At 35.5% G+C, this 62,847-nt stretch overlaps 2 protein-coding genes across 2 annotated transcripts; one reads left to right on the top strand and one right to left on the bottom strand.

Moving 5' to 3' along the window:
- The first annotated feature begins 20,943 nt into the window (after nucleotides 1-20,943).
- On the top strand, nucleotides 20,944-38,473 carry LOC141333409 (single-minded homolog 1-like). Its single transcript, XM_073838397.1, has 12 exons — nucleotides 20,944-21,118; nucleotides 27,307-27,404; nucleotides 27,622-27,711; nucleotides 27,788-27,896; nucleotides 29,055-29,140; nucleotides 29,214-29,413; nucleotides 29,496-29,602; nucleotides 29,735-29,882; nucleotides 32,966-33,113; nucleotides 34,246-34,579; nucleotides 37,941-38,244; nucleotides 38,326-38,473. Exons 1-12 carry the CDS (start codon nucleotides 20,944-20,946, stop codon nucleotides 38,471-38,473), a joined length of 1,947 nt encoding a protein of 648 aa, XP_073694498.1.
- A 20,131-nt stretch (nucleotides 38,474-58,604) lies between these two features.
- On the bottom strand, nucleotides 58,605-59,446 carry ripply2 (ripply transcriptional repressor 2). Its single transcript, XM_073838005.1, has 3 exons — nucleotides 59,336-59,446; nucleotides 59,176-59,240; nucleotides 58,605-58,791 (listed from the first exon to the last, which is right to left on the bottom strand). Exons 1-3 carry the CDS (start codon nucleotides 59,444-59,446, stop codon nucleotides 58,605-58,607), a joined length of 363 nt encoding a protein of 120 aa, XP_073694106.1.
- Between the last annotated feature and the right edge of the window lie 3,401 nt (nucleotides 59,447-62,847).

Consider the following 62,847-nt stretch of genomic DNA (forward strand, 5'->3'; position numbering starts at 1 on the left):
AAGTTTATATTGCAAGCTCTTCAGTTTAAACTCAAAATTTCGAGTTTCTATCGCAAAATTCTGAGTTTTTATTGCAAATTTTTGAATTTGAGTTTTTCTCATAATTCTTAATTTATATTACAAAATTCTGAGTTTATTTTGCAGAATTTTGAGTTTATATCGCAATTCTGAGTTTTTAATCATAATTCTGAATTTATACTGTGTTACAAAATTCAGAGTTCATATCGCAGAATTTTGAGTTTTTATTGCAAATTTTTGAATTTGAGTTTTTCTCATAATTCTTAATTTATATTACAAAATTCTGAGTTTAAATTGCAGAATTTGTAGTTTTTACCTCACAATTCTCAGTTTTTAATCATATTTCTGAGTTTATATAGCAAAATTGAGTATATGTTTTAAAAAAAATATATTTATATATTTTCTTTTTTCAATTGAATTTTAAGTTTTAGTAGTTTAATTGGGTTTTTGTTGCTTTTATTAGTCCTTAATTTTTTTTTAAACGTGTCTATATGGTTTTATTAGAGTTATTTTAGTACAAGTAGTAATACTAAACTCAAATTCCAAGTGTTGAAGGGATTACTTCAAGTTACAAAGACTTTTATAATGGTTTTGTTTTTAGTTAACTGTAATAAAACTGAAGTATGTATCCGATGGATTGAGTTTGTTTTGCACTGATGTTGTTTGTAAATGAGCATCTGATGTGAGTCTGGATGATTGTGTGAATGCGGTGTATGTGACGGAAGGACGCGGCGCCGCTGATGGCACAGCCTCTAATTATTTGGCCCTTGAAGAGCGTGACTCCATTTCATTGGCAGCGATGGCCCTGTGCTGTCATTCATTAGTGTTCAAATGTGCCTGTGCCCACAGCGGAGCTCATATATCACACACACACACACACACACACACACTTGCTCAGCCCTTGACTCCAGGACAGAGATGACAAGCAGACCTACAGTCATTCATCATCCTGCGCTCTATTCGTTTATCTCTATCTCTCTCTCTCTGTAAACCTGCTGACTTTGAATATTCAGCTCTATATGTGCTATTTATATATATATACACGCATGATCTCACACACACAGTGCAGATTAACACACGCAAAACTGATGCATACTGCATTGAGATCTGATCTGCAGAGGAAGCGCTGTGACCTGCTGACCTCTAAGTGGAGGTCAAGGGTCATTGATTTACTGTCCACACACTGAATGGAATATTAGTGCGCTGCTTACGGCATACTCTCAACTACATAATGTACACAACCTGCTTTTTTTGTAAGTAGTATGTGATGCAGTATGCAATAATAAGCATTGGTGAGCAGCGTCTGGTTATCATTCAAGAAATATGGCTTAATTTTGTATTTTTATACAATTTTGTAACAGTGGGTCTGATCTGTGTAGAAATCTGCGTATGAATGTTTTCTCAAACAAATCGTGATTCATTTACTTTTTATACTAAAATTGATTTGAAATTCACAAAACAATTTAGGAACTATATGGAAGTCAGTTTGCGCCATGGAATTACTTTTTTTTTTACTTTTTATAACAATTCAGAAAATAAATCTCGCAATTCAGATAATTTTTTCTTGAAATTTTGTTTATATAGCAAAATTCTGGGATTTTCATGAAAAATTCTGACTTTAAATCTCACAATTCTGAGTTAATATCATAAAATTAAATTTTAATGTCGCAATTCTGAGTTTTTATCATAATTCTGAATTGATATTATCAAAAAAAAATGTAAATTATGATTCTGATTTTATATCGCTAAATTTTTATCTCGCAATTCTGTTTTTATTGCAAAATCTTAAGTTTATATAGCAACATTTTGAGTATTTATTGCAAATTTCTGAGTTTTCATCTTGCAATTTTGAGTTTGTATCATAATTCTGACTTTAGATTACAAAATTCTCAGTTTTAGTTTATAAAAAATTAGTTTATATTGCAAAATTCTGAGATTTTCCTGCAAATCTTTAAATCTTGCAATTCTGAGTTAATATCATAAAAATGTCGCAATTTAAATTTTTAATCATAATTCTGAATTTATATTACAAAATTCTGAGATAATATCAAAAAACTTTTAATTATGAGTTTTTAATTATGATTCTGATTTTATATCGCAAAATTTCGAGTTTTTCATCTCGCAATTTTGAGTTTGTATCATAATTCTGACTTTATATTACAAAATTCTCAATGTTAGTTTATACAAATTTAGTTTATATTGCAAAATTCTGGGATTTTCATGCAAAATTCTGACTTTAAATCTCACAATTCTGAGTTAATATCATAAAATTAAATTTTAATGTCGCAATTCTGAGTTTTTATCATAATTCTGAATTGATATTATCAAAAAAAAATGTAAATTATGATTCTGATTTTATATCGCTAAATTTTTATCTCGCAATTCTGTTTTTATTGCAAAATCTTAAGTTTATATAGCAACATTTTGAGTATTTATTGCAAATTTCTGAGTTTTCATCTTGCAATTTTGAGTTTGTATCATAATTCTGACTTTAGATTACAAAATCCTCAGTTTTAGTTTATAAAAAATTACTTAATATCGCAAAATTTTGAATTTTTATCTCACAATTCTAAGCTTTTAGCGTTAAATTTTGAGTTCATGTAGCAAAATTTTGAGTATTTATTGCAGATATCTAAGTTTTCATTTTGCAATTTTAAGTTTTTATCATAATTCTGACTTTATATTACAAAATTCTTAGTTTTAGTTTATAAAAACTTAGTTTATATTGCAAAATTCTGAGATTTTCCTGCAAATCTTTGAAACTTGCAATTCTGAGTTAATATCATAAAAATGTCGCAATTTAAATTTTTTATCATAATTCTGAATTTATATTACAAAATTCTGAGATAATATCAAAAAACTTTTAATTATGAGTTTTTAATTATGATTCTGATTTTATATCGCAAAATTTCGAGTTTTTCATCTTGCAATTTTGAGTTTGTATCATAATTCTGACTTCATATTACAAAATTCTCAATGTTAGTTTATACAAATTTAGTTTATATTGCAAAATTCTGGGATTTTCATGCAAAATTCTGACTTTAAATCTCACAATTCTGAGTTAATATCATAAAATTAAATTTTAATGTCGCAATTCTGAGTTTTTATCATAATTCTGAATTGATATTATCAAAAAAAATGTAAATTATGATTCTGATTTTATATCGCTAAATTTTTATCTCGCAATTCTGTTTTTATTGCAAAATCTTGAGTTTATATAGCAACATTTTGAGTATTTATTGCAAATTTCTGAGTTTTCATCTTGCAATTTTGAGTTTGTATCATAATTCTGACTTTATATTACAAAATTCTTAGTTTTAGTTTATAAAAACTTAGTTTATATTGCAAAATTCTGAGATTTTCCTGCAAATCTTTAAATCTTGCAATATCATAATATCATAAAAATGTCGCAATGTAAATTTTTTATCATAATTCTGAATTTATATTACAAAATTCTGAGATAATATCAAAAAACTTTTAATTATGAGTTTTTAATTATGATTCCGATTTTATATCGCAAAATTTCGAGTTTTTCATCTCGCAATTTTGAGTTTGTATCATAATTCTGACTTCATATTACAAAATTCTCAATTTTAGTTTATAAAAATTTAGTTTATATTGCAAAGTTTTGAGTTTATATAGCAACATTTTGAGTATTTATTGCAAAATTCTGAGTTTTCATCACCAATTTTGAGTTGTTAATTTTTTTATTAATTTTTTTTTCAAGTTCTCTGCGCCTACAAATAGGAATAATCGACACAAATATTAGTGAATGGTCACGAACAGCACTGACAGATGATCCATCAATTCTGAATGAATTTCCAATTAAATTTTACTCTGAAATGGAATTGCAATTGAGAGAAGCTCTGAAATAGATCAGCTCTCTGGCATATTAGAGGAAATACTGTATTTGATTGAGTTCTTTCATCCGTTATATATTACAATGACCATCTCTCTCTGGCCGTGTTTGTGAATAGTGAAGACAGACAGACAGAGACAGAGAGACAGTCGGTGGTTTTTGCAGGTGTTCCTCCACTCAACATCCATTTCACATCTTGACAAGCAATCAATCAGATCTGGCCGCCGGAACCCTGTGACGAGACTCCACAAATGGACAGCTGTTACCACGGAAACCCCGGCAGCGCGACACCCAATCAGAGCCAGAAAACAATGATCTGTACGCAGGAGAGCGAGCGCTGCGGCTTCCTCCACCGACCGGCGTCTGTTTGTTTGCTGCGGCCTCTAACGCAACATCAATAATTCACATAATACACCAAATCCTGTCAGCTCGTCATTCACAAACGTCAAGCTCAAATAAAGACGTGACGCCCCACGCAACAGGTCCACTCGCTATTTTTAAACCAGCAATGATGAAATCACATTAAACTGCCTTATAGCGCACATAATCCACTGTCCAGCTACCAATAAACTTCCAAGAATCAAGTTTCTGAATGTTCTCTGAACGTCCAGTTTTTTAAATGTTTTAAAAAACTTTTTTTATTGGTTAGGCAAATGTTTAAGGCAACATTCCATTTGATCATTTTGAAACATTCTAGGAATGATACATTTGAATGTTCTCTGAGCTTTCTGAAACAACAGTAGCATTTGAAAAATGTTGCATGAAAATCAGCATGAAACATTTCTGGAGAAAGACACTTTTACAAACTGAAATATTTCTGGAGAAAAAAAAAAGTTCAATTACAGCAGATATTCCAGTACATAATGGACACTACCTCCTTTTTTTGTAAGTAGTCTGTGATACAGTATGCAACAGTAAGCATTAAGCATCTGGTTCACATTCAAGAAATATGGCCTCATTTTGCATTTTAATAAAATTTTATATAACAGTGGGTCTGATCTGAGTACAAATCTGCATATGAACTTTTTCTTAAACACACTATTAACATACTATTTATTTGAAATTCACAAAATAATTTGCGATGAAATGAAATGTCATGGAATGACTTTTTTTTAGTTTTTATTACACAATTCAGAAAAAATGTATTACAATTCAGGTAATCTTTGTGTTGCAAAGTTCTAAATTTATCTCGCAATTTTGAGTTAATATCACAAAACTTATATTGCCAAATTTTCAGTTTATATCGCAAAATTCTGTTTTTATCTTACAATTTTGAGTTTTTATCATAATTCGGAGTTTATATTCCAAAATTCAGTTTTTATCTCACAGTTCCGAGTTTAAATTGTGCAATTCAGAGTTTATATCGCAAAATAATGAGATATCACACAATTTGAAGGTAATATCACAAAACTTATATTGATTAATTCGGAGTTTTTATTGTAATTCTAGGTTTATTTCACAATTTTTTTTAATCTTGCAATTCAAAGTTTATATTGCAAAATTCTGACTTTAAATTTCACAATTCTGAGCTTAAATCGTGGAATTCAGAGTTTATATCTCACAATTCTGCTTTATATCACAAAACCTATGTTGCAAATTTTTTTGTTTTTATCTTGTAATTTTGAGTTTTATCATAATTCTGAGTGTATATCACAATGTTATTTTTATCTTGCAATTCAAAGTTTATATTGCAAAATTCTGACTTAAAATTTCATAATTCTGAGTTTGAATTGTGCAATTCAGAGTTTATATCACAAAAGTTTGAGTTTGGCGCAAAATTTTGAGTTTTTATAATAATTCTGGGTTTATATCACAGAATTTTGTTTTTATCTTGAAATTCAAAGTTTATATTGCAAAATTCTGACTTTAAATTTCACAATTCTGAGTTTAAATCGTGCAATTTTGAGTTTATATCAAAAGATTTTGAGTTTGTTGCAAAATTTTGAGTTTTTATCATAATTCTGAGTTTATATCACAAAATTCTGTTTTTATCTCGCAATTCTAAGTTAAATTGCAAAATTCTGACTTTAAATCTTGCAGTTCTGAGTTCATATCCTGAAACATTTCAGGGGGAAAAAATCGTTTTATGAACAATGTACAATTAATGTTTTTGTACTAACGTTTTGAGAACATTATTAAATGTTCAGCTGGAAGAATGTTTGTTCGTAACTCTCCCTGTTAGCTGCTGTTTTTGTCCATTTGAGGCTCATTAGATGCAAAAGTGCAGCTTGAACATTCCACTAAACATCTGCTTTGTTGTCCTACAGGTTTGAGTGAGTAAACCCTTTGCACAGTTTAGAGCAGTCAGTCTGAAGCGATGGACAGAAGCGCTGTAAGCGGTGTTTGTGATGCCGGATGGGGTTTGGTGACAGCGGGCAGCCTCTGCTCTGGATCCTATAATTAGATGAAGTATTTTCCTCGTTGTCATTCTAATGACAGCTTTCCCGCCGAGACGCTCGCAGCCTAATTACCAGAAGCGTTTTCTCTGCGGAAGCGCGCGCTCTCGCCTCTGTTCGGATCGTCCCCGGACGCCACGCTCATTGATTTAAATTCACTCCTGCGGTTTGGGCCTTAACGAAGGCGAGGAATCCTCTGATGGTGAAGGTGCTCTTCAGGTATTTAGTTGAAGGTGTGCCGCTGATGCTCAGATAATGAGATTTCGCAGGTCTTCATATCTGCTGCGCTCTCCAGAGATCTGTTCTTCTGTTTGCCGTTTCTGCATCCCTCACCGGACCGATGTCTCTCCTGATGGCCTCAACTAGCGTACATGTGTCTCTGGTGACGCTCACAGCTCAGTCCTACATGTATTCAAGCCACAGTCCACCACTAAACAGAAATAAATGTTCATGCTGCTCTTTTCCATTCATTGAAAAGAGACAAAACCAGAGGCTGTTCATATCTGAAAAAAAAAACAAAAAAGATCATGAATTCACTATAATTAATAACATGGTGGATAAGGGTGTAAGCTTTTTAACAACTAATTTATATTGTTAAGTATAGGTTTAAGTATCAGCTAAACGATTTGTGCTTGTATGCTACAAATAGGAAGTTTGATTTCATGAGAAATTTCATTACTAGGTTACTTGGAATGGCTGCTAGGATGTTGCTATGGTACTCAGGGTGGTTGCTAGGGTGTTGCTATGCGATTGCTAGCGTACCTGGGGTAGTTGCTAAATTGTTGCTATGTTGTTGCTAAGGTACTCAGGGTGGTTGCTAGGGTGTTGCTGTGCAGTTGCTAGGGTACCTGAGGTGGTTGCTAAGGTGTTGCTGTGTGTTTGCTAAGGTACTCATGATGGTTGTTAGGGCACTCTGGGTGGTTGCAAGAGTGTTGCTATGCATTTTATAGGGTACCTGGGTGGTTGCAAGGGTGTTGCTATGCATTTTATAGGGTACCTGGGTGGTTGCAAGGGTGTTGCTGTATGGTTGATAGGACACCCGGGTGGTTGCTAAGGTGTTGCTATGCAGTTACTAAGGTACTCAGGGTGGGTGCTATGTGGTCGCTAGGGTACTTGCTATGCGGTTTCTAGGGTACTCGGGGTGGTTGCTAGGACGGTGTCTAGGCTACTTGGGGTGGTTGCTAGGGTGTTGGAATGCAGTTGCTAGGGTGCCATGGGTGGTTGCTAGGGTGTTGCTATTCGGTTGCTAGGGTACTTGGGTTGTTTGCTAGGGTGGGTACTAGGGTACTCTGAGTGGTTGCAATGGTGTTGCTATGTGGTTTATGGGGCACCCGGGTGGTTGCTTAGGTGTTGCTATGCGGTTGCTACAGTACCTGGGGTGGTTGCTATGCAGTTGCTAGGGTACCAGGGGTGGTTGCTAGGGTGTTGCTATTCAGTTGCTAAGGTACTTAGGGTGGTTGCTAGGGCGGTTACTAGGGTACTCTGAGTGGTTGCAATGATGCTGCTATGTGGTTGCTAGGGTACCCGGGGTGGTTGCTAGGGTGATGCTATGCGGTTTCTAGAGTACTCTGGGTGGTTGCAACGTTGCTATGCAGTTGATAGGGCAGCTGGGTTGTTGCTACGGTGTTGCTATGCGGTTGCTAAGGCGCTCAGGGTGGTTGCTTGGGCAGTTGCTGGGGTGGTTGCTAGGTTAGTTTGGATGGTTGCTAAAGTATTGCTATGAAGAAAGATAGATGAGTTTGAATGGATTAGAAATAATACGGGAAGCTTGATTGAGTCTTGAAGTGTTCATTTTGACAGTTGGAGTTGGCTCATTCCAACATTCTGTCAATGAAAGTCTATGGGATTTTTATGATTTTTACTCTTCAGTTTTTTTGTAAACTGTAAGTCTGATCAGTCTGAAGTTCTGGGCTGAGTTTAGTGGTTGTAGAGTTAAAGCTATAGGAGAAGTTTTTAGATTAAAAGTGTGTTTTAATCCATTCATATTAATACCTATGAAATTATTTGACCATTAATCAACCCAAAACTTTTGTTATGGTCTGTTGCACTGTCGTGATAATAAAATGAAGAGATAAAGAAGGTCAGCATCTGCAGAGTTAAACTGTGTGTGTGTGTGTGTGTGTGTGTGTGTGTGTGTGTGTGTGTGCGCGCGCGTGCGTGTGTGCGTGTGCGTATGCGTGTGTGTGTGTATGCGTACGTGTGTGTGTGCGTGCGTGCGTGCGCGTGCGTGTGTGTGTGTGTGTGTGTGTGTGTGTGCGTGTGTGTGTGTGTGTGTGTGTGTGTGTGTGTGTGTGTGTGTGTGTGTGTGTGTGTGTGTGTGTGTGTGAGTGAGTGTCAGTATTGCTCCGTCAGTGTTGTGTGTGTCAGTTGTAAATGGATGAGTGTGATGTTGATGGATGTGTTTCCGTGGCGATGGCTGCTCTCATCTCCGGCCGGCTCTCGGAGCGTGTAGACAGCGGCGTAATGAGCCTAGAACTCATCCGTTACCGCTGACAGATACTGCGGCCGAACAACGGCTCTGGCTCCGGTCTCCTCCTGTCTGCCCCAAACACTCCCCGACACACCATATGGATGAACATCAACACGAACACCACAAACTACAGCTGAAGATCACATATGAATGCAGCAAACTACAGCATAGTCATCAAGAAAATAATCAGCTTTTAATTAGCATATAACTGCCGAGAAGAAGCTCAGTCTTCATCTATAGGTGTCTCAAACACAGCAGTACTGCAAAGATGATTACAGTCAATAAAGAAGGGCTTGTGATTCCATCTAGTGGTTTAACAGGTGAATTACAACACATTTGTGACCACAGGTGTGCTCGTTTCACCACTAAAGTCCTCACAAATACAGTAAAAGCAGACTTAGAAGAACACTTCTTAGTACAAAAAGGGCTATAGATAATATTTTTTATGTTATATAATTATGAGTAATTTAAAACCCTTCAAAAATATCTATCTATCTCTCTCTCTCTCTCTCTCTCTCTCTCTATTAATATATATATATATATATATATATATATATATATATATATATATATACACCACGTGATGAAGGTGAATAACGAAAAACATAATAACAGTTATATTTGCAACAATTATATTAGCAGAAAACACATACTTTGTGCTTAAAATAAGCTAAATAAATGTAATTAAGCACAGTAAAAATAGTTTCCAATTACAAATGTTACAAAATATTTAAAGCATAACCAGTTTGTGAAACTAAAATATTAAATACTGTTAAGAGGAGACACTGCAGGCAAAAACACTGTTTTTTCAAGTGTTTTTTCAGAATAGTGGAAAGGAAACACCCACAAGACACTGTTAAGTGCTTCTTTCATAGCACTTTATCTATTTGTGTCAATAGATTTCAATTACAAAACATATTTTTAAAGGTCAAGAGTTTTTTCTCCTACACTGAGCCATAAACCTCCACTTCAGCAGCACTTACACACACCACACTGAGCATTTTTATTCCTGTCTATATCATGAAGGTTTTTACAGAGGGATTTGTTCAGATATAATTTGCTTGATTTTATACAACATTTTATTCCCCCAAAAATGGTAAAAAAAAAAAAAAAAAACATTTTCTATCTGTTCTAAGTTTTTTCCTGAATTATGGACAAAATTAGATACCCAAAATTCTTCTTCTGTAAAAACATTTGACTTTAATATGCCAAAAAATAAACAAGAAACTGACTTCATCCAGTATTTATATTTTTGTACTAGAAATGTATGCAAATCAGTGCATATTTCATTAAATAATGCCCCTTTTGCATATTGAAAACCTAACATTTTAGAAAATATTATAAACCGCTTGCCTGTTTACAAAGGTTACCATTAACTAGTGTGGGTTTTGGTGAATTGTATTAAAAACAGACCAAAAACCCTAATAATTAAACTCAACATTGTAATAATTACTCATTTTAATCATAGTAGAAAAATCCCACAACAATTTAAAAAACAAAAACATAAAAAATGCATTTTTTATGTTTCTATATAATAATAAACCATAAAACTATTCTTAAGTAGCACAGGTATATTTGTAGCAATAGCCAAAAATACACTGTATGGGTCAAAATTATGCATTTTTCTTTCACGCCAAAAATCATTAGGATATTAACTAAAGATCATGCTCCATGAAGATATTTTGTAAGTTTCCTATCGCAAATATATTAAAACTTATTTTTTTATTAGTAATATGCATGGCTAAGAACTTCATTTGGACAACTTTAAAGGAGATTTGCTCAATAATTATATTTTTTGCACCCTCAGATTGCAGATTTTCAAATAGTTGTATTTCGACCAAATATCATCCTATCCTAACAAACCATACAGCAATGATATGCAAAGCTTATTTATTCAGCTTTTAGATGATGTGTAAATCTCAGTTTTAAAAAATTGATCCGTGGGTACAAATGAGATTTCAATGATATTTTGAGCACCCAAGCAGGAAGTGCCCCACATCTGTTGTTTCCCGTGTGGCCGCTAGAGGGCGCCGCTGCTCTATAATTCTCACTCATCATCATTCATAAACTCTGAACTATCAGAAACGTCTGAGATTGAGTTCTAATCACTGATCTGTCAATACATTTCTGCCTCTGCTGGCCTTTGTCCTCACAAGCAGCCTTTATGCGTCTCTTGTGTGTCCTATGAGGGAGGAAATTCTCCTTTTTGGGGGGTGTTTTTTGTCAGTCTGTGCTTGTCTGTCTGTTAATGAGTCTCCTCTATGCTGGGCCGCTCGCTCCGCATCACCAATCATCTGGGGCTCAAACAGGAAATGGCCGTGTGCTGTGACTTCCTGCGGCGCATACCCTGTGATGACCTCCTGATAAACGCGCTCAGGATGATTTCAATTCACACCCTTAGACTCACTAATGGAGGACACACACACACACACACACACACACACACACACACACACACACACACACACACACACACACACACACACACACACACACACACACACCTGAGGAACAGACTAGATTCTGGAGGCCTTCAGATGCTTCTCTCACAAACTTCAGCTCCTGCTAATCTGTGATCCGTGAATGTCTTTTACATTCCACTTTAGTTCAGTTTTAGGTAATATGATCAGTGTTTTAAAAGTAATGCATTACAATGTTGCGTTACTTTCTAAAAAAGTAACTAATTATGTTACTTAGTTACTTTTTATGGAAAGTAATGCGTTACGTTACTTTTGTGTTACTTTTTAAATCTGGGCAGGGCTCGCTTGTTTGTTTTTAATATAAAAAGTTCTATTTTTGTCAAATGTAAAAGCCTTTTCACAGCAAAAGAGAAAGGTAAATCTCCGTCTGTACAGTAGACCGCAGAAGAACAAATCAACTCTTGAGCAATAAAAAAAGGAAAACAAATGTTAGATTATCTCGAGTAATTTTTGCTTATTAGTATGGATGAAGTGGATCATCGAAGATCGGCAGCAAAGACATCGGATAATAAAATGGGATTAAATACATAAAGGATATTTGTTTTATTTAACGTATTTAATTATTGCAGGTTTGTGTTGAATTTGACTGCTTTTATTCATTTTGAAGAACACTGGATCTGTTTTTTTAGTGAGTGAGATGAATTAATGCATGTTCACATTTATTCTAGAACTAAAGTAACATCTTACAATTTCTCTCAACATGAGGACAGGAGAGCTTTTAATCAATAAATGGGGGAAAAAATGTAACTGGCGTTACTTAGGCAAGGCAAGGCAAGTTTATTTATAAAGCACATTTCATACACAATGGCAATTCAAAGTGCTGTACATAAAAGGAATTAAAATCATAATAGCATAAAAAAATCATAAAAATTAAAAATAATAATCACAACAATAAAAACTGAAAATTTAAGAACATTTAAGATGATTTAAGAATTGATTTAAAATTAATTAACACAGTAAAAATGATTATACATAAAATAATGCAGTCTGTTCGGACGTAACACAGTCCTCATTCAATAAATGCACAACTGAACAGATGAGTTTTGAGTCTGCATTTAAATGTGGCTAATGTATTAGCACATCTGATCTCTTCTGGAAGCTGATTCCAACTGCGGGCGGCATAATAGCTAAAAGCGGATTCCCCTTGTTTTGTGTGAACTCTTGATATTACTAACTGACTCGATCCTAGTGATCTGAGTTGTCTGTTAGGTTTGTATACTGTGAGCATATCTGCAATGTATGTAGGTCCTAGGCCATTGAGTGCTTTATAAACAAATAAAAGTACTTTAAAATCTATCCTAAACATAACTGGTAGCCAGTGTCAGGACCTGAGGACTGGTGTGATATGCTCTGATTTTTTGGTTCTAGTCAGAATCCTGGCAGCAGCGTTCTGTATGAGCTGCAGCTGTCTAATGGTCTTCTTGGGAAGGAGACCATTACAATAGTCTACCCTGCTGGTGATAAAGGCATGAACAAGTTTCTCCAAATCTTGACGGGAAACAAAACATCTAATTCTTGCAATGTTTTTAAGATGATAGTATGCTGATTTAGTTACTGCTTTGACATGACTACTGAAACTGAGGTCTGACTCCAGAATCACACCCAGATTCTTGACTTGATTTTTAGTTTTTTGACCCCTAGTGTCAAGGTACGCATTTACCTTATGAACTTCATCTTTGTTTCCAAATGCAATGACTTCCGTTTTCTCCTTGTTTAACTGAAAAAAGTTTTGGCACATCCAACTGTTAATTTCATCAATGCATTGGCAGAGAGAGTCAATGGGGCTGTAGTCATTTGGCGGTAAGGCTAGGTAAATCTGGGTATCATCTGCATAGCTGTGATATGCAATTTGGTTCTTTCTCATTATTTGACTTAGTGGGAGCATATACAGGCTGAACAACAGAGGCGCTAGAATTGAGCCTTGTGGGACTCCGCATGTCATGGACGTCCACTTAGACTTATGTTCTCCTATACTCACATAATAGCCTCTCCCTTCTAAGTATGACCTGAACCATTTGAGAACCATCCCAGAAAGCCCGACCCAGTTTTCCAATCTATCTAGAAGAATGTTATGATCGACAGTGTCAAACGCAGCACTGAGATCTAGTAATACCAGCACTGATATTTTGCCAGAATCAGAATTTAGGCGAATATCATTTATTATCTTTATGAGCGCTGTCTCTGTGCTATGATGTTGTCTGAAGCCAGATTGGAAATGGTCCAGTTATCCATTTGAGTTTATGTAGTGGTTCAGCTGATTGAAAACAACCTTTTCAATAATCTTGCTTATGAAAGGAAGATTTGATATTGGTCTATAGTTGCTCAATAGGGTGTTATCAAGATTTTTCTTTTTCAGAAGGGGCTTAACGGCTGCAGTTTTCAGGGAGTTTGGAAAAGTCCCAGAAAGAAGTGAGGTGTTCACCACTTCTAAGAGATCTGCTTCTAAACAGTTAAGCACACTTTTGAAAAAAGATGTAGGAAGTGTGTCAAGGTGGCAGGTTGACGATCTGAGGTGCTTTACTGTTTCTTCCAAAATGTTGCTATCGATTGCTTCAAAAGCAGACATAGTGACTTCTTTTTGAAATTGCGGTCGAATCTGTCTGACCTCTTCATGATTTGAGGGTGTGCTAATTGTCTTTCTGATATTATTGATCTTCTCAGAAAAGAAGGAAGCAAACTCATCGCACTTGCTGTCAGAGAGCAGTTCACTAGGGATCTGACTAGGGGGGTTTGTTAGTCTCTCGACGGTAGCAAAAAGAGTGCGAGTGTTGTTTGAGTTGCTGTTTATAAGGTTTGAGAAGAACATTTGTCTAGCTTTACCTAGTTCAGCATTGAAAGGTTTTGATTTCTGCATTTTCTATGTGAACATTAAAATCCCCTGCAATAGCAAAACAGTCAAACTCTGAACAAATCATTGATAGCAGTTCTGTGAACTGCTGTGAAGCGGCCGGAGAGCTCTCACAGTTTATTTGAAAAGTAACTCTTGTCAATTAAAAAGTAATGTGTTACTTCACTAGTATCTTGGAAAAAGTAAAAATATTACATAACTTGCATTACTTGTAATGCGTTACCCCAACACTGAATATTAGTACTGCAATTTAGAATAGTGCAACGAACATGATTTAATTAGACAAGCATCTTTAAAACTCTATTTTTACACAGTGAGAGTCTAAATTACATTCAGTAGTAATGAACAACACTTGCGCTGATTGATTTCCGCTCATCAAGGCTGCATTTATTTGATCAAAAATACAGTAAAAATGTGATATATTATTAGAATTTAAAATAGAGGTTTTCTATGTAAATATCTGTTAAAATGTAATTTATTCCTGTCATCAAAGCTGCATTTTCAGCATCATTACTTCAGTCTTCAGTGTCACATGATCCTTCAGAAATCATTCTAATATACTAAGAATTTTTTTCTTTCCTGTTTCTTTCATTCAGCAAGGATGTGTTAAATTGCTAAAAAGCCATAGTAGTGACTTTTATTGTTACAAAATATTTCTGTTTTATATTTAGAAATTTAGCTTTTATCACAGGAATGAATGATATTATAAAGTACACAGTTTGGGATCAGTAAGATTTTTAACGTTTTTTAAAAAGTCTCTTATGCTCATTAAAGTTCCATTTGTTTGATCAAAAATACAGAAAAAAGTACCATATGAAATATTATTGCAATTCAAAATATTGTTTTTTAATATATTTTAAAATATAATTTATTCCTGTGATGCAAAGCTGAATTTTCATCAGATGTTACTCCAGTCTTTAGTGTTTATTTAGTGTCAGTTAATATAGGTATATTTAAAGAACAGCATTTATTCAAAATATAAATATTTTCTAACAATAGTCTTTACTGTCGCTTTTTTTAAATCAATTTAACACATCACTGCTAAAAATAAGTATTAATTTCTTTCAGAGAAAAAAAGAAGGAAAAAAATGACTGAACCCAAACTTTAATCGAGGTGTTTATTGTTACAAAACTTTTCTATTTTAAATAAATGCTGTTCTTTTTAACATTTTATTGATCAAAGAATCCTTAAAATAAATAAATAACTGAATAAAGCAACACTGATAATAAATCAGTATATTAGAATGATTTCTGAAGGATCATGTGACACTGAAGACTGGAGTAATGATGCTGAAAATGTAGCTTTGCATCACAGGAATAAATTATATTTTAAAGTATATTAAAATAGAAAAACACAATTTTAAATTGCATTAACATTTCACAGTATTACAGTTTTTCTTCTGTTTTTCTACAGTTTTTAATCAAATAAACACAGCTTAAATGAGCAGAAAAGTCTCTTTTAAAAAGCATTAAAAATCTGATTCCAAACCTTTAAGCGGCAGTGTAAAATAGAAAACCTTTTTTTTTAATTATATGATATTTAATATTTGCTGAACATCAAAAACTTTATCTATTCTACTTTTTATTCCTTTTATTTCTTAATAAAAGCATATATATTGTTGCCAAAAATATTTATTTAATTTATTTATTTTTGCTTTTTGTAATTTTTAAAACAAGACATGCCATTCATTTTGAAAATAGCAGGGATTTTTTTGGATGGCGGCTAGGAATGCAAATGAATGTCTAGTTGGAAGAAAAACAAGTACAATTTTGAAACATATGCTCTAAAAAACCCACATGAACTCATGTATGATGGGCCCATGCCACAAACACCCTGAACTCCACCCACATTCTCCAGTTCATCCAATCACACGGCCCCAGTGCTGTGATTGACAGCACCTGCAGATTCTGAAATGAACCAATCACAAATTCCAGAGACTATAAACACATTAACAGCTGCTTAACACTCATCACCGAATAAATAACAAGAACCTAAGAGCGTTTAGTCACCAGTGATCTTGAGATCCGTCATATTCCACATGCTTCATAACATCACATCTGAGACGTCTCAAGAGCAGATTCTGATCACACTGAAACAAACCATGAAGAGAACAAAACTCAGTAAGGAATTTTTGTAAATGTATACATCATTAAAAACGTTCAGGAGTTTTAAAGCCATAAATCTGAAGCTCTCAAATGAAACTTTTTTTTAATCCTGGAGGAACTCCTGAAAACTGACTATAGTTTAAACTGTGCTCCTTCAGATCTTTGCAGAGAGCAAATCCAGCTTTTCATATCGGTGACATTTCACATTCGCTTTCCGTCTGCCAGATCGGCCTTGATGTTTCTCTTTAATCGGTTGCACGGCTCTCATTTCACTCTCAAAGCCTCTGAAATCCAGCTCACGGGAAACGGGATGCGAGTTTCATTGCGCCTGTTATTTCTGTTCAAATCTCTCTCTCTCTCTTTCTCTCTCTGGATCCGTCTGTGGTTCGAGGTCCGGTCAGCAATGAGCACATGAATGGTCAGTGTGCGTTACCATGGTAACGGTGAGATCTGCAGCCTGAGCCGCTTCATTTCCAACATCAGTGTCTCTGGCTGCTGACGCTGTCTGGAGACCGGGGCTAGTTGTCACACCTTTTTTTTTTTAAGCAGTGAAGAGGTTTATATTTGAAAGTCAGTACATATAGAAACTTATTTGAAGATTTTCTAGCAAGTGGGGCATGTTGTCACAACACACGGGTTACACAGCTTATTATTGATTATTTCCCAGCTAACAAAAATATGATCTAAGAACATTCCCATTAACATCATGAACATTTGTCAAAGCTCTGCGAATGGTAGCTGATGTAAAGGATTTTTATTAACAAATCCTTAGCTAACAGATGCAGTATTTAATCAATTATATAAAATAACAACAAAACTACAAAACTGATATTAAGATTTTATGTATCAAAATTTATTTATATAGGATTTATAAGGATTAGAAGCCAGCTAGAAATTATTGAATATTTTTTCTTTTAAAGTTGTTGAGACTTTTCTGACAATTTTGACTTTTTTTCTCACAACTGTGTGTTATAAAGTCAGAACTGTAAAATATAAGCTCACAATTCTGAGAAATGAAGTCAGAATTGAACATATCAGTCTTTTTTCTCCTCATAACTAGACTTTATAACTCGCAAATGCATGTTTATATCTCACAATTCTGGGAAACAAAAGTCAGAATTGCGAGATACAAAGTTGCATTTTTTGTTAAAGACTTTATATCTCGCAATTGTTAGTTTATATCCCGCAATTAACTTTAAATGTACCAATTCTGACTTTATAACTCACATTTGTGCATTTATATCTTAGAATTATGAGAAAAAAAGCCAGAATTGCAAGATACAAGAGTTGCATTTGCAAGAAAAACAACTGCCAGAAATAAAGTCAGAATTGCGAGATATAAACTTGCCATAGACTTCATTTCTCACAATTGTGAGTTTATATTCCACAATTGACTTAATATCCAGCAATTCGGACTTTATAACTCACAGTTGTGCATTTATATCTCACAATTCTAAGAAAAAAGTCAGAATTGTGAGATCACAAGAAGACGCAATTACTGAATTAAATTTTTTTTTATTCAGTGGCGGAAACGGGCTTCCATAAGAAATACATACAAACACTCTTAGAGAAAACAATCATTTGACTCAAAACCTGATGTTCACCTTAAGAAACCTCCTCATGTGACAACTAGCCCCTGGTCGTAAAAACAGGTGTGGCCATTTGTACTTGAATGTGCCAGACTTCCGGTGTCACCCTTTTACTTTCAGCGGTACAATCAGCTGGTTACGCTGCTTGCAAACTGATATTTCTTATATTGTTTTAATGTGTTTTCGTAATTAAACTGGTGTGTATTTTAAAGTTGTACCTTATACAGCACTACTCTGTATCTCGCAAATTTGAAGAAAATTCTTCTGTATGTTGCAAAATAAAGTAGATAGACTGACCATCAGAGGAAAGGACATTTCACAGCTGCCCAGAAACAAGGATAGAGTTGACTCTACTGCTCTGAAATCATCAGAAACGCTCCGGAATGGATCACATGTACCTTTAAACGAACAGACGCACATGTTGCTATATTAACCGCCGTGTCTGGGGCGCGTTCTGGGGGGTGCGCGTTCTCGCCCGCAGCGAGCAGCCTGCTAATGACACGAGCGTATGCGCGACCGCGCTCCCATCAAACACACACAGATTAATGTGATGATTAATATGATCGTCAGATTATGAGCTGTTTCCACATCTTCAAAATCTCTACTTTCAAACACGGAACGTCATGTGTGCCAAACAGCCCTTAATAAACCAACCACAGCCACAATAAACATTTAGCTATAATTACCGACAATCATTATTATTACAACAATTATATAATAATATTTTGCAAAACCACTTTATTCACAGTATTAATTATTAATTGCCTATCATTTAAAAGCAAGCGTTTGATTTTATTAACTTTAGATAAAATAATATCAAATTTGGCAATTAGCAATGATAATTAGAGTTATATTTATAGATGATGTACATAATAGTTAATATATGCCAGTTTATTTCATTTTCACGTGTTTGAGGTTATACTTTCCAAAAATATCCCAATCGTTTCCCGCATGTGAAAACAGCTCAAAGAGGAATTTTGTCATGCACGTCCCGGAAAAGAAAAAAAGAAGAAAAGCCTGATGTTTTCTTGTGAAAGTGAAAGGCTTTTGTTGGTGATAAATAGTTCCTGCGAGGTTAAAGTGTGTCAGCGCGCGCGTGATCTGGAGCTGCTGTGGGTGATTTCTCTCTCTCTCTCTCTTTCTCTCTCTCTCAGGATTTATCTCTCCAGCCTTAAACAAAAAACAGCTCAGTCCACAATCTCCTTCTATATATTCATTATTTCTTCTCCTTAGTTTTCTTTATTAATTATATGTTCTGATTGTATTGTAAAGGTTGTAATCTGAAATCAAATCAGAACAATATCTGAAAAATTAATGAAACCTCGATGCTCGGTGAATTTGGATTATTTATATCCTAGTGCTGATGATCCTTTTCATTACGCTTTATTTTCCGGAAGGTTGCTATCTATCTGTATCTAAACTAAGAAATTATAATCTATACATAAACAAAATATCTTTGAAATAAAGGTCTATTAAGAAGTCTATTTTAAAAATGACGCTCTTTATACACTTTGTTTTTAAGGTAAGAGCGGCATGGCCACTTTTTAACTTGAATGTGCGAGACTTCCGGTATAGCGCTCTTCCAGTTATTTTACCTGTACAAAACAGTCCATTAAGCTGCTTGCAAACTGGTATTTGCCATTTTTTATTTTTTATAGTAGTCATGAACGCACTATAATATACATAAACATAAAATATCTGTGAAATATATAAAGGTCTATTAAAAAGTCAATTAAAAAATGAATGCTCTTTATGCGCTTTATTTTTAACGCAAGTGTGGTGTGCCTATTTTGTAACTTGAATGTTCGAGTATAGCGTTTTTCTGGTTATTTTACCTGTACAAAACAATCCATTATGCTGCTTGCTAACTGGTATTTGCTATTTTAATGTATTATCGTAGTCATAAACACACTATAATATACATACACATAAAATATCTGTAAAATATAAAGCATTTTTTAACTTGAATGTGCGAGACTTCCGCTATAGTGCTCTTTCTGTTTTTTACCTATACAAAACAGTCTATTAAGCTGCTTGCCAACTGGTATTTGCTATCATATAATTTTAATTTATTATCGTAAATACACTATAATCTACATAAACATAAATATCTGTGAAATATTTAAAAGTCTATTAAAAAGCCTGTTTAAAAAAATAAACGCTCTTTATGCGCTTTATTTTTAACGCGAGGCACAGTCATTTTTTAACTCGAATGTTCGAGACTTCCGGTATAGTGCTCTTCCAGTTATTTTACCTGTACAAAACAGTGTATTAAGCTGCTTGAACTGGTATTTGCTATCATATAATTTTAGTTTATTATTGCAATCATAAACACACTAGTTTTTCGGAAGTCTGGCACATTCAAAGAAAATATCCCACCGTCAGTGTTTTTGATTAATTGGTGTGTTAAAGGCTTTAGTTTGTTACATTAACTGGTTTTAGGAAGTTTCCTTTGTGCAGATCTTCTCCACACACACACACACACACACACACACACACACACCCCTTCAGAAGCTCAAATCCTCCCAATGAGCCCCGGTTTCCACGAGACTCTCTGACCAATGAGCGCGGGAGTGACGGTAAGACCGGACAACACGGGACCGTTTCAGACACACACACACACACCCGCTACTACCTGATGATGAGCTCACGTGTGATTACAGCCCATAAAATAGAATTAAATAGAATAGAATAGAATAGAATAGAGAATGACTAGTGTGCGAATATTGTGGACCTGCTGATCCTGAACAAAACGTGGTGAGTCTAATTTAATGTTTATATGTTTTCGGTAGTTTTGCTTTGGAGTGATAATAAAAAATACAAAAATCAAAACATAATTTGTAATTATTCTAATAGAATTTTCGAACATATGAAGCGGCGTAAATGTTAGTTTGTCACAGTAACACATTTAACTGCACAGTGTAGGCCTATTATGTATTTTTTTTTTAAGTAGGCTAATAATAAACGAATTAAGAATGCTATTTAAATCTTCAGAGCAGGTGAAGCGCAGATTGCTCAAGTTTTGCTCTGTTTTGATCGGCAGCGTCCTGCTGTCTGCGGCCTGCGCGGGTCAGATGCGCGTCCACGCGTCTCTTCTACACCTGTCCGGTGGGCTCCGCTTCTCTCTCGCTGGATTTATTGAGACTCTAAAGGGATTTGAACTCGATTAGCGGCGAGATGAAGGAGAAGTCAAAGACTGCGGCCAGGACGCGACGCGAGAAGGAGAACAGCGAGTTTTACGAGCTCGCCAAAATGTTGCCGTTACCGTCCGCCATCACGTCTCAACTGGACAAAGCGTCCATCATCCGACTGACCAGCAGCTACCTGAAGATGCGACTGGTGTTCCCGCAAGGTCAGATGCTCTCATTAACACTCGCTCACTAATTAAACAGGTTTACTGATGCATTTGAGTCACGCTTAATAAAATAGAAACATGAGAATAAACTGCTTCTGAAGTCAAAACTTCACTATAGATCAACCTGAATAGCCACATAAATGCCTTTTCAGTGGCAAGATAGCGTTTTAAGGCAATAAAGGTTAACAGAAAACACTTTTATAGTGTAATAGTGTAATGATAAGTAGTTTATGATGGTTGTTAGGTTCAGAAGGAACCAGTTTACGCCGTATTTGTGTTTTCGAGTTGAGCCGAAAGCTATTAATATTTTGGAATTTAAAAAATCGGCATTATCCGGAATTCAAACGGAAATGCATTTATAAAATCATATAGTGAGTTTTTTAAATGTTACATTGTATTCTAGGCTATTTGTGTAGCTTATAGATCTATCAAATCTGCATTCACGGAGAAACAAAAAAAAAAAAAAACTATTTATTGCCTACCAAGAAGTTATACATTTTCTGTCGGCTAGATAGTAATTAAATCTGTAAAAAGGCGTTTAAACGATGTTATTAGCCTATAGAAAATGCATTGCAAATCAACTTGATTTAAAAACACTGAACGCGACACAGCAATTATATTTCGCATTTTATTCAAGCGTTTATTTCGTGATTGTTTACTGGATTTTGCATTAAGCATTGACGTGATTTTATAGCTAAGACTTAAAATAATTGTTCAGATTCCATTCCAAGAAAATACCGTGTGTTATATGTGACCCTGGACCACAAAACCACTCTTAAGTGTCAATTTTGGAAATTGCGATTTATGCATCATGCATTTGAAAGCTGAATAAATAAGCTTTCCATTGATGAATGGTTTGTTAGGATTGGAAAATATTTGGTCGACATGAAACTGTTTGACAATCTAGAATATGAGGGTGGGAAAAAAATCTAAATATTGAGAAAATCACCTTTAAAGTTGTCCAAATGAATGAAGTTCATAGCAATGCATATTACTAATCAAAATATTTTTATATATGCACGGTTGAAAATGTACAAAATATCTTAATGGAACATGATTTTAATATCCTAATGATTTTTGGCATAAAAGAAAAATTGATCATTTTGTCCCATTCAATGTATTTTTGGCTATTGCTACAAATATACCCGTGCAACTTAAAGAAATATGGTTAGAATAAAACACAAACGCTTCATTTAAATCGAATCGTAATTTCTGACACCAGTGGCCTATATTGATTTTTTCGGTTTCTTTAAAGCGAGAAGAAAAATCCTTGTGGATCCTAAAATGATTTTCATGTGACACTTGACTCTGAATCACGTTTCGGAATCTAATTGGATGATTATTTGTAAGAGTGAGAGATTCGCAGACTGTCAGACCTTAAGGCCTTTAGATAGATAGGCACAGAAGGCAGTAGCTGTATAAGAGTGCGTTTTTGTGAGAGGAACGTGCGGCGGGATCGAGTTGCTGTGAGGGTCGCTCTCTCCCGGTCACGCGCGTGACTGCGCACCCGCCGCGCTCATTACACCGGGAGCGCGTGCAGACCTGCTGTCTGGACACCGCGAGCACGAGTCACTTAAGATCAGATGAATTTCTAATTGATGCTCGAGCGGCTGGTGTTTTTCCTCTTCTTCAGCATCTGAGAGAAACATGATTTTCATTAATTAAGCGGTTTAATTAAAGCGACGCAGGAAATATTGTCATGAAAGAAAATTGTTTTTTAGCGGAAACCAGTGTTCATCCTGCCATCATGTTTACATTTGCACAAACCCGTGGAGAATAAATGTTTGATTAGAGAAAATCACATTTTATTTTGTTTTCTGCCTTATTTGAATATTATTTATTTTGCGCCTGCAGTCGAATAAAATCAAATCTATTTAGCCTAAACATTGCCTAAATTTTAAATCTATTTTAAATGTGAAATTTGCAAGCAAAAAAACAAATCCACTAAAGCCGTAAAATGCATTAGGCTGGATTACCACAATGCATAACCTATATTATTATTGATTATTATTGGTAATTTAATAAAATGCATTATAGTTAATAATTTTGGAAGCATTCTAATAGTTACTTTCGTTGTATATTTGATGCAGATTAGAAACAAAACAAAAGAATGGTTTAGATTCGGTCGTTACAGTCGCCATATGAAGTGAATCACCTCAATGTGCGAACAATTTCACTAATGGATCAATTCAGAATCCGGGCGAGAGTCCAGCTGTGTGTGTGTGTGTGTGTGTGTGTGTGTGTGTGTGTGTGTGTGTGTGTGTGTGTGTGTGTGTGTGTGTGTGTGTGTGTGTGTGTGTGTGTGCGAGAGAGAGTGTGTTATATAGGCCTTTATGTGGGATATATAGCCTCCAGGGTCAGTTAGCCCTGAACATGTTTATTCAGATGAATTAAACAAGGCATTTCATTCAAATCAATGTGAGGAATTGTATTTTTAAGCCTGTATTTGTGTGAGATGCAGTAAGTGTTGAATGTCGCAGCGCGTGTGTGAAGCGCGTGCATGTTCAGATGTCAGTCACGCAGATCACGTGTGTTTGCGGCGGATGTCCGTGATTTGCTTTCCGGACCGAACTGTTTGTTCACGAGCTTAGATTCACTCACTACATCAATATGATGACTAGATACGATCTCTCTCTTTCTTTCTCTCTCTCTCTCTCACACACACGTCAATACGTGATAGATCAACATTTACAATACTAAGTGAATGTTAAAATTATAATAATGCTAACCAATATAGGAATATATATATATATATATATATATGTATATATATACATATACATACACACAATATACAGTTTATAATATTAATACCAAAAGTAATTATATTATTGTTATTATTTTTTAATAAAGACATGCTTTTTATAATAGCCTAGTTTATAACAGATTTAATTATACAGTTGCAATCAAAATTATTCAACCCCCCAGAGACTGCAGTACTTTACAAATAAAAGCTTGTCTGAAGTTTCAGGACTTTATAAAGATTGCAACCGTGTACTGGCATATTAAAAGTGACAATGTCAATATATAATGTAATGTGTTTGAGTTCTAGGATTTTTTTAGTAGCACAGCTGTCATAATTATTCAACCCCTATTCAATATTGCCGTTTGAAGTCATTTATTTTTGTGGTAGGGAACAAAATTGTCCTAAAACACAATTAAGCCTTTAGAAACTATTAAAAAAACTGAATCAGCTTGAGATGTTACACATTTATCCCATGCATGTGCTGAAGTTGAGCAGCAAATATGGTAAAGTCAACAGAGCTTTCACAAACGCTATTGAGAAGAAATAGTTTTATTGTATTGGAACGTCTAAGGCTACGTGAAGATTTCTAAGACATTAAACAGAAAACAGAAAACCTTTGAGGGTGTTGAACCAAAAATGCACAATTTCATAAAATGTTTGATCAGAGCAACTGAGAAAAACCTGCAATGTACAGCCAAAGACTTGCGAGATGACCCGACGAAAGGAGGAAAAATACTTCATTCCAGAGTAGAAGATGAACATAAGACAAGCATGGCCTTCATGTTGGGGCATCTTGGCGAATACCACTCTTGATCAAGAAGAACAAAAAGGTCAGCTTGAATATGCTAAAATGTATTTGATAGACCTGTGGAGTTCTGGAAGAATGTTTTATGGAGTGATGTGACCAAACTAGAACTTTCTGGACGTATAGATCAGCGGATTGTCTGGTGCAAAAAAGGGAAAACTAATGAGCAGAAGAACACTATCTCCATGGCCAAACATGGAGGTGGGCTGATCCAATTATGGGGTTGTTTTACTGTAGCATGAAGTGGAAAACATGAACGTATGAAGGAAACCATGGATTCTTTGAAGTATCAGGCCATTTTGCCAAGAATTGTGATGCCTTTAGTGCAAAGACCAAAGATGATGATCAATGGACTTTCCTGCAGGACAATCATCCCAAAAGTAAACATCCAAATCTACTTCTGCTTGGTTCAGGGATCAGACACAGAATGTTCTTGAGTGGCCTGTTCCGTCTCCAGATTTAATTCTCATTGAAAATATTTGGTTGAATTTGATGAAAGCAGTGGCAAAGTGAAAACCAAAGATTATCCGTGATCTAAAAGCTTTTTCAGCCGAGGAATGGTCCAAGATTGCAGTAGAGAGGTGATCAACGCTTCTAAACACTTTCAAACAGCGTTTATTGGTGGTTTTAAATAATAAAAGATTCTGCACCAAATTTTACTTTTGGGGGTTGAATAATTTTAAACATGAACGTTTAGAGCCAATTTGATTTTTTTCCATTATTTATCAATTAATGTTCTCAGAATTACTCAAATGTGTATTAAAATACTTGATCTAATAGTGTCCTAATGCCTTTGTAGATTTGTTTTTAGAAAAACAAATTATCTGGAACAAAATGTCTTGCAACTGTAGCTGAAAATGCACAGATGTGTAACTATCAAGCAAAGTGTACAAACCACTAATTATTATTTTGTCATTATGTATTCATTATTAAGTGTAATACTGCTTTAAATTGTTGTTTTCCCCCCAAAATATTAAAACGTTTTCTGTTTAATTTAATTGCATTTTTGTTTTAGTTTTTTTGAGCAAAAAATAAATATCCTACATTTTTACCCTAATTTACAGAAGACACCCACTAAAATGTCTTTCGGTGTCAATCTTCTGAGGCATATTTACAACAAACATCAGTTTTTGACATATTAAAAGATGAATTACTTTCACCCAAAATACTAATTAGTTGTAATTCTGCATTTGTAAAATTTGCCACTATCCTAGGTTTTGCCCATTTGTCAGTAAGATTTTTTTACTTATTTAAAACACAATCAAATGTAATATGTTCCCTAATTCATTTATATATTTTAATATGTACAAGTCAGAATAAGCATGTTGTTTGATTTTTTTACATAAATATTGTTACGCTGAATGACAATGTAACATTATTTCAAACGAATTTGGACATTTTATTTTACAAAAACTTATTTTGAAACCTTAAAAGTAGACACTCTACTTAGTTAATGTGCTTTCTATAGACATAAACTCACTTTTGTAAATTTCCTTTAACATCTTTGACCGGTTTATAATAATATTAGTAGTTTAAATTATTATAGCTATGTTTTGTAAAAGACATATACCTTTTATAAAATGCAATTTTTATTTTATAATATAATATAATATAATAATATAATATTATTTTATATTTGTTTGTGTGTACATGTTGTATATAATATAGAAAAGCACAAACCACTGAATAATCAAAAATTGTCTTATGAATTCATCATAAACATAGTAATAATAATTTCTGTTTTATGTGTATATGATCCTGGACCACAAAAGCATGGATTAAATAGCATGGAGATATTTGTAGCAATAGCCAAAAATACATTGCATGGGTCACAATTATCCATTTAATGCCAAAAATCATTAGGATATTAAGATCATGTTCCATGAAGATATTTTGTAAATTTCCCACTGTAAATATATCAAAACTTCATTTTTGATTAGTGATATGCATTGCTAAGAACTGTGTGTGTATATATGTGTGTGTGTGTGTGTGTGTGTGTGTGTGTGTGTGTGTGTCTGTGTGTGTGTGTGTCTGTGTGTGTGTGTGTGTGTGTGTGTGTGTGTGTGTGTGTGTGTGTGTGTGTGTGTGTGTGTGTGTGTGTGTGTGTGTGTGTGTGTCTGTGTGTGTGTGTGTGTGTGTGTGTGTGTGTCTATGTGTGTGTGTGTGTGTGTGTGTGTGTGTGTGTGTGTGTGTGTGTGTCTGTGTGTGTGTGTTTGTTTTTGTGACATATCAGGACACAAATTTGTGTAATAACATGGGTATGACATAGGTATTACAAGGAGAGGGTGACTTATGAGGACATTGCCCATGTCCCCACTTTTCAAAAGGCTTATAAATCATACAGAATACGTTTTTTTGAGAATGTAAAGATATGCACAGTCTCCTGTGAGGGCTAGGTTTAGGTGTAGGGAAGGTGTAGGGTGATAGCAAATATCGTTTGTACAGTATAAAAACCATTACGTCTATGGAATGTCCCCACAATTCACAAAAACAAACATGTGTGTGTGTGTGTGTGTGTCTATGTGTGTGTGTGTGTGTGTGTGTGTGTGTTTATATATAGTGTATATATGTGTGTTTGTGAATTGATGATGATGAAGATGATGATGATGAAGATGTGTTTGTGTGTTGCTGTAGGTTTGGGTGAGGTTTGGGGTCGAAGTCGATCTCTAGAAAACACAAACCATGAGCTGGGATCTCATTTACTGCAGGTAATAATCAGCAAGATGCTCCAGGTAATATGAACACTTTATTATTATCATTCTCATTATCATTATTGGCTTGTATTCATTCAGAAATATAGCAGGAGATTGTGTAGAGCTAAGCTAATGTTCATTTCCACGCATGTGCTGTTTTGATGTCATTGGAACATGTTTAACGAAGCTTCTTTCCAGATGTTCTTGTCTTTGGCCGGTTTCTGTGATGATCTGTCTGACGTTCTGTGATCTGCAGACGTTAGACGGCTTTATATTCGTGGTGGCGGCGGACGGGAAGATCATGTACATCTCAGAGACGGCGTCGGTCCATCTGGGTCTCTCACAGGTGAAGAACTAACTGATATCTGATGTGCTTTTGTGCTCTTCTGCTCCAGTGGAGTTACAGACGTGCTTTCACACAGGTAGAATTGACCGGGAACAGTATTTATGAGTACGTTCATCCGGCCGATCACGACGAGATGGCCGCCGTTCTGACGCCTCAACCCTCCTACCATTCGCACTTCATCCACGGTGAGACGTCTGACACCACACGCAAAAACAACAAACACACGCACATGTTTTCTCATGCATTTCTAATGTAGACTGAAAAAATATTGTAAGTTGTAAATTAAAATGGTGCAATGTTAAAAATGTAATTTTTAATTGATTCAAATTCAAATTAAGAACTCTGACACAAAATATAGTAAAAATAAAATTACTGTACATATACACACACACAAACACACACAGTAAAAAAGTAGATTTTTTTTTCACCAAAAATTATTAAAAATCTGTATGTACAAAGTATGTTGTACAAGAATTATGTAAATTATTACACAATAAAAATTTTAAATTAAGAACTATGACACAAAATATATAAAAATTACTGCACATATACACACAAACACACAGTAAAAAAAAAAAAAAATTATACAATTTTTATACAAATAATTTTTTTCTTTTTTCAAAAATTATTTTTGTTTTTTCCAAGTCAAAGTTTAAAATCCTACAAATATACAAAATATATAAGTAAAAAATTACCCTAATTATTTTATATTTAAATTGTAAGGGAATATTTCAAATAAAATAGGCACAAATAGTCTTAAATTAAATTAAGAACTATGAAATATAAAATTACTGCACATAAACATTCATTTATTTATTTTTCAAAAATTATTTTAGTTTTTCCAAGTATATATATATATATACACTATTTTCAGTTTAGTTGGGTTGTAAGGGAACATTTCAAATAAAATGGGCACAAATAGTTTTACATTACATTTTGTACAGTGATACAATATTATATTATAGTATTTTAAAGATTTTTTATATAGATTAAAATTATTTTGTAGTATGTTGTGCAAGTATTATGCATATTATACAGGGGACTGTTTTAGGCACAAAATATATAAATATAAAGAATAAAATGATATAACAGGAGTATTTTTTTATTTTAAACTATTTTCAGTTTTACAAGAATAATTTTAATCTTTCTTGTTTAAAATTTCACTTTACTTCAGTGTTACTTGCCATTTCTTTGTAATTATTTGTGAAATTTACTATCAATTTCCGAGTTAAATTTTTTCAAAGACAATTTAATTAACCTGCAAAACACCAGGTTAATATAACAATAATGTGACTAAACTATCATTATTATCATGCATATGAATGCAATTTTGAATTTTTCAGAGTATGAAGTGGAGCGCTCGTTCTTCTTGAGGATGAAGTGTGTTTTGGCCAAGCGTAACGCCGGACTGACGAGCGGAGGATATAAGGTACGGACACACAGACGGACAGATGCCTCGTCGGCTGACACACACTAACGGAGCCTGACCTTTGACCCCGCAGGTGATCCACTGCAGCGGCTATCTGAAGATCCGGCCGCTGAGTCTGGAGGCGTCTCCGCTGGACGGCTGCTATCAGAACGTGGGTCTGGTGGCGGTGGGACACACATTACCGCCCAGCGCCGTCACCGAGATCAAGCTGCACAGCAACATGTTCATGTTCAGAGCCAGTCTGGATATGAAGCTCATCTTCCTCGACTCCAGGTGAGCGGGAGACAGGTGTGGAGCGGTTAAAAATGACTTCTGTAATGTCGATTCCACTGATCCAGAGCTCTGTGCCTTTAAGGGTTTCAGAGCTGACAGGATATGAACCACAGGACCTGATTGAGAAGACCCTGTATCATCACGTGCACAGCTGTGACAGTTTTCACCTGCGCTGCGCTCATCACCTCCGTGAGTCTAAACAAGGAGATTTAACTTTTTAATGTTCCACCCTTTTTGACTTTTACAAATGTGATATATATATTGAATATGAATTCATTTAAATTGTTTTGATGATTAATATGTGTGTGTTTGTCTCTGCAGTGCTGGTCAAAGGTCAGGTGACCACTAAATACTACCGTTTCCTGTCCAAACACGGCGGCTGGGTTTGGGTGCAGAGTTACGCCACCATCGTTCACAACAGCCGCTCGTCTCGTCCGCACTGCATCGTCAGCGTCAACTACGTGCTCACGTGAGTCGCACAAAAATACAGTAAAAACAGTCAAATATATTTACAATTTAAAATAGCTGTTTGTTATTTAAATACATTTTAAAATGTAATTTATATCTTTGATGCAAAGCTGAATTTCCAGAGTATTATGACTATGTGTATACACTCAAAAGTCAACTCTGGGTTGTAAGATTTCTTTCAATGATTTCTATTTTATTGCTCAGCAATCCTATATTTATTAAATAAAAATGCAGTAAAATAGTACAACATATTTACAATTTTAAATAGCTGTTTGTTATTTAAATATATTTAAAAATGTAATTCATATCTTTGATGCAACACTGAATTTCCAGACTTTGTGTATACGCTCAAAAGTTTGGGTTGTACAATTTTTTTTAATGATTACTACTCTTATGCTCATCAAGGCTACATTTATTGAATCAAAAATACAGTAAAAACAGTAAAATTGTAAAACATATTTACAATTTAAAATAGCTGTTTGTTATTTAAATATATTTAAAAATTTTATTTATATCTTTGATGCAAAGCTGAATTTCCAGACTATGTATATACACTCAAAAGTTTAGGTTGTGAGATTTTTTTTAAATGATTTAAATTCTTCTGCTCCTCAAAGCTACATTTATTTAATCAAAAATGTAGTAAAAACAGTAAAACTGTAAAATATATTTACAATTTAAAATAGCTGTTTGTAATTTAAATACATTTTAAAATGTAATTGATATCTTTGATGCAAAGCTGAATTTCCAGAGTATTATGACTATGTATATACACTCAAAAGTCAACTCTGGGTCGTAAGAATTTTTTAATCATTTCTATTTTATTGCTCAGCAATCCTATATTTTTAAAATAAAAATACAGTAAAATAGTACAACATATTAACAATTTAAAATAGCTGTTTGTTATTTAAATACATTTTAAAATGTAATTGATATCTTTGATGCAAAGCTGAATTTCCAGAGTATTATGACTATGTATATACACTCAAAAGTCAACTCTGGGTCGTAAGAATTTTTTAATCATTTCTATTTTATTGCTCAGCAATCCTATATTTTTAAAATAAAAATACAGTAAAATAGTACAACATATTAACTATTTAAAATAGCTGTTTGTTATTTAAATATATTTAAAAATGTAATTTATATCTTTGATGCAACACTGAATTTCCAGACTATGTGTATACACTCAAAAGTTTGGGTTGTACAATTTTTTTTAATGATTACTACTCTTATGCTCATCAAGGCTACATTTATTGAATCAAAAATACAGTAAAAACAGTAAAATTGTAAAACATAGTACAACATATTTACAATTTTAAAAAGCTGTTTGTTATTTAAATATATTTAAAAATGTAATTTATATCTTTGATGCAAAGCTGAATTTCCAGAGTATTATGACTATGTATATACACTCAAAAGTTTAGGTTGTGAGATTTTTTTTAAATGATTTAAATTCTTCTGCTCCTCAAAGCTACATTTATTTAATCAATATAGTATATGCAAAGCTGAATTTCCAGAATATTATGACTATGTATATACACTCAAAAGTCAACTCTGGGTCCTAAGATTTCTTTCAATGATTTCTATTTTATTGCTCAGCAATCCTATATTTTTTAAATAAAAATACAGTAAAATAGTACAACATATTTACAATTTTAAAAAGCTGTTTGTTATTTAAATATATTTAAAAATGTAATTTATATCTTTGATGCAACACTGAATTTCCAGACTATATATATATATATATATACACACACTCAAATGTTTGGGTCATAAGATTTTTTTTAATGACTTAAATTCTTCTGCTCCTCAAGGCTACATTTATTTAATTAAAAATATAGTAAAAACAGTAAAATTGTAAAATATATTTACAACTTAAAATAGCTGTTTGTTATTTAAATATATTTTAAAATTAGATTTATGTCTTTGATATAATTTATATCTTTTGATATAATATGATAAATAGCTCTGGATCACAAGATTTTTTAAATGTTTTCTATTTTATTGCTTAGCAACCCTATATTTTTTAAATAAAAATACAGTAAAATAGTAAAACATACAAATATCTGTTTTTTTATTTAAATATATTTTTAAATTAAATTTATATCTTTGATGCAAAGCTGACTCAAAAGTTTGGGTCATACAATTTTTTGAATGATTTTTTTTTTTGCTCCCCAAGGCTACATTTTTTTTAAATTAAAAATAAAGTAAAAACAGTAAAACTGTAAAACATATTTACAATTTAAAACAGCTTCTTTGTTTTAAAATGTAATTTATAGCTTTGATGCGAAGCTGTATTTCCAGACGTGTCGTATGCACTACTGTTGTTTGTTTTCAGTCTTTCGTTTACAGTTGTGTGTCAAACTGAGGTCGTCTGAAACAGTAAATATTCAGTACAATCTCACCGCTGTCAGAAATGATGAATACCTGCGGCTCAGAACACAAGCATACGGCGTTCAGGCGTCTCAGGTGTGATTTTCATGATAAGAGCAGGATAAAGGCTGTTTGCGGTGTGTCTCGGTGAGTTCAGTAGTTCAGACGTCTGCGGGTCAGAGGAGACGAACACGAAACCACAGCTGTGAAATCACACCGACACGTTTCACAAGCTTTCCTTTGAGTCACACGACTCGGGTTCAACAGCGGCGATCGCTCTACAAACTGATTAACCCTCCTGTCGCATTAAAACAACACTTCTGACTCACTGAAACACTCCCAACTTTGTATTTGTCAACTAAAGCTACACTGAGTGAGTGTTGTGTGAGTAACTAAAATCATGAGTCTGACGCTTAGAAAACAGATAGCAATCCATGTCTGACCCGAGTTTGGTGATTGTAGCTTTAAAGCTGTAGGAGGAAAACCAGTGTAAATGTAGGCTCAGAGAAAAAGAAGTAGTTGAAATAGTAGATCAGTGGATTTGCTTTCTCAAACCAACCTAAAAATCAAGAAAGGTGTTAGATCTTAAAAAATGACCTGAATGCATTATGAGAGTAAACTACAGCAGTGAATGTGGTGCCTATACAGTATATTTACTGTAATAATCTGAAGATGAAGATGATGATGATGATGATGATGATGATGTGTGTTCAGGGACACGGAGTATAAAGGCATGGCCCTGTCTCTGGATCAGCTGAACCCCAGCAAACCCGCGTTTCCGTACGCAAACCACCACGAGCCGGAGGACAAAACCCCAGCGGCAAACAGCAGGAGGAAGATCCTGGTTTCTCCATACTCACAGGTGCCACACATATAGTGTATTTTTATCATTAGGATATTAAGTAAAGGTCATGTTCCATGAAGATATTTAGTAAATTTCCTACTGTAAATATATCACAACTTTATTTTTTATTAGTAATATGCATTGCTAAGAACTTCATTTGGACAAGTTTAAAGGCGATTTTCTCAATATTTAGATTTTTTTTCACCCTCAGATTCTAGATTTTCAAATAGCTGTATCTCAGCCAAATATTGTCCTCTCCTAACAAACCATACATCAGTGTTCATTTTTTATAGACAAAATGTTTAATTATGGATGTCCAGATAAATAATGAGAATAAGTAGTTCTGAGAGAGAATATAAAAAAAAAACTAGATTAAAAAGTTTGTCAAGATAAACTTTGACTTGTGAAATCCTAGCTTGGAAATGTAAAGCAGCTGTGAAAGCTTGAAGTTTTTAACTTTATATAGATAGATTAAATGATTAGCATGTTGCTAGCATGATTAGAATGTAGTTAGCATGATTCTAACATTTTTCTAACATGTTTAGCAAGTTACTAGCATGTCATTAGCGTGTTTTGAACACAATAAGCAAGTTGCTAGCATGTTTCCAGCATGTTTCTAGAATGATTAGCAATTTGCTAACATGTTTCTATGCTAATTAGCTAGTTGCTATCATGTTTCCAGCCTGTTTCTAACGTTTCTAACATGATTAGCAAATTGCTAGCATGTTTCTAACATGTTTCTAGCCTGACTAGCAAGTTGTTAGCATGTTTCTATCATGATTAGCAAGTTGCTAGCATGTTTCTAGGCTGATTAGCAAGTGGCTATCATGTTTCCAACATGTTTCTAATGTTTCTAACATGATCAGCAAATTGTTAGCATGTTTCTAGCATGATTAGTAAGTTACTAGCATGATATTAGCATGACTGGGAAGTTACTAGGATGTTTCTAGCATGATTAACATGTTGCTAGCATGATTAGCAAATTACTAGCATTATTGTAGTTGTTAGGCTAGGCTAGATAGTTAAATAGATGATGAATATTAGATCGAATGGAAGTTTGAATGGATTAGAAATAGTTGATAGAAGCTTGATTTAGTCTTGAGTGTGTTTTTCAATGTTTTCTCTCCTCACTTCCTGTTCCGTTTATCAGCAGTTTTCGTCCTTCCAGCCGGAGCGCTCAGACTCCGACCGCGACAGCCAATGGGGCGGCAGCCCTCTGACAGACTCCGCCTCCCCGCAGCGTCTGGATCACAGCGAGGCGTCAGAAGCGGCGTGCGGCTCGCTGTGTTACGCTCTCTCTCAGAGCGACGCCATGCACAGCTGTGCTCAAACACACGCTACTCTGAGCGATCAGAGCGGACGCTACGTCCTGGGGGTCAGCGGGAGAGAGGGATGGTGGGACGCCACACGAACCGTCCCGCCGCTCACTAAAGCAGCTCAACACAACGGAGGACAGTTTGACAGCAGAGCGTACCACGCTCACGGTCAGTCACATGACCCTTCAGAAATTATTCTGATTTGCTGCTAATTTCTGAGTATTATTAATGTTGAAAACAGTTTGAAACTGTGATATGCAGCCATTTATACATTTGGCCTAATTAAGATTTGTCCATGTTTCTGAAAGAGTCTCTTCTGCTCAGCAAAGCTGCGTTCATTTGAAAGAAATACAGTAAAAATGTGAAATATTATTGTCATTTAAAATAACTGTGTTCTATGTGAATACCTTTTTATATTTTTATAAAACATCATGCCAACATCATGCTAGCAACATTATAATCATGCTAGTAACATGCTAGTAACAGGCTAATCGTGCTAGAAACATGCTAACAACATGCTAATCATGTTAACAACATGCTAATTAGGTTAGAAACATGTTAACAACATGCTAACAACATGCTAATCATGCTAACAACATGCTAATTAGGTTAGAAACATGTTAACAACATGCTAACAACATACTAATCAGGCTAACAACATGCTAATTAGGTTAGAAACATGTTAACAACATGCTAATCAGGCTAACAACATGCTAATTAGGTTAGAAACATGTTTACAACATGCTAACAACATGCTAATCAGGCTAACAACATGCTAATTAGGTTAGAAAAATGTTAATAACATGCTAACAACATGCTAATCAGGCTAACAACATGCTAATTAGGTTAGAAACATGTTAACAAAATGCTAACAACATGCTAATCATGCTAACAACATGCTAATTAGGTTAGAAACATGTTAACAACATGCTAACAACATGCTAATCATGCTAACAACATGCTAATTAGGTTAGAAACATGTTAACAACATGCTAACAACATGCTAATCATGCTAACAACATGCTAATTAGGTTAGAAACATGTTAACAACATGCTAACAACATACTAATCAGGCTAACAACATGCTAATTAGGTTAGAAACATGCTAACAACATGCTAATTAGGTTAGAAACATGTTAACAAAATGCTAACAACATGCTAATCAGGCTAGAAACATGTTAACAACATGCTAACAACATGCTAATCAGGCTAACAACATGCTAATTAGGTTAGAAACATGTTAACAACATGCAAACAACATGCTAATTAGGTTAGAAACATGTTAACAAAATGCTAACAACATGCTAATCAGGCTAGAAACATGTTAACAACATGCTAACAACATGCTAATCATGCAAACAACATGCTAATTAGGTTAGAAACATGTTAACAACATGCTAATCAGGCTAACAACATGCTAATTAGGTTAGAAACATGTTAACAACATGCTAATCAGGCTAACAACATGCTAATCAGGCTAACAACATGCTAATTAGGTTAAAAAAATGTTAACAACATGCTAACAACATGCTAATCAGGCTAACAACATGCTAATTAGGTTAAAACATGTTAACAACATGCTAACAACATACTAATCAGGCTAACAACATGCTAATTAGGTTAGAAACATGTTAACAACATGCTAACAACATGCTAATCATGCAAACAACATGCTAATTAGGTTAGAAACATGTTAACAAAATGCTAACAACATGCTAATCAGGCTAGAAACATGTTAACAACATGCTAATCATGGTAGTGATGCTAACATCACGTTAGCAACATTCTAATCATGCTAGCTACATGTTAGTAACATGTTAATCATGTGAGAAACATGCAAGAAACATGCTAATCATGCTAGAAACTTGCTAGCAACATGCTAGTAACTTGTCAATCATGTTAGCTACATGCTAGTAACATGCTAAATAAATTAAAAACATGCTAGCAACACGTTAGTAACTTGTTAATTATGCTAGCTACATGCTAGGAAAATGCTAAATAAGAAACATGCTAGCAACTTGTTAATCATGCTAGTTACATGCAAAATAAGTAAAAAACATGCTAGCAACACGCTATTGACATGTTAATTGTTACAAACATGCTAGAAACATGCTTATCATGCAAGAAACATGCTACCAAAATGCTAGTAACTTGTTAATTATACTAGCTACATGCTAGTAAAATGCTAAATAAGTTAGAAACATGCTAGTAACTTGTTAATCATGCTAGCTACATGCTAGTAACATGCTAAATAAGTTAGAAACATGCTAGTAACTTGATAAATAAGTTAGAAACATGCTAGTAACTTGTTAATCATGCTAGCTACATGCTAGTAACATGTTAAATAAGTTAGAAACATGCTACTAACTTGTTAATCATGCTAGCTGCATGCTAGTAACATGCTAAATAAGTTAGAAACATGCTAGTAACTTGTTAATCATGCTAGCTACATGCTAGTAACATGCTAAATAAGTTAGAAACATGTTACTAACTTGTTAATAATGCTAGCTGCATGCTAGTAACATGGTAAATAAGTTAGAAACATGCTAGTAACTTGTTAATCATGCTAGCTACATGCTAGTAACATGTTAAATAAGTTAGAAACATGTTACTAACTTGTTAATCATGCTAGCTGCATGCTAGTAACATGCTAAATAAGTTAGAAACATGCTAGTAACTTGTTAATCATGCTAGCTACATGCTAGTAACATGTTAAATAAGTTAGAAACATGTTACTAACTTGTTAATCATGCTAGCTGCATGCTAGTAACATGCTAAATAAGTTAGAAACATGCTAGTAACTTGCTAAATAAGTTAGAAACATGCTAGTAACTTGCTAATCATGCTAGCTACATGCTAAAACATCTATCCATTTATCCATCCATTCATCTGACAGACTGTATTGCCTTCAAAACATTTAAGCTTGAAGCTTAATTTTTTTTTACGAATATATTATTTATTTACAAAGCATTAAAAGTCTTACTGATCCCAAACTTTTGAGCAGCAGTGTATATAAATAACTTCACTCACACTTTTGATCATTTTAATCTATCCTTGATGAATAAAACTATTAATTGCTTTAAAAAAACAACAACAAAAATCTTACTGGTGCATCAACATGACTGTATTAACTTTAATACATTCTTATTGTGAAAATCAAAAATAATTCTTATCTTTAATCAAAACAACTTACTTAGTTAATAAAATTAAAATGTTTAAATGTTTTGGGCTGATGTCACATAGGCCAGTTGTTAATTACTAGACAAAGTAAGTAAGTGTTCATATTCATAATTAAGCATGTTTTTCACAGCTTTAATTGTAAACAATTATTAAATGCACCTTAAAAATCATGCGGATAATAGACTAATATATATATATATATATATATATATATATATATATATATATATATATATATATATATATATATATATATAAACATCTAGATATAAACACAAACAAGTTCATAATGAGTCGTGAGGGAGTTTGAGCACGAGCATAACGCTGTTAAATTAAATCTCATTGGCAGCTCATTGGGACGACGAGCGCACGGACGCTTCTCCAGGCTCCTCGGGCGATTCCGAAAACAGTTGTCATGACAACAGGGCATTTCACGTGAGCCCGCGGGAGTCCCAAAGCATGATGGGAGGCAGAGAGGAGCCCATTAAGGTGGAGGACAGCCGCATGAGCGATTACTTCTCCTCCGTCTGCCGTGGGCCTCCAGGCCGACTCATCCTGCACAGAGACGACAATGACGGGAGTCCGGCCTCGCTGTCCGGTCTGAGCAGCCCCGGGTCGGACAGACTGTCCCGTCGGCCCCCGTCGGTCTCGCCGCACCTCCAGACCCAGGGCAGCCCGCTGCTGTTCTCCACCCAGGAAAGAGAGGCCGTGGACGGGCACACGCGCTCCCTGAGGCCCCTCGCCGGATGCAGCCTGGAGCCGCTCAACGGCCCACAAAACCTGCGCGGGTTTCCCGCTCATTATGACGTGAACGCGCACGTGCACTTTCAGACCGGCGCCGCGCACAACGGCACATCCGTCATCATCACCAACGGCAGCTGACCGGAAAAACACCCGCTGCTTTATGAACAGAGAAAATCATGCAAACACTGAAAAAAAAAATGGAAAAATGACAGCGTTCTTTATACAAGTACCATCAAGAACAACACAAACAGAGGAAGAAATTATATTTTGCATGAAGAATATACTTTTTTTTTTTTTGCACTGTGGCATTATTTAAGAATCGTTACTTTCATTGCCCAAAAAAAAGGCTTATCTTAAGCATTTTTGTCTCGTTTCTAGTCAAAATATGTAAAAATCCTTAAATGAACTCATGTAGTCCCACCGAAGGTTTTCATTTTAAAAGCACCAAACACTTTACTGACTGATGTTTCAATGCATTTCCTGCAAACATGGAACAAAATAATAAAGGGTGTGCAGTTTCACATGTTTAGTGTAAATTGTCACGTGACCAGAGCGGGTTATTTCCTGTTTGCACCTTGAGATGATGAAGGTTGCATCAAAGCTCCAAAACATAAGGCTAGTAAAGTATGTTAACATAAAGATATGAGCAAGATTTTTGGTACACATTATCTCTAAGGTGTGTAATGTTAATATATAAAAATACATATATATTGAGTTTTGTTGAGTGTGGTCATAGGAGGAGTAAACATGTTGTTCTCGGTGGGATAACAGTCAACTTAGGTCTACAATATAAATCCAATGCAGTTGTTAGTAAAGATTGCGCTAAAACTTGCAATGACAAAATATTGCACTAAATCAAAAGCTCAAATGTTACAAATTAGTATCAATATTGATGTTGCAATACTGCTAGCACTAATATTACAATTTGATGATATATGTTACAATAAAGTAACAATTTTGAAATATGTTGAGGATTATATTTTGTTGTATTTTATCTCAGTATTGCTTTCAACGTTGTAGAAGGGTTTTTTATGCATAATAATGACCCAAACAGTTGAAAATAGCTGGGCTAAGATATATAACCAATTTTATGACTGCAGAAATTTGTACATTCAGTATACACATTATCCCACCGCTCACAATTTTGACCAACTATAAAAATGTAAAATTTTTCTCACTTTTCCAAAAATTCCAAAAATAATTATTGATTATTTCAAAGGGTTACTAATGACACATGATTTGGATATTTTCATGTCTGAGAAAAAGATGCATTTACTAAATAAGCAAAACCACATAAGATATTTAATCTTATTTCCAAGGATAAAAAACTAAATTAAGTTAATTTTGCTTAAAACAAGATTAAATATCTTATGTGATTTTGCTTGTCTAGTAAATGCATGTTAATTTAAAAATGTTTAGATATTTTGACTAGAAACGAGATAAAAATACTAAGTAAGATAAGCCTTTTTTGCAGTATTACAGCGTTGGTTGTACTGCTTTTTAATTTGTTGATTTTATTTGATTTACAGTAGAAGAAAAATGAAGAATGCATGAAGGCACTTGACGTTTTTGTTTGCACTGTGGCATTAATCATCACGTCAGTTCACCCCATATCATTGTTTCAATGCAAAATCAGTTCAATTTTGCATTATTTACAGATTTACACAATGTAGTTGTATTGTTTTTAATTTGATAACTGAAATAAAATCTATTACAGCAATCTAAAGTGAATAATAAGATCTTGAAAAAAGGATTAAAAATTAGGAATGCATGAAGAAAATGAAGTTTTTTGTTGCTCTGACATTATTTCAGTCACTTCACCCCAGTTCTCGTTATTTTAATACAAAATTATTTATATTTTGCAGTATTTACACCATAATTACATCAGTTGTACTGCCTTTAATTTGTTGAGTTTAATTGAAAAATTGAAAGTGTATTATTTATAGTATATCATGAGAGCTGTGATAAAAAGAAGAACGCACAATGAAAATTACGTTTTATGTTTGCCCTGAGAATTTTTATGTTAATTAAGAGCATTTTCACCTTGCATATAATTTTTATGCAAAAAGTAGTATTCAGGGATTGTAGTTGCATTGGTTGCACTGACTTTAATTTGTTCATTTTAATTAAAAACAAATCTATTATTTACAGTAATCTGATGAAAATCATATAAGATAAAATAATAAACACTTTTTTTGCGTTAGTGTATGACATTATTTTCATGTCAGTTCAACCCATTTCTCATTGGTTTCATCCAAAATCAATTATATTTACATATTATAATTGCATTGGTTTTATTGACTTGATTGAAAATATGTATGTATTGTTTACGATAATCTAAAAAAAAAAAGAGAACTGCAAAAAAATGCAGAATGCATTTTTTGGGTTCACCCCAAATCTCATTATTCTGATGAAAAAATCAATTGTATTTTGATCATAGATCATAGTTGCATTGGTTGCACCAACTGTGTTGATTTCAATTTAAAAAGTGTCAAGAGATATCCAGTTGCATTACAGTAATCAGAACTTGATTGTTATAAAATAATCAGCTTCATTTTCTTTATGCAGAATATAATTTCTTGCAATTTGAGAAAAATAATTTCCCTGCGGTTTTCATCAAATTCACCCGTGAAATGATCAACGCTGTCAATTAAAATGAAATGGAATTTTATATACAGTCAATTTAATAAATGCAAAAATGTGTGTTTTTTGGGGGTGTTTAGAAGTATTTTCAGTCATTCTGGTCTGTGAAGAGAGTTTTTTGTAAAACAGATTCGTATGAAAAGGTTGACATCAGGCTGCGTCTGTGCTCTGTGGTTTTTTGCATGTGTGCAGATTTAACCCATGCATTTTACATGTCTATTTTTCAACCGAAGCCTGTTCTGCTTCTCCAGGATAAAGTCATGCTGCTGTTTCTGTCAAAAAATCATCTGAGGTGAGTATCAGAAATTACAGCTGTCTGACATCACACCCAGATGTTCAACATATTGGAGTATCACTGACTCTGTGTGTGTGTGTGTGTGTGTGTGTGTGTGTGTGTGTGTGTGTGTGTGTGTGTGTGTGTGTGTGTGTGTGTGTGTGTGTGTGTGTGTGTGTGTGTGTGTGTGTGTGTTACAAAACACCCAACACCTTAGCGAGCACTAACACCACCCCAGAGATGTGTCAGTGTGTTTTGTATTGACAAGCCTCACATATTTAGTATAGACTTGTTCAAACATTCAACATTACATCATTATAGTCAATATCCAATCGGCTCGCTCTGTCCCTGACATGCTCCGCCCCTTGGTCTCTGTCTGTCTACCCTTAACCCCCGGTGGGTTTCCATCTCGCGTGTGTGTTGTGTGTCAGTAAGCGTACTAATGTATTCCAGCTCAGCTCCGTCTCATGGGAAGATTAATAACTAATTACTACAGGTCACTCAAGCAGATGGGCCTCCTGTGTGTGTGTGTGTGTGTGTGTGTGTGTGTGAGAGAGAGAGAGAGAGAGAGAGAGAGAGAGAGAGAGAGAGAGAGAGAGAGAGTGTGTGTGTGTGTGTGTGTGTGTGTGTGTGAGAGAGAGAGAGAGAGAGAGAGAGAGAGAGAGAGTGTGTGTGTGTGTGAGAGAGAGAGAGAGAGAGAGAGAGAGAGAGAGTGTGTGTGTGTGTGTGTGTGTGTGTGAGAGAGAGAGAGAGAGAGAGAGAGAGAGAGAGAGAGTGTGTGTGTGTGTGTGTGTGTGTGTGAGAGAGAGAGAGAGAGAGAGAGAGAGTGTGTGTGTGTGTGTGTGTGTGTGTGTGAGAGAGAGAGAGAGAGAGAGAGAGAGAGAGAGAGAGAGAGAGAGAGAGAGTGTGTGTGTGTGTGTGTGTGTGTGTGTGTGTGTGTGTGAGAGAGAGAGAGAGAGAGAGAGAGAGAGAGAGTGTGTGTGTGTGTGTGTGTGTGTGTGTGTGTGAGAGAGAGAGAGAGAGAGAGAGAGAGAGAGAGAGTGTGTGTGTGTGTGTGTGTGTGTGTGTGAGAGAGAGAGAGAGAGAGAGAGAGAGAGAGAGAGTGTGTGTGTGTACAGACAGTCGTTGCTCTTAAAACTGTCATGTATTCACGAGTCCCATCTGAGATGTTTCACCATGTGCAGGATTCTGCATTAAATGCTGCAGAGCTGTGAGCAACAGATGCACAACACACACAAACACTTACTCTCTCTCTCTCACACACACACACACACACACACACACAGAGAGAGAGAGAGAGAGATGTAATAGTGTTGCAGCTCTTATGAAAAGTGTTTCTGTTCAACTCAAAGCAGGGCTGCACTCACAAAACATTCTTAAAGGGACAGTTCACCCAAAAACTAAAATTCATTTACTGTCCCACACCTATGTGAATTTCTGTTGAACACAAAATATGTTTTGAAGAATATTAGTGTCCACTGAGTTCCATAGTATTTTTTTTTCATACTTTAAAATATATTTCGTGTTCAACAGAAAAAAAAAACTTACCTTGAGGGTGAGTCAATTATAAATATAATTATTTTTCATTTTTGGGTGCACTTTAAGAAATTAAAAATATTTAAACTAAAGAATAAATGTAAGAATATTTTGTACTCCCAAATATGTTCTTTATCTTTTTTCTTTGAGATTGTTCTGAAGGTCATGTTGTAAATGTTGTAAAAATATAAAAAAATAACCTCAAACACGGCAAATGATTTTCTTACCTAGATTTTTGTCTTGTTTCCAGCCAAAATATCAAGAAATTCTTAAATCAAGAAGAATTTTCTAGACAAGTACAAATTTTCAGAAAAAACAAGTCAAAATTAAATGCAAGAAAAACAATTAAAATCATCTGCCAATAGGATAAAAAAAAAATCAGTTTGAAATAAGATTTTTTTTTTGCTTACCCCATTGGCAGATTATCTTTTTCTAAGCAAAAACTTTTGACTTGTTTTTTTTTTTTTTTTTTTCTTAAAAAAAGAAAATAATTTTTACTTGTCTAGAAAATCCTTATTGATTTAAGAATTTTTAGATATTTTGCCTGGAAACAAGAAAAGTAAGAAAAGCATTTATTTATTTATTTATTTATTTTTGCAGTGAACTTGCCTTAAATCCCCAAAAATAAGATTGATTAATTGTGTTGTTTTAAATATTAATATTAGAACAAAACACTAGCTACATTACAATACATATGTGACCCTAAACCACAAAACCAGTCATAAGGGTTACTTTTTTTTTAATTAGAATATGTATGGTTTGTTAGAATAGGACAATTTTTGGTTTAGATACAGATTTGAAAATCTGCAATCTGAGGGTGCAAAAAAAAAAATGTAATATTAAGTTTTTATATATTTTTTATAAAATATCTTCATGGAACATGATCTTTATGTCACAGCACAGAGGGAGACAGAGACGGAGGTGAGAGTATAAGATAAAAAGGTAAGTTTATTAACAGGTAGAGAGGATGTGTATATCTTATCTGAAATGTCCACTGAGTACGGAGGTGATATCTCGATCTGGAACCAGGAGAACATAGAGTCCAAACGGGGAGAAAGCCGGGGTGTGATCGGTAGATCAGACAACGAGGAGTGAATCTGTCCGGGTATATATAGGTGAGCTGATTGGATTCAGGTGAGTGATTAGTAGTCAGGTGATAGTGAACGTGTGTGTGTGTCTTCAGGGGGCGTGGCTGGTGCATCTTGTAGGGGTAGAACTCTGACATTACCCCCTCCTCCAGGGGCGGCTCCCGACGCCCCTCTCCGACGTCGAGGACGACCACGACCGCGAGGGGCAGGACGTCCTGGGTGGCTCTGGTGGAAGTCCGTTAGAAGTTGAGGATCCAGAATATCGTCTCTAGCCACCCATGATCTTTCTTCCGGTCCGTACCCCTCCCAGTCAATGAGATATTCCAGACGGCTGCCCCGACGTCGGGAATCCAGGATCTCCCTCACGGTGTAGATAGAGGGTTGATCCAGGATCTCTGGAGGAGGGGTCTCAGCTTCAGCTCCAGGATCATCTGTGGCAGAGGGAAAGTAGGGTTTGAGTAGTGATACATGAAAAGTGGGATGAATTCGGTACCTGGGTGGGAGCTGAAGCTGATATGTCACTTCGTTGATCTGCCTCAGGACCTCGAATGGACCAATGTAGCGGGGACTCAGCTTTTTGCAGGGTAGTCTTAGCCTGATGTCTCTCGTAGATAACCACACCTTATCTCCAGGTTGGTATAGTGGGGTGGGTCTTCTACGAGCATCGGCGAACTCCTTATGGCGTCGGATGGCCCGTTGAAGGTGTTGGTGAGCTGAGTCCCACACTCTCTCGCTCTCTCGGAACCAGTAGTCTACAGCTGGAACATTGGTGGGTTCCTCCGTCCAGGGAAACAGCGGGGGCTGAAAACCGAGTATGCACTGGAAGGGAGTAAGTCCGGTGGTCTCCTGACGCAGCGAGTTCTGTGCATACTCGGCCCACGGGAGGAACCTGCTCCAGCTGTGTTGGTCCGCGGAGCAGTATGACCGGAGGTAACGTCCAAGCTCTTGGATCTTCCTCTCAGTCTGGCCGTTGGTCTGCGGGTGATATCCTGATGAGAGATTGACAGAAATACCAAGTGCTTTGAAGAATGACTTCCATACATGTGAGATGAATTGTGGACCCCGGTCCGACACAATCTCCTCGGGGAGACCAAAATGACGGAATACGTACTGGAAGAGTAACTCGGCAGTGTTCATAGCCGTAGGTAGGCCTGCCAGGGGGATAAATTTGCAGGCCTTGGAGAAACGGTCAACTACAACCAGCACGCAAGTGTTACCTTCTGACTCTGGGAGGTCCGTCACGAAGTCTACCCCGAGATGGGACCAGGGTCTCTGCGGGATGGGTAGTGGCATCAGCTTTCCTGTGGGTAGATGACGAGGGATATTAGAGGTGGCACAGACTGAGCAGCTTTGGACGTACCTGATGGTGTCCCGGGTCATACTGGACCACCAGTACCGAGCTTGGATGAGCGAGAGGGTCCGTCTGCTACCTGGGTGTCCAGAGCCCGGAGACTGGTGAACTGTGTCCAGAAGGTGTTGACGCTGGGAGCTGGGTACGAAGATTTTACCTTCTGGACATTCCGGCGGAGCAGGCTCTTGGAGAGTGGCTTCGTTGATCCCGGTGTCGATGTCCCACTGGATGGGGCTAACGATGAGTTCTGAGGGAATGATGTTTTCAGGCTCGACCACGGCGTCGTGGGAGAATTGTCGGGAGAGAGCGTCAGCAGGTATGTTCTTGGATCCTGGTCGGTAGGTAATCTTGTACTGGAAACGTGTGAAGAATAATGCCCATCTGGCTTGGCGGGGGTTAAGTCGTTTAGCTTCTCGGAGGTATTGAAGGTTTTTATGATCCGTGATGATGGTAAACGGGTAGTTAGCCCCTTCCAGCCAATGACGCCACTCCTCCAAGGCGAGTTTGATGGCGAGTAACTCGCGGTTGCCTACATCATAATTTTGCTCCGCCGGAGACAGTTTCTTAGAATAGTAGGCACAGGGATGGAGGAGAGTGGACTCACCAGCTGCTTGAGACAGCACTGCTCCGACGCCGGTGGTAGAGGCGTCTACCTCGACTACAAATGGGAGATCCGGGTTGGGATGGTGCAGGAGAGGAGCAGTGCTGAAAATCTTCTTAAGTCGTTGGAATGCTTCGTGGGCAGAGGAGGTCCAGACCAGATGTTTAGGTCGACCACGTAGGAGGGAGGTCAGAGGGGCAGTGATGAGACTGTAGTCCTTTATGAATCGGCGGTAGAAGTTTGAAAACCCCAGGAAGCGTTGAAGTTCCTTGACTGTACTGGGTTTGGGCCACTGTAGGATGGATTGAACCTTATCCAGGTTCATTTGCACACCCTCGGGGCTGATGTTATAACCCAGGAACTGAATCTTAGTCTGGTGGAACTCACACTTCTCCAGCTTGAGGAATAGCTTATGTTGGCGCAAGACTTGAAGGACCTGACGGACGTGCTGGCGATGTTCGGCCTGGTTCCGGGAATAAATCAAAATATCGTCAATATAGACAACCACGAATTTGTGGAGAAATTCCCGGAACACCTCGTTCATAAACGTTTGGAAGACAGAGGGACTGATGGACAAACCATAGGGCATAACCGAGTATTCGTAGTGGCCAGCAGGTGTAATGAATGCTGTTTTCCACTCGTCTCCCGCACGAATACGAACGAGGTTGTAAGCACTCCGCAGGTCCAGCTTGGAGAAGATGTGAGCCCCACGGAGTTCCTCGAGGGTGGCAGGAACGAGTGGCAGTGGATAAGGTTGTTGGGTGATGTTGGCATTGAGTTGGCGGTAATCAATGCAGGGACGGAGACCTCCATCCTTCTTACCCACGAAGAAGAAACTTGAAGCAGCTGGTGAGGTGGATGGTCGAATGAATCCTTGCTTCAGAGCTTCCTGGATGTACTCCTCCATCGCCTGGCGCTCCGGGTTGGACAAGGGGTAGATGCGTCCTTTAGGTAGTTGAGCCCCAGGTAGCAGATCGATGGAACAGTCCCATGGCCGATGAGGAGGAAGTTGGGTGGCAGCTTGCTTACTGAAGACGTCCTCGTAATCCTCGTACTCCGCTGGGATCTCCACCTGGGTGTCAGTCTCAGGACTTTCAATCTTGGTTGATGCAATGGTCACAGGATCAGAAACTGGTGAGGGTAAACGTGTAAAGCAGTTCTTCAGACAGTGCTTACTCCATCCGATGATGTCACAAGGATCCCAGCGGAGTTCCGGATGATGACGGTGGAGCCAAGGACGTCCCAGGATGATGTCAACGGTGGAATCCTCCAGTACCAGAAACTTGATTTGCTCATGGTGGAATAGGCCAATTTGCAGAGTGATGTATGGAGATGAATATCGGATCCGCCCACGTCCGAGTGGTTTTCCTTGGATGGTTTTAACAGATAGTTCCGGGTTATGGCGGTGACGTGACAATTGTAACAGATCTATGCATTCTTGGGATATGAAGTTTCCCGAAGAGCCTGAATCAAGGAGAGCAGAAACACAAAGATCTTTTTTAGCAGTACGCAGCGTCACAGGTATTAGGGTGAGATGAGCAGTTTCAATGTCTGACTGAATGGTACTCACCACCGGACGTGGGGGTTTGACAGGACAGGTACGTAGAATATGGCCGGGTTGTCCACAGTATAGGCAGAGTTTTTCCCTGAGGCGGCGTTGGCGTTCGGACCACGTGAGACGAGTAGAATCAAGTTGCATAGGTTCTGGTACTGGGGAGCAAGCTGCCACCGTAGCGGACTGAGGAGCGGTTTCAGTGGGCTGGCAGGCGGCTAGGCGCTGAGATACCTTCGTAGCTCGTAGTAAAAAGGTCTCCAACCCGATGTTGTCATCATAGATGGCCATAGCGGCGCGAATATCTGGGTGGAGACCATGACGATAGGCACCCAGCAGTGAAGTTTCGTTCCAGCCACTAGCCGCCGCCAGCGTCCGGAAATGGAGTGTATATTCGTGGATGGATGAGGAACCTTGTTGCAGTCGGAAGAGCTGATCAGAAGTGGTGAGTACATCTGTGTTGGAACTGAAAACTTCAGCAAAGTGACAGGTAAATTGTTCAAATGACTGAATTAACGTCGTGTTGGCTTGCCATATTGACTTCGCCCATTGTAGAGCTTTTCCAGTGAGGAGAGAAATGAGAAAAGCTACCTTCGATTCATCATTGAGAAATTGTTGTGGTTGCATCTTGATATATAGTTGGACTTGTAGTAGGAAACCGCTACACTCAGCCGCTTCACCGGAGTATGTGTTTGGTAAAGCCATGGGACTTCCTGAGGCAGATGGCGGCGCGGGAGATGGTTGTAGCGCCGCTTTGAAGGCTTTGATGAGTTCGGTGAGTTGATCTGGTGCAGGTGTTTCCTCGTTGTCCATTTTGTTTGTAGGTCTGATCTTCTGTCACAGCACAGAGGGAGACAGAGACGGAGGTGAGAGTATAAGATAAAAAGGTAAGTTTATTAACAGGTAGAGAGGATGTGTATATCTTATCTGAAATGTCCACTGAGTACGGAGGTGATATCTCGATCTGGAACCAGGAGAACATAGAGTCCAAACGGGGAGAAAGCCGGGGTGTGATCGGTAGATCAGACAACGAGGAGTGAATCTGTCCGGGTATATATAGGTGAGCTGATTGGATTCAGGTGAGTGATTAGTAGTCAGGTGATAGTGAACGTGTGTGTGTGTCTTCAGGGGGCGTGGCTGGTGCATCTTGTAGGGGTAGAACTCTGACACTTTACTTGATATCCTATTGATTTTTGGCACCCATATAATGTATTGTTGGCTATTGCTACAAATATAGCCGTGCTACTGAAGACTGGTTCTGTGCTCCAGGGTCACATATTATCATTAGTAAGGATGTGCACAAGTTCTCTGAATTTGATAAACTGGTCCTCAACAACAACTGCAGACAGTCAGAACATAAATACCAATGCCTGTGTGTGTTATACAGTATACAATTGTAGGGGTCCAAATTATGCCAAAAATCATTAGGATATTAAGATTATGTTCCATGAAGATATTTGGTAAATTTCCTATCATAAATATATCAAAACTCAATTTTTGATTAGTAATATGCATTGATAAGAACATCATTTGAACAACTTTAAAGGAAATTGTCTCATTACTTAGATTTTTTGCACCCTCAGATTTCAGTTTTTTCTCAGCCAAATATTGGATAACAAACCATACATAAATCAGTCAATGGAAAGCTTATTTATTCAGCTTTCAGATGATGTATGAATGTCAATTTAAAAAAAAAGAAGACTTTTATGACTGGTTTTGTGGTCCAGGGTCACATTAGTGTTATAAAGCATCAGACTCAATGTGCTTTTTGCTCTGTATAAAGTCATAAATAATTCAGATTTTTTTATTTCCTTTTAAACAGGTTTGTCTCTCGTCTCTCACACAGTGATGCAAATGTATGTGTGTGTGTGTGTGTGTGTGTGTGTGTGTGTGTGTCAGGAAGTGATGCGGATGCTGGATGGGAATCCAACAGCTCAATATCTAATTGAGACATTCCATGAGCGCAGAGCAGAACGATGCATCTGATGAACATTAACCACATCTCCATGCCTGTGTGTCTGTGAACACCCACCTGATGCTTTATTCTCACTTTAACAGATAAACTTGTGTGTGTGTGTGTGTGTGTGTGTGTGTGTGTGTGTGTGTGTGTGTGTGTGTGTGTGTGTGTGTGTGTGTGTGTGTGTCTCTGTGTGTGTGTGTGTGTGTGTGTGTGTGTGTGTGTGTGTGTGTGTCTCTGTGTGTGTGTGTTGTGTGTGTGTGTGTGTGTGTGTGTGTGTGTGTGTGTGTCTCTGTGTGTGTGTGTGTGTGTGTGTGTGTGTGTGTGTGTGTGTGTGTGTGTCTCTGTGTGTGTGTGTGTGTGTGTGTGTGTGTGTGTGTGTGTGTGTGTGTGTGTGTGTCTCTGTGTGTGTGTGTGTGTGTGTGTGTGTGTGTGTGTGTGTGTGTGTGTCTCTGTGTGTGTGTGTGTGTGTGTGTGTGTGTGTGTGTGTGTGTGTGTCTCTGTGTGTGTGTGTGTGTGTGTGTGTGTGTGTGTGTGTGTGTGTCTCTGTGTGTGTGTGTGTGTGTGTCTCTGTGTGTGTGTGTGTGTGTGTGTCTCTGTGTGTGTGTGTGTGTGTGTGTGTGTGTGTGTGTGTGTGTGTGTGTGTGTGTGTGTGTGTGTGTGTGTGTGTGTGTGTGTGTCTGTGTGTGTGTGTGTGTGTGTGTGTGTGTGTGTGTGTGTGTGTGTGTGTGTGTGTGTGTGTGTGTGTGTTGTGTGTGTGTGTGTGTGTGTGTGTGTGTGTGTGTGTGTGTGTGTGTGTGTGTGTGTGTGTGTCTCTGTGTGTGTGTGTGTGTGTGTGTGTGTGTGTGTGTGTGTGTGTGTGTGTGTGTGTGTGTTGCTGCCCCCCGGCCTGTTTGATTTATGAGCTTTCTGTGTTTTCTGGAAGCTTCAACCTACAGCTGCAGTTCAGATGGTGAGGAACCGAACACACACACACACACACACACACACACACACACACACACACACACACACACACACACACACACACACACACACACACACACACACACACACACACACACAGATGAGCTCGTGTTGCTGTAGTGTTGTGGGGGTCTGATGGGTGTTTCTGATTCCTCGTTTTAGTGGCCGTTTTGAAACAGACCATTAACCCTCCGCAGCCCTGTCAAAGTTCAGCCGTCAGACAGAAAGACTGATGTGTGATCCATTCACTCAGATAAAGTGTGTGTTTATGCTGCTTTACTTTAGTCTGATGATCATTTTATTAAATTAAAAATACAATTAACCATATAGCCAGCTAACAAATATGTGACCACAAAAGCAGTCATAAGGGTCAATGTTTTTTAAAACTGAGATCTGGAATCTGAGGGTGCAAAAAAATCTAAATATTGAGAAAATCGCCTTTAAAGTTGTCCAAATAAAGTTCTTAGCAATGCATATTACTAATCAAAAATTAGGTTTTGAAATATTTATGGTAGGAAATTCTGTCTTCATGGAACATGATCTTTACTTAATATCCTAATGATGTTTGGCATTAAAGAACAATTGGTCATTTTGACCTATACAATTCTTTTTGTCATTGCTACAAATATACTAATTAAGACAAGACTTAAGGTTTTGTGCTCCAGAGTCACATATGTGTCCTAAGAATGTTTTACTAACATAAAAATGCTATTTCAGAATGTTCTCTGAAACATTTTCGTCATTTATTTTGGTTATGCAAAGGTTACGGTAATGTTTAATTTTTTACAAACATTGTGGGAATTTTACTTTCGAGTGTTCTCTGAAACAAAACTAGCAGTGATTAAAAAACATTAAATGAACATAAAACTAAAACATTTCGTGAAAAAACGTGCATCAATAATGTTTGTGTGCTGAAGTTCTGATACAATTATTTACATTTACATTTGTTGAGAGAACTTTGCCAGAATGAAATGTGGAGTTACTAACTTTTAATAAAATACTAAAAACATCAATATGATTTAAACACACTTGTTTATGCATATTGTTGGGCTATTTGTTATATTAATACATTTTAATGTTTGATTTTAAGCATCTAGCTTATTTTGCAATGCAGAAAGTAGTTTTTTACTCTGAATGTGCGAGACTTCCGGTTCTGTCGCCTATTGGTAAATAACTAAGAATACTAAGTGTGGTAAACTGTAAAATTATGAGGTACAAACTAGTGTGTTTCTAATTATGATTATTTAAATAATATAAGAAATGCCAGTTTGTACTATAAATCAATATAAAGGACTGTTTCTATACAACTAAACGTGATTGACACCGGAAGTCTCGCACCTCCGCGTTACAAATCGCGCCATTCTTAATGAGGTGAGCGCTTGTGTTTGTATTTGAAAAATGATTTAGATTGCTGGCGAGACTAAAGAGTCATCAGAAGTGTAGCTAAATATGACAAATTGACTTTCAGTGGTTAAAAAATGATTCTAAATCAAGTCAATAATAGTTTAATCAAGTTTGAATATTTGAGTAAAAACAACAGAAGTCTACAGATTGTGATCATTTACATGGCGCTCAATCTGCCTGCAAACAGAGTCAGATATTAAACTATTTGCAGAACTCGAACCTTCCACGTTATATTTACATATTTATTAGCATAAAGCACAACCACAATCACACAGGAATTATTAGTGATTATGAAGATCCTCTGTTGATCTGGGAACAGACGCGCACGTAAACAAACACGTGACTAGAAAGAATTTGTGCCTTTTCTTTATTTAAATATGACTTATTAAAACAGAATTACTAATACACTGATCAACAAGGAAATCCGTAGGTCTAGAGGGAATTATTAGATGAAAATCTGACTGCATTTATCCGACAAACAAATCACAGCCCTGTCAAACAGCGCCCTCTGCTGCCCATAGAACCACATCAACTCTGTTCTGAAAACAGAATCCTGAAAAAAAATATTAAGCAGCACAGTTTTCAACACTGATAATAAATCAGTATATTAAAATGATTTCTGAAGGATCATGTGACACTGAAGACTGCAGTAATGATGATGGAAATTCAGCTTGGATCACAGGAATTACATTTTAAAGTATATTAAAATAAAAACATTTTGAATTGTAATAATATTTCACAATATTACGTTTGTTTCTGTATTATTAATTAAATTAATGCAGCCTTGATGAGTAAAAGAGACTTTAAAAATAAATAAATAATAATAATTTAGGAACAAAAATTAGCCTCAAAATTATAAAATAACTATATAAAGCCTAGAAATACTAGAAACGTTTTTGATTGATTACATTGATAATTGCAAACATTTTTTGTATTCCAAGTTTTCTAAAATGTTAGGTTTAAATATGCAAATGATGCATTATTTAATGAAATATGTGCTCATTTGCATACATTTCTAGTACAAAAATCTAAACACCGAAGGAAGTCAGTTTTAAAAATCGTGTTTAATTTTTTTTATATACATATTAGAGTCAAATGTTTTTAGAGAGAATTTTGGGTATCGCAATTTGTCACTCCATAATTAAGAAAAAACTTAGAACAGGCAGAAAACAACATATTTTTTTGCAATTTTAGGGAGAATAAAATGTTGTATATAATCAAGTAAAATATATACACTGCAAAAAAAAAAAATGCTTTTCGTACTTTGATTTTTTGTCTTGTCTCCAGACAAAATATCTAAAAGTTCTTAACAGTAAAAATTATTTTCTTGTTTTCAGAAAAATCAAGTCAAAATTAAGTGCATTTTTTGCTTGAAACAAGTAAAATAATCTGCCAATGGGGTAAGAAAAATAAAACTTATTTCAAACAGAAAACAAGATTATTTTTCTTACCCCACTGGCAGATTATTTAGCTTGTTTCAAGCAAAAATGCACTTAATTTTGACTTGATTTTTCTGAAAACAAGACCATTTTTACTCGTCTAGAAATCTGTATTGATGTAAGAATTTTAAGACGTTTTGGCTGGAAACAAGACAAAAAATCTAAGCATTTTTTTCAGTGTATGAACAAATCTCTCTGTAAAAACCTTCAGGATAAAGTCAGGAATACAAATGCTCAGTGTGGTGTGTGTAAGTGCTGCTGAAGTGGAAGTTTATGGCTCAGTGTAGGAGAAAAAACTCTTGGCCTTTAAAAATATGTTTTGTAATTGAAATCTATTGACACAAATAGATAAAGTGCTATAAAAGAAACACTTAACAGTGTCTTTTGGGTGTTTTCTTTCCACTAGTCTGAAAAAACACTTTTTGAACAACTAAAAAGCCTAAAATCTCAAAGTTGACAGGTGCAGTGTCTGCCCTTAAAATAAATATAATATTATGCTGAGCTTGTGCTCCCTCTACTGGCAGATCACACACTTCACACAGGTTCATGTGACAATCTCCACACTTTGACACAATTACACACATCACACTCTTCTGTGGGAACACGGTCAGTCAGGTTTCACTGAGGTCTCTCATCTTCACAGCGTCACACCTCTGAGGAGCTCACACTCTCTCACACACGACCCCAGACTCATTATGAAGCATTACACACAGATCATATGAACAACTGTCCACTCCACATCAGACAAACCTCTGGATTTGACTGCGAACAGATAGACATACTGCCAATATGATGAAATAGATAGAGCTCATAATGGATCAGAAAACCATTGACTCATGAGTTCCCACATTCACACTACATCTCTAACAGTGTTAAATCCCACACTCTCCACACACATCACACACACACACACACACACACACACACACACACACACACACACACACACACATCACACCCTCAGAGTCTGAGCAATGACTGGTCAAAAGTTCACAGTGTTGGGGTTTATTATGCAAGTTACATAATAATATGACTTTGTCCAAGTAATTAGTAAAGTAACACATTTTTTTAATTGACAAGAAAGTTACTTTTTCAAATAAGTAACGCCTGTTACTTTTCTCCTCATTTATTGATGAAAAGCTCTCCTGTCCCCATGTTGAGAGAAATTGTGAGTAAGATGTTCCTTTAGTTCTAGAATAAATGTGAACATGCATTAATTCATCTCACTCACTAAAAAACAGATCCAGTGTTCTTCAAAATGAATAAAAACACTGAAATTCAACACAAACCTGCAATAATTAAATATGTTAAATAATACAAATATCCTTTATGTATTTAATCCCATTTTGGTAACACTTTACAATAAGGTTCTTTAGTTAACATTAGTTAACCACATTAGTTAACATGAACTAATAATGAACAGCACTTATACAGCATTTATTAATCTTTGTTAATGTTAATTTCAACATTTACTAATACATTACTGAAATCTTCTTAATATTAGTTAATGCAGTGTGAATTAACATGAACAAGCAATGAACAACTGTATTTTTGTTAACTAACGTTAATAAAGATTAGTAAATACAGTAACAAATGTATTGCTCATGGTTAGTTCATGTTAGTTAATACATTAACTAATGTTTAACTAATGAACCTTATTGTAAAGTGTTACCCCCATTTTATTATCCGATGTCTTTGCTGCCAACCTGCGATGATCCAATTCATCCATACTAATAAGCAAAAATTACTCAAGATCATCTAACATTTCTTTTCCTTTTTTATTGCTGAAGAGTTGATTTGTTCTTCTGCGGTCTACTGTACAGACGAAAATTTACTTTTCTCTAAGCCTGAGGCTTTTGCTGTGAAAAAGCTTTTACATTTGACAAAAATAGAACTTTTTATATTTGAAACAAGCAAGACCTGCCCAGATTTAAAAAGTAACGCAAAAGTAATGGAACGCATTACTTTCCATAAAAAGTAACTAAGTAACGTAATCAGTTACTGTTTTAAGAAGTAACTCAATATTGTAACGCATTACTTTTAAAAGTAACTGCTCACAAACACACAGATTCATAACAGTCAGCAGAAACACTGTATTCTAATACAATTCACTTTAAAACTTAGAGCTATGTCTTACATTATGATGATATCTATTAAGAAGTGAATCATACACTGGGAAAAAATATAGTTGAGGAGCCTACTTTTAATTTCACACTTGATTACAAAGAACTGGCAATTAACACACACATGTCAAATGTACTTCAGTAATCTTTGTTTACAACTTAAAGCTTAAATTGAAAATAAAATATAAGTATTAGGTGAAATGTTAAAGGAAAAGTCACTAACAATAAAATGACGAGCTGGAAATAAACAACTAAAAATAAACTCAAACTAAAAATAAATTAAACCTAAACTGTAATATTTAAAAATAACAAAATATCAATAAAACAAAACATATAACAAAACTGCAAATCAATAAAAAGAAAACTGAAAAAAAAAAAAAAAAAAAAAAATATATATATATATATATATATATATATATATATCAAAGTCAAAGATGTAAAGAAATGTACAAAAGTGATTTTAAATGTAAGTAAAGTGTCTACTTTTAAGGTTTCAAAAACGTTTTTAGAGAATAAAATGTTTGGAAAAAAAACTTTGGTTGAAATAATGTTAGATTGTCGTTCAGCGGAACACAATATTTATGTAAAAATTCAAACAACATGCTTATTCTGACTTGTAAACATTAAAAAGGAAGCATATTCAATTTTATTGTGTTTTAATTGAGTAAAAAAAAAATCTTACTGACAAATGGGCAAAACCTAGGATAGTGGCAAATTTTACAAATGTAGAATTACAACTAATTAGTATTTGGGGTGAAAGTAATTCATCTTTTAATATGTCATGAATTGATTTTTGTTGTAAATATGCCTGACAAGATTGACACTGAATGACATTTTAGTGGGTGTCTTCTGTAAATTAGGGAAAAATGTAGGATATTTATTTTTTGCTCAGAAAAATGTAAACAAAAATGCTACTAAATAAATGAAAAAACTTTTTAATATTAAAAAAAAAACAACAACAACAATTTAAAGCAGTATTACATTTATTGTTTTTATACTTAATCCCTTTTTCGTCTTTGACCCATATGTACAAAATGAATTCAGAATATTAAGAAAACTGTAATACTTTATAAATAACACTCATATCTGAGGTCAGATTTATGGTCTGCATACAAAAGAATGTTGCAACTGATGTCTAACTTTTTAGTGTTTAATATAAAACAGAGACAACAGAATGAGACGAGCAGCTCGACCCGGTCAAAACTCAGCTCTGATTGATCCCAGTGTCAATCTACACACTTCCTTAATGAACACATGAACAGCCCAAATTAACACCTTCACACACACTTCAACATATTCCCAACACAACGCCTCAGTACACTCACACTTTACACGTCTTGCTTTCCCACGATTACAAATATTCACAAATGACAAAACAAACTGCTGAAATCAAAATGCTTAAGCAATCTTTAAATTATTTGATTTGATTTGTAGTTGTATGTATGCTATATTCACTGCTGTTCAAAACTCTGGGGTCAATAAGATTTATTTTTAGAAAGAAATTAATGTTTTTATTCATCAAGGATGCATTCAGTTGATCAAAAGTGACAGTAAAGACATTTCTAATGTTACAGTAGATTTCTGTTTGAAATAAATGTCAAAATAAATTTTGATCTGTGAATCCTTAAAAATAAAATGCATGACAGTTTTCACAAAAATAATCATATTTTTTCTTGAGCAGCAAATCAGCATATTAGAGTGATTTCTGAAGGATCATGTGACACTGAAGACTGGAGTAATGATGCTGAAAGCATTCAGCTTTGATCACAGAAATACATTTTAACAGAAAAATGTTTCACAGTATTACTATTTTTACTGTATTTTTGATCAGCCACAGTGATCATGCAAATCCACATACAGAAAAGCCCCAATGTTATATTTTGCTGTGATGTGAGAAAGGAGTCTGTGTGTCTGGGAAAGCAGCAGTAAAACAGTGCCACGTTCAGATATTAACACTTCATCTGACGCCTGGACAGGTCACGACCCACAGCTCCATCCTCTAAACACACACTTCAGAACATCCTGCATGTGATGATACGGCTTCATTTCAGACAGGAATCAATCAAGGTTGTGAGGGACAGAAGTAAAGTGTGACAAAGTGACAAAACATTTGTCTAATAAACCTGTTGATTAGAGAAAAACTGCGAAACAGTTCACAGAATTGTTTTCATCAGTATGGTCTATAGAGGATAGGAAATGAACCATTAGAGTCTGAATAAAAGATGACGTTTAGATTGGTTTTTAACATATTTATGTAGTCATTTTGCCGGCTATTATAAGCACCAGTGTTAACGCATTACACGAGTTACGTAATCAGATTACTTTTTCATTTACAAGAAAATATCTGAGTTACTTTTTGTTTCCTTTATGTATTTAATCCCATTTTATTAACCGATGTCCAGTTCAACCGTACTAATAAGCTAAACTTTTGATTAACATTTGTGCTTCATTTTTCTCATTGCTAAAAGTGTTGAACTTCCTTTTCAGATGTGAATTTACTTTTCCTTCAGCCTTAGGCTTATTCATTTCAAAGGGCTTTTACATTTGCTAAAAATCAAATTTTTATACTAATAAAAACAAACAAGCAAGCCTTTTCCATAAAAAGTAACATAGTTACTTTTTTAGGAGGTAACGCAACATTGTGATGCATTACTTTTAAAAGTAACTTCCCCCAACACTGACAACCACAGACGCTGCCAACAGGAAACGTTCTTGGAACAAACGTTCTTTGAGTAACATTAAAAGAATGTTCATTCAGTGTAATCTTATATTGTCTTTTATACCATTCTTAAAATGTTAACACACAAAAAAAAACTAAACTTACGGAACATTTTTTCCTGAGGCATTTTAGTTTAAACACTATTTGTTTTAGAGAATGTTCAAAAGTAACACTGTTACATAACCAAGAATTAAAAAAAAACATTTAAAAAAAACTGGATGTTTTGAACATTCAGAGAACGGTCAAAAATAATGTTTTATAACTTAATGAAAACGTTAGCAAAATGTTTCTAGAACATGTCATTTTAGCTGTAAATGCAGACTCACATTGTTTACGTTTGACTACTTTCTATTTACCCTCAAACTATGATGACATTTCAACAAGCTCATGATTCAAAGAACGAGCAAAACCAAAATGGAGAATTTTCAAATATTTATTTATAAGAAATAAGTTACAGTTGGCAAGTAGAATAATTTATCATAAATACTAAAAAATAAAATAGATTTACATTCAGTCTTCCAGTTTTATATACATATTCACAGCTATTTACATGCAGTGGCTAAATAAAGTGAATCAGTCTATAAATAACATAAAAAATAAAAATGGATGAAGTTCTTCAGTTGAGTTCTTTTTCGTGCTCTTCATCACTATAATCTTCCTCGTCGCCATCGTCATCACCATCATCATCATCGCTGTCAGAGTCCTCATACAGGCAGATAGTGGCCTGAACTGGATAATTGCGCAGGAGGATCTCAGCATCCTGGTACAGATAATCGAAACAGCGAGATTTGGGCCAAAACAACCTGCAGAAACAAAGATGAACAGAGTTTAGATGATTTACAGATCAGAGGAACATTCTCTCAAAGCTCTTTGTAATGTAACAAACGTTTTTGAAATGTAACATTTATACATTGTTCATCAAATGTTTCAGTTGGACATTTGTCTAACGTTTTTTTTAAATGTAACTACTTTTCAAAAGTAACGTTCTCTCAAAGTTCTTTGTAATGTAACATTTGTACATTTATAATCAAATGTTTCAGTTGGACGTTCTTTAAATGGAACTATTCAAAAGTAACATTCGAACAATGTTCGCCAGATTTCAAACACCTAACAAAAAATATATATATATATATATTTGTTTTGTTTTGTTTTGAGCACATTTTTTAAACATATCTGTTTTGACTTACTTGACAGGGTGAGTGATCACAGGAACTTTTGAAGGTTGCTCATCAGCTGATGGTCTTTCATAAGGCTGTTGAGTAAAGAGAGAATCATTTAATATTTGTTTTGCTCAGAGTTAGTTGTTCTTACAGGCTAGATAACTTCTCACAGAGCTCATTAACGTACCTTATATGAAACGGTTTTGCGTTCGTGACTTGTTTTATGGATCCAGGGTCTCCAAGGTCGCATCGCGTTTGTTTCAGAGTTTAATCCGTGAGTAAAGCTGAGTTTCTCCATAGTGTCCGTGGAATGAGAAGCTGAAGAGTAAATCCGTGCTTGTTGTGTTTCAGATCGGAATGATGCGCAGACTCCACGCTGGAGCGTTTATATACCCGCGCGCGCGCTCGTGCCAAACGGTGCGTTCGCGCCTTCTGACACGCGCGATCGAGGAGGTGTGAGCTCACACTCCCGCAAACACATGGCCGATTCACACATTTGACGAAAACTCAAAGAGAAAAACAACAATTGTGCTCGTCTCTCATTCCACATAAGCGTGTAGCCTATCAGTAACATTGACGCACTGAAAACGCTCAGTTACAGTTTAACGCATCACTGATAAAAGTCACATTATTTGCCTTGCAGGTCAAATATATGATACTCCACAGACATTAATTAGCACAGGACTCATAAATGTATACAAATTAAATGTAAACGAACTCTGGTGAATTAATGCTGCTTCTGTTCAATACTATAATAACAAAAACATGAGTTATTAGTACATAGTACATATAATTTTACATAAATTCCATTACATGTGTGTTTATACCCAAAATATTACTTTTTAATTTATATTGTTCATATTTATTTATTTACTCATATATAAAAAATTGTAAAAGATATCTTTGCAAAGTGCTCGTTCTTATTATTTATAGGTTATTTATTCAATGTAATTAATAAATTATTAGTACTATGTGACCCTGGGCCACAAAACCAGTCATAAGGGTACATTTTTTTGGAATTGAGATTTATACATCATCTGAAAGCTGAATATATACGCTTATATTGATGTATGGTTTGTTAGGATAAGACAATATTTGGATCTGGAATCTGAGGGTGCAAAAAATCAAAATATTGAGAAAGTCGCCATTAAATTTGTTCAAATAAGTTCTTAGCAATGCATATTACTAATCAAAAAATATTTTTTTAATATTTACGGCAGGAAATGTACAAAAAATCTAAATGGAACATGATCTTTACTTACTATCCTAATGATTTTTGGCATTAAAGGAAATAATAATAACATATACGTTATTATTATATGATAATTTTGACCCAAACTTGGTTTTGTGTTCCAAGGTCACATATTTTTACAGTTTGTGCGTTTAAACAGAGTCGAACGCGTGCGTCATTGCGTCACTTGCGTTTACAGTAACTTTGAGAAGCGTTCAAAACGTTCTGACTTAGCTTAAGGTCATGTCATAAACAGGGATTAATTGGTAAGGAAATACATGTTTATTCAGAATTAATTCCAAGTTATCTGGTCTTTAATATTCTTCTCAAACGTGAATGTTTTTTTTTCTTGAAATGTTTGTTGGACGTTTAAAAGAAACATTCCCATAATGTTTGACGTCTCTTAACGTTGGCAAAAATCATGGAAAAGTCGCTTCTAAAGCTTTTTTAAAAAAACGCGATCGTTTAGACAACATTTAGAAATGACATTCTCATAACTTATAGGCCTAATGAATGTTAGCAAAGCTGGGAAACTGTCATTTTCCACCTCAGATCAGGTTAGTGTTGATTCGGTTCTGTTTGTAAGAGATGGTCTGATTTAATCAGATGTGATCTCGAGGTGTGAAGCGAAATCCAGACCATTTGCTCTCAAACGCAAACATGACGCGTGCCGATCTGTGGCGCGCTCCCGCTGTGACGCGTGCGCGTGAGGGCGCGAGTTCATGAACTTTATTCTCAGTTGGAGAGACTCAAGGACGACAAACGACCGAAATAAACTCCTGCAGATGGAGAGATGAGAAACAGAAGACGCCTGGCTCTGCTCCTGACGCGTGCTTCAGCTAAGTGTGATTTACTGAGAGACTTTATAGAGCAGAGATCAGCTTTAAACAGCTCTGTGAGGATACCATTTTTCCCCATTGTGGTTTAAACAAGTTAATTGACTTTAAGAAACACAGATTCGCCAATATTTACGTTGAGTCAATCTGGTTGTTTATTGAAAAAATACATTTTTTTACATTTTACATTTAGTTTGCTGTAATTCGTCTCATTACAATTACTCACCAACTAAATAAACACATATACTGTATGTAAATAAATATACTTTGCGTCCACTAGAGGACACTCATACACTGAAATGCTGAAATATTTTGTGGCTGTTCAGAATGTTTTATTTTACAAAATGACACACACAGACAGGATGATGGCAGCACAGAACATTATTGTTAAGTTTTTAGTGCTATATATAACAACATTTACAACATTTCATATTAAGTTATCGATATTATTTATGCCAAAAAATCATTAGGATATTAAGAGCATGTTCCATGAAGATATTTAGTAAATTTCCTACCGTAAATATATCAAAACTTCATTTTTGATTAGTAATATGCATTGATAAGAGCTTCATATGGACAACTTTAGAGGCGCTTTTCTCAATAATTAGATTTTTTTTGCACCCTCAGATTCCAGATTTTTAAAGAGTTGCATCTCAACCAAATAATTAAAATTAATTTTAAAAAAGACCCTTATGACTGGTTTTGTGGTCCAGAGTCACATTGCAGTACGTTTATAGAACATTCAATAGGAATAATGGGAATAATAAACCTGTGTGAGTGTGAGTTTAAAGAAATAGTTCACCCAAAAGTTCTGTCATCATTTACCCATCCTCAAGTTGTTCCAAACCTGTATGAGTTTCTTTTTATATGCTGAGCACATAGTATGGAAGTCAGTGGCCACCATCAACTGTTTGGTTGCTAACATTCTTTAAGCATTTTTCTTTTGTGTTCGGATGAAAAAAGAAAGTCATAAGGAAGACTAAATGATAAATGAATTATCATTTTGTGTAAACTGTCCCTTTAAGAACAAACACACACACTTACAACACTGAATGCAGCGCTGGTTTCACATTGTTCTTCTGTACCTTGAACTGTGATGTCCTTCAGAGAATCTTCCCTGTATTTCCATCAGCTCTTACTGTATATTTCAGAGAGAGAGAGAGAGCAGCTCAAATGGAGGTCACAGATTGCAGATGAGTCATGAAGAGTTTCTCTTGTATTAGTGTTGTCTTCCATAACAATCCTCCTGCTGAAGCCGCATATTCTCTGTGACTCACAGGATATTAAATCTGAGCTATAATGAAGGAAGATACATCGTCCTGCTGCACTTCATTTCAGTTCTCTGATGCTCTTTTCCTTTCAGTGAAAGTGGTGCATTAGGTTCGTTAACACTGTGTCATGTTGCTTTTAGCTTCTTCAGAATGCACATAAAACGCATAGATATGATGGTAAAAAAAAAAAAATATATATATATATATATATATATATATATATATGTATGTGAAATAATGATTTTTTTTATTTTAATATACTTCAAAATATATTCCTGTGATGCAAAGCTGAATTTTCATCAGCTGTTACTCCAGTCTTCAGTGTCACATGATCCTTCAGAAATCATTCTAATATTCTGAT

This window comes from Garra rufa, chromosome 4 (genome assembly GCF_049309525.1).
Source record: "Garra rufa chromosome 4, GarRuf1.0, whole genome shotgun sequence".
Lineage (NCBI taxonomy): Eukaryota > Metazoa > Chordata > Actinopteri > Cypriniformes > Cyprinidae > Garra > Garra rufa.

What these genes read in the sequence shown, in the direction of transcription:
- LOC141333409 (XM_073838397.1), top strand. Translation starts at nt 20,944, where the DNA reads ATGAAGGAGAAGTCAAAGACTGCGGCCAGGACGCGACGCGAGAAGGAG. An exon ending in TCCATCTGGGTCTCTCACAG is followed by an intron (nt 27,712 to 27,787) that starts GTGAAGAACTAA and finishes GCTTTCACACAG; the next exon opens with GTAGAATTGACCGGGAACAG. An exon ending in CGGCCCCCGTCGGTCTCGCC is followed by an intron (nt 38,245 to 38,325) that starts GCACCTCCAGAC and finishes GCGCTCCCTGAG; the next exon opens with GCCCCTCGCCGGATGCAGCC.
- ripply2 (XM_073838005.1), bottom strand. Translation starts at nt 59,446, where the DNA reads ATGGAGAAACTCAGCTTTACTCACGGATTAAACTCTGAAACAAACGCG. An exon ending in GCAAAACCGTTTCATATAAG is followed by an intron (nt 59,241 to 59,335) that starts GTACGTTAATGA and finishes TTTACTCAACAG; the next exon opens with CCTTATGAAAGACCATCAGC. An exon ending in GTGATCACTCACCCTGTCAA is followed by an intron (nt 58,792 to 59,175) that starts GTAAGTCAAAAC and finishes TTGTTTCTGCAG; the next exon opens with GTTGTTTTGGCCCAAATCTC.